The following is a 71,111-nucleotide window of genomic DNA, read 5'->3' on the forward strand; positions in this document are numbered from 1 at the left end:
CACGATAATTAGGGTTGCTCCTTTTAAAATCCTGTCTGGTTGTGTTAAAATCCATTATCACATCCTATATCTTACCAAGAGTGAGAACAAGCAGGTACAGCAGCAGGAAGAAGGGGTGGTGAATGTACGAGTTCAGTGCCGTTGGCTCAATGTACGGCAGCGCCTGGTACATGGTGACACCTGAAGAGGGTAAAACAAGTGGTTATTTTAAATGCAACGTACTGTTCGGTCATGTCCGGAGGCCCCATAAGGACTATTCCTATTGTGACTTGGCTGACAGTTCCAGTGATGGCTGATTATCTGTTTGTCCTGAGTGTCACGAGATTGTGTTTGTTTGCAGCGAACAGCAGTGCTCTCTCAAACGCACTCGACTGGAGTGAGCTTTCCTCACACACTTCCTGGCATTTTATCATCGACTCTGCGCTTGCCAACTCATTTCCTGTACGACGCACCACTGTCCTTGCACAACACCAGTCTGTGACGCATTCAAATGAACTGAAGCTTGTGTTGTCGAGAATTTGAGATGCCGAATGTGTCGGTGTTTCAGGGAACAATTGGCGAGACCAATCACGTCACCTTCTGTAGCGACTGACAGGATGTACAGGGGGATCCAGAGTGTGTAGCGGGTCCACAGCATGGCGACTGAGCGTTTATCCATGACTCGCAGCAGCTCGTGTGGGTATCTGTCATCAAACAGCACACATCAACATTTTTACTAAGGTCATGAAAGGCCATAGTATTATTCTGTACAGTAACTGCCAGTAAGGAAACATGCAAAACATTTTTAAACCGATTTTAACATTTTACTCTTGATGTGTGACAGGACTGTTTCAACTTTACACTTGGCGATGCTTTGTTATTTCAATGAAACTCTTCCTCCGGCTGCATATTTTACATGACCTGCGCAACCAGTTTATTTACAGACTTTTAACAAACTTGCAACAGGGGAAGTTTTACACTCAATGGCCTAGTTGATTAGAAAATGTCAGAGGAGTATCGCAGCAGCAGAGAGCAGCTGGTAAACACTGTAGAGCATTTAACCACTAAATATATATTTCCCAGGAGTTGGTGGAGAACAAAGATGGAGCTATAAGGAAATGCTGCTGGCCCTGCGAAATATAATGGCATGTCCCAAAAATGTTCTTTAGTCAATACAATTTTTAGTAAGATACTCAATTCACTGCTCAAATATTATCACTAACCGGAACTCAAATTTTACTCATAAATGGAAATCCCACATGACATCATCCATCATTTTTGAGCATCTTTGCTGTAAATTAAAAAGTATGCGTAATAAATGAAAAGTCCAGTGGGAGAGCAGCTGGTGTGCCTACATTCTTGACAGTGCCAGTTGTCCACCTGTCATAGAAATCACAGACAGAATGGGTGAAGTGAAATGCAGAGACCAGATGTGATGCGCCTACCGCAGGAGGTCCAAGCTGTTCCACAACACGAACTGGAAACACACGACCGGTTTACTCTGGACCTCCTCCAGCATGACGAGCAGGATCAGCAGAAGGTTCTTCTCCATTACCTGAAACGGGCAAATGGGGAGCACAGCTCTTTCAAATACATTTTTCAACACCATTAATAATGAGATTCCGTCATGGATGAGCTGTGATGACACACGTGGATGAAACGAGGAAGGAGTCTGGCTTTCTCAATCCCATCCGCGATGTGGAAGAGCTCGAGGTTGGAGAGCAGCTGGCACAGACTCATCACGAAGCCAACAGAGTAGAAGGTGTCAGCTAAAGCATCTGTAAAGTTAAAAAAACATGTTTTTTCATCCCTTTAATGAGAGCTATCCCTGCTATCCCTCTACTCACCACTATGTCGATGGAGGGGTTGGGTGTTTGAGTCCACAAAACACTTTTGGAGTTTCAGGGCTAAACATTGTTCCAGCCAAATCCAATACAATTGAAGTAAATAGCGACCAGTTCTTCAAACATGCCTCCATACTGATCCTGTGGTGTCATCCAAGTGTCCGTAAGTGTCCATAAGCCATAATTCAACACAAAAAGGTCATTTACACCGTGTCTTTAGCCTAAATGTCTGCCGATAACCTCCTAGTTACTACAGTAACTGCAGCTATCGCAACTTCTCATGAGTCGGTGGCTTATGGACACTTGGATGACACCACAGGAGCAGTATGAAGGCATTTAATGTTTTGTTTCTGTAGTTTCTTACGTCTAAAGAAGTGGTCACCATTTACTTCGGCTCCAGCGCTGTCTAGCCCTGAAACTCCAAAAGTGTTTTGTGCACTCAAACACTTCACCCACCCCTCCATCGCCATAGCTGTAAGTAGATAATCAGTGAATTTAAACTATCCCCTTAAGACCGATCCTAGTTTAGCGAGCGCGTCTTGTTCCGTTGAGACGAAGCTCACCTTTACCAAACATGAGGTACCTGACTATGGTATTAGCCAGTATCCATGTGTGTCCACAGAACTGGAACAGGTTATATGAGAAAATGTAGACGAGCCTTAAGCTCAGCCTGAAAGGTGAAAAAAAAAAAGGGCACAAATTAGTTCATCTGTTTTTTGTGAATTGGGTCTTTTGCAATGTGGACATTACACTGTATTATGACTGGATTCATTACATTATATGTTTATCGAGTTAGCCCTCTTCCTTTTAATGACATATGTTTACTGGACAACACTGATTCACTTGGAACAGAACATTGTCATCATACATCATTGACCTGAAACTATTCTGAGCCCATTTAAATTACATAGAAAATACAGTTGCCCAAGTACTGTAAGTATGTATTTAAGGTACTTATCATTTTCGATTTCTGCATTCACTGCTTACGTAAAGCAGGAATTATAAATTTTGTGTCAACTTGGGGCAGCAGAGCAAAATCTGATGAAAAGTGGTTGCCACATCACCAATCACAAGCCTCTTCATTCATTTTGAGTCAAGATTGTCTAATGGAACTGCAGCATTCACTCTCCTCTGAGCTCTGTTTGGGTCTCCACCACAGTTCCAGTATCTTCAGCTGCTAAATGCTCCACTGTGCTCTCTGGCTTCTCTCTCTCACTGTCTGCTGTTTAGCCCTTTAACAGACACTGAAGATTAGGTGATCAAAAGGGGGTGGGACTGACGGAGAGCAGTGACGTTGCAAGACATCAAATCAAAGCAATGAGATAAAAGAGGCTAAACAAACTGCAGAGCTGGTGATAATTCTCTGAGGGTTTATCATTGGTTCATATAACAGATTGCATCCAGTGTTGATAGTGCAGCTTTAATTACATTTGAATTTCTTGTATTTCAATAAAAATGTTGTCCACGAAAGGTACAGTTTATGTCTTATTCCTCAAGGAAAAAGGTATATACGTGTACATACTGTATAAAGAAATAAGGTGATAAAGTTCCAAAGTAGTTTACTTCATAATACTGGAATACAACTATAAGTCTGAAGGCTTATACTGTACATCTAAAAATAAGCATTTGAAGAGATTGCTTTCTTACAACACAATACATTTTATAGTACACACTCCGATACATCAGCAAAGACAGAAGTTCAAGATGCAACATTTTAGATTTTCACCACAGACTGCAGAAATCTGTTTTAGTTTTTGAAGGGAAAATACCCTGGGTATTTTCAAATCATGGTGCTTTTGTCTTGTGAGCTTATCTACAGGGATTTAGTGGTTACGGACTGGAAAGCTGACTAACCCGTCAGATCTCAACACGCCCTGGAACTACAGAACATTCCTTCTACCACTGTGAACTCCCATTTTTGAACACTCACGTATTTAAGTTACATACTCACGTACATTCTCCCTCTAAGATCCCTTCTTTAAAGGTAAGCAGGAGCAGCTCTGGATTTCTGCCTGAGTTTGAGGAGATTCATTTTTCCAGTTGAAGTGTGTGGCTCCGTGCAGCAGTTTCCCCTCAGCAAACCCAGACCTGCCCCTTTCTTCATTCTCCTTCACAACTGGAGGCAGAAGAAATGCTGCAATATCTCCGTTTGGCAGCGTTTCCTCAGGCTGAATGTAACAGCCCCCTTTGAGAAAACTATGAGCTGTGTGTTTGCCAAGAGCACACAGGTCAGAGGGAGGAGAGAGAGGCAGCAGCAGGAGGAAGACACACACGCACGCACACACGCACACACACACTCAAATTACATGTCTACCAGGTCCGTATTAACAGCAGAAACAAGGGATACCCTTTCGTGCCCACCAGTAGAATTCCAACAACACCACCAAAATCTGAAAACCCGCAAAATTCAAGTCCAATTTATGGTAAAAGTGAAACACAAAGAAGGGAATGTTATTGACAACATACCAGTGATGCAAATGTGCAGACACCAAATTAACTCCAGTTAATCACAGAAAAATGACTCAATAAACCGTTTAAATATATTGTAGCGATCGGTCGCTCTGATTGGACAGCATGGGTGCAAAGGTTCCTACTTGGTTTGAGCCATTTTCACGTCTGTGTGTTCAGGATAGTTTAAGTTCCGTTTATGTTTCCTGGTAAATGGAGCCACCATGACTGTGGGGTGTAGTGACTGGGATCGGTGCCAGTAGCTGTTCCTTGTTACAAGTAAAACATGCTCTGATAAAACGTTCAATTACATTATACTCTATGTTACCATTATGCAAAGTATTGCTTGAGGGTTGATAACTAAATTCAATTCTTACTTATTGTATGTGTTTACATAGAGACCATCACGATAGAATGTGGATTGTGGAAGGTGTTCCTCAGAGGATTACAGAATATTAATAATCTCTTTTCATCAATCCCATGAAAACACTGTTTTCACAAATAACATTTTTCTCTTTTTTTTATATATAAAACGTGTTGTCACGTGTTGACTTAATATATCAAATCATCAAGTGTACATATTTATTCATCGGCTCATTGGGTGTTTCTATGGATACAAATCTGTGTTCAGTCTTCACAGTTACAGGTGTAGTAATAGTATGCAGTGTCCTCTAGTGGTGGTAAGATGTAATTCATCCTGCAGAGATCTGTGATACAAACTCCACTGAAGCAGATTTAATAATGAGAATGAATAATTCAATCATAAAAAAATCTTTTATTGAATAGTTTTTTCAAATCGGATGCTTCAGTGCCCTTCATGTCTGCTCACGGCAGCTGAAAACATACTGTAACACTAGAACTCCAGTCTGAAACCCAACACATGTACTTACGTGTGCATTCAGTGTCACAGTATGCCTCGGTGTGACGGTCTGGAAAAGTGACCAGGGTCAAAGGGCAGGGACGGTGGAGGCCAGGCCAGAGAGGAGGGCTGTTACATAACTGCTGAGGTTACCAATGAGGATGACTCTTCAGCTAAAATAATAAAAAATATAAAATCTTAGAAGATAAGATGAAAGTGTCTATAAGTTACTACTCCTGCGGTGTCATCCAAGTGTCCGTAAGCCCTGACATTCAAATTTGACTCAAACCGGCGTCATGAATTTGAATCGAATTTGAATGTCGGGGCTTATGGCCACGTTGCCAGATTGGAAATGTTGAAGTATCGTTTTAGAATCTTCAAATTACAGTATTTTGATGTATGTCAATACCGATGTTTCGAAGCTGTGTCGAGATTCCGAAGGGATTTTGAGTACAGAAATTATCCTTCTCCGGACACAAGACTCTTATTTTGAAACACGATATAGATCGGACTTGTTTTGGATTCAGCTACAACACTGTTAACCCCTGTTGACTCAAACACTTCACCCACCCCTCCATCGGCAAAGTGGTGAGTAGACAATGAGTGAATTTTCATTTTTGGGTGAACTATCCCTTTAAAGCGACAATGAATTCAGGCCTTGTAGCTATGATGACTAAGCTGACAAATAGCCAATTCGAACAGGCCTGAGTCTCCAGTTTAAAAGAAGGAATCGAGAGGATGTAACCTGTTATCCTCTGCCCCCTCTCTTTTTGCTGATTAAATGCCAGTGACAGATGGGAAACAGATTAGTCTGCTTCTCAGTTCTCCAGGCCAAGGCTAGTTGTGAGCACTATCATATCCATCCTGAAATTACAGATGGTTTTCTGTATCATATGCTTGGCTGCACTCAAGAACCCTGCACTAGAGATCATGGTGAGTATGACCTTTCAGGCAAGACTGCAGAGTCAGAGTCTTAAAAAGCTGCGTGATGGAATTCTAGTCACGGCCTCTCTTTAGAAAAAAGCCATCATAAATTTGTAACACACACACACACACACACACACACACACACACACACACACATTAATATTCTGTTGCCAAGCTACCCAAGTCAACTCTCAACCACATCTCATGGTATTCATCCACTCTTGGAGTTGGCTCAGTTGTCATGGAGATGTTTCATTAGCCATCACGTGACTTGGGACTTGAACGTTGGTCTCGTCCTCCCACATACAACCATACATTGTGTTATTATTTCTCATACTTAAACATGTTGATGCTACACTAAGCAAGTAAGCAAATTCCATCCGCTGGTGAAGAACACGAGATGCAAACCCCAAATTGTGACTTCGAGGTTAAAGGTTCTATTGGCAGAAATTGAATATAAAATAATCCTATAGTGAAGTTTCCACTTGTGTGTTTCATCTAATTTGTATGAATTGTTGTTTTCTTTGCTCTAGAATGATCCCTTTATATTTAAATACTTTAAATTTACATCAGGAGCGGGTCCTCTCTACGAAGGGCGCCATGTTTTTTTTTACAGTAGTTCAAACTAAACACCTTTTGAGTTTTAATGGCAACTGAAGGGTACCACAGGTTCTCTGTCATGTTTGGGAGGGGAGGGTGAGGTGAGGGGTATTCAGCTGCAACATGCAACTGCACCACTAGATGTCGCTAAATTCTACACTCTAAACCAATGAATTAAGAAAAAAAACATTATTCCAAAGTCAAGCAAACTTTAAATTTCATGTTGTATTTTAATGAAAATGTCTAGAGCTGTCAGGAATTACTTTGCCACAGAAATTGCCTGAGCTAAATGCTAACATTAGTGTGCTAAAATGCTCACAATGGCAAAGCTAGCATGTCGGATATTAGCTAAATTCACTATCTTAGATTAGCAGGCTATTTTTACCTGTGTTATTATCAGTATTTTTACCTGATAATAGCGTGACCAAAACTTATGTTAGTTTAGTGTTTGGGAATTATTTATTAGAATTACATTAATTTGTATAATTTCACATTTCCATCCCTACATTAGTGTGTTGATGGTGACAGCTAACATGAGTTGAAATGAACCAGTGACACCAGTGATGAAGGAAAGCTTCACCTTAATCTTCACACCCTCACATTGGCACTGAACGCTGGTGTTAAATGTGTCCTCCGGTGATTTAATATCACACCTCCGTCAAGCTGGGGCACTTCCCATACTGCAAATCCCATGGTGCAACTTGATGCTGTGTCTGGTAATAGACCCAGGTTGTAGCACATATTTTCTGTTTTCAGTCTAATATGTGGATGCCTTCCACACGAGGACGTTATCACAGTTTTCTCAGGCTGAGTAAACTGATCAGCAGGTGCAAAACCAGCGCTTTAATCTGGACTCGTGAACGTGTCTGGATGAGTCTCTATTAGCTGCTGAAGAAGACGTCTCGCTGCGTGAGGAGACACACTTGGCTTTAACAGGCTATTTCATGACTTCTCAGAGCACAGTAATATTACACATGTGACCTTACTGTTTATTATATGCATTTATTTATTTTTGCTGCTGCTGCTATGGAGATAAAGTTTCGGACTGCGCTGGTTACAGAGGGTGATGCTATCGAGGGGAGCAGCGTATTTAGCAGTGTGCTCTTCTCGTCAACCACTTATGTCGCCTTCTTAATCCGTTTTGACGAATGGCCCGACATGATTGACCGCCTGCTGTTTTAATGTGGACTCCACAAGTAACTGTATCCTCCTCAAGACCTGCAGTCACCAGGCCATCGCACAAAAATAGTGTGCTAAATTTATCCTGTTTGTGCGGCTGGCCTTACAGTAACTGAGCCCAGGTCAAAGTTTGGACCTACAAGCGAGGTTCTCATTCTGCTGGGCCTCAGGAAACCCCCTGTTTATTCCCCCTTTTTGTGCAAAAGGCACATCATTTATTTCTGCACCTTGGTTCGCTGTGTGGTAATTTGATTTAGCACACATTGATTTTGACACAGGACCCTTGTTATAAGATGAGGTTGTCATTTATTAGTCCCACTATGGAGACATTTACTCTATTACTACAGCAAAAGGGACAGTACAAATAGAAGCATCAGTACAAGTAATTAATAAGTAAAGATACAATCAAAACACAAGGAAATATAAAAATATAAAATGATAAATACAATGTAAACAGAATATTTACAGTGTAACAGTATTTAAGACATATGAAATTGAAATTGCACAAATAGAACTGTAATAAGGCGCATGTAGACCAGTGAGGGCAGAGCTATAAGATACGACCCCCCCCCCCCCTCCACTGGGTCAAGGGGGTATCCCAGGGCCCTCTTAATGAGTCTGTCCTGCCTCTTCCTGTCAGCTGTACGGATGCTGCTGCCCCAGGAGACCTCTCCAAAGTTGAAGGCTGATGCCACCACAGAGTCATAGCTTGTCTTTAGGAGCGCCCCCTGCAGTCCAAAAGACCTCAGTCTCCTCAACAGATAGAGTCTGCTCTAGCCCTTCTTGTATTACAAGCCCAGTCCTGATTATTGTTGAGGTGAACACCCAGGTACTACAAAATATGTGATAGGATAAATTTACATACTGTATACTATTGTTCAAAAGAACTGTGTGGACACCTCCCCTCCTCCCCCTGGCCAATGACGGAAAGTGTGAAAAGGTTGGACATTTTTCTAAACTTTTCTAAGAGCTTTTGGTGATAAGAGCCAATGCCGGTGTGCTCAAACAAAAACATGTGATCTCTGCAGCAGGATGTCTGCCTGCACCACCTGCTGTCTGAATCCTCTGGAGGATTTGCTGCTGTTGTGAACTTGTCCAGTAGTAATTCTTTCTGTTGGGCTCTGAGTCTGAAAGGAGGCAACATGCTCCTTATTACAAGTTAGTGTATCATTACTGTCATTACATTAATTAGTTATTTAACAGAATTAAGCAAAAACTACTGGACAGATTAACAGGGAACTTGGTGGAAGGATGCGGTCCGGGTCGAAGAAGAACTCATTCAATTTTGATGTGAATCAGATCTTTCTTTATCGTTGTGAGATAGGACATTTTTCCACATTTCCATTGATTTCTCAAAGAATAATTCATGGATCTTGATAAAAAAAAAAGTCCCAAGTCTGCATGTAATATTTCAACATTATATTTCGTTCCTGTAATCTGTCCCCCCAATTGCCACAGAGGGGCTTCGAGATTGGGTTCATGTCTTGTGCTGGCCGACCTCTGTGATCAGATTTTCCAGCTTTAATAGAAATTCTGCTGTCTCGGAAGGTATGGACGTCATTTCCTGCTAAATTTGGAGCCTCTAGCCTATACTTAATATATTTAGGTCTCGAATTTGAACTAAATTGAATTGAATCTGCACAGTTCCTTGTGATCTTTGCTTTTTCCTGATGCCACTTCATTCCCGTTACCGGTCTGGTATACACCTCAGATACCAGATCCCTCACTTGTTCACTGTTCCAATGCAGGATGTAGCAAAATGGTATTAGGCTACTGCACAGAGGAAGCTGATGTTGGTGGGTGTACAAAGTGCTGGAGAATGAGTTTTGTGTTCCACCCTACTGTCCCATGTCCGTCTATTATCTATGCAAACTCCACACAGAATGAACTGGCCGAACTGGGATGGAAATCAAAAAAACATACAGCTAGGCAAAGAACAGATTGTGCTTTTTGTCCTGTTGACATATCAATTAATAATTAAACACACCTAACAAAGTGTTTTGTGTTGCCTCAACATAAAATCATCAGTCATTATTTCTTTTTGCATCCCTACCTGCGCATGTTGGAACAGGATATACGGGTTGCATACTTGTATCCAGTCTTTTGATACATGTAGAGCAGAGTTTCACCCAGTTAGGCTCAGGCTCCTCTCTGGTTTCCCATTCACTATCTACAATATTATACAGTGCTGGCAGGAAGGCATGGTAGGGGGGGGCACGGGGGGGATTTTTTGCCTACCAACAGCAACAGCAGACATCACAGTCCCTTGGTGAGTTCAGGGTTCGTTGCCAGCGAAGCCCTCAGCGTGCCCAGTTATTCATTCCAATCAGACTGGACTCCCTGCATGGCTGACTCCTTCATAAGTCGCAGCGGTGATACTCGTCACACAAATGTCTCATCATACTGGGACAGATATTTTAATATTTTGTATTCTTAGACACACATTCTATAGATTTTCTCAAATGCTATATGAAGCCGATAGCATTGGAGTTTTGTTATTTGAAAAATTAGACACTGGGGCAGCATGGATGTGGTGTGGTCAGGTTTGTCGGCTCAAGGCAATAAGTGGATTTCTTTCTCTGATGACCAGGTGGAACGGTTACTGGCAGAGTAAACAACACTACAGCACTACACTACACACACTGCTGCTAGTACAGTCATGACAGATAAGACCCAATCAGGATTCAATAGATTTCACTCATATTAGGGTATAGGTGCATATAATATATTAGTGACATTGAATCTGGGTTTTTAAATTAATAAGTTAAGTGTAAATACATTTTTCCCTTTATCGTTTTAGGGAAACAAGTGATTGAACTGCTTTTGAACTACACAGGTCGTCCTAATGCAAATGTTTACACGATATATCTAGGTACTTGCTGCAGTAAATCATTTCTTTGTCATTTTTTCCAGCTATTGTTTTGTTATTCCAAGTTTTATATTTTGATTATCTAGAATCTGTAAAAAAAAAAGAGGGTTGAGAAAGATGAAAGATTTAAAGAGGGGCCATTTAATGACGCTCAATAAAACATTAAAAACATATCCAATCAGGGAGCAAACATGGGTGTCTATGTCATCAGTTTCTTCCGTCCAGACTAAAACACAATCCCGCAGTTATCAAACTAAAACGGGCCGCCAGCGTCACCGAAGCTCTCTGTTCTTGTGGACGTAGCCGAAAAGTAGCCAATTGGCACAAGATTCACATCGGCCAGTATGTCATGATCCTAGTGATGGCGCCCTTGAGACTAGCATCTGCGGCTAAAAGATACTCATTCATTACAAAGTTATTCACACCCTACGTTAGATTCCGGACGAAACTGCAGCATCGCCACATCTGTCATCTATGTAACTCTAACTGACATATACACAGTTTTAGGAGGCTCTACGCGTCGTCAGTGCTTGGAGTCATGATGACACGACATGAGTCTTAGCTCAGTCCGTTCTCCTAATCCTTATCTTCATCTGCATGATGTACAGTAAATCTGGAATGCAACAGAATATTCAACCCTCCGCAGTTATAACCCTTGATGGGGAAGCATGTGAGCTTGACGTTAAATTTGAAACAGTATTTTAGTTTGACTGTTTTGCTGCTGAGGGACAAGATAAACAGATATAAAGCTAAAGGTAGGATTTTTATCAGTTATTTACCTGTTGAAAAAGTCTCCCAGTAAGTTCAGGCTGCATCTCACTTTAGCTGTTTTCAGACCTGCACTGAACTCTGTCTGGAGCTTCTGTCAGTGTCCGAAAAACCGAAGGAATTCAAAGATCTTAGGATGCTTAAGAGGTCCCATACATGTAAAAGACGTCAGACGAGATGATCTGACAACTTTTGGTTACCCCCTCTACCCCTCAACTGAATGTTCCCCACATTTCCGTGTTGTTTTGAACGCATCTGACCCGCACAACCACCTGCTGCAGTGAAAGACCCCGTTTTCTGGTGTTCATGTCTGAAAACGACTTTAGATTTTTTTCACCTGTCAGAGCCTGATAACTTATAGCTTTACCATTTTTATACGCCCATTCGCTGTTGGTGACATCATGAAGCCACCAATCATATTTTCCCCACAACGCCCATCTGCAGAGAGATCAGAACGACAGGGAAACCATGTGTCGGTGAGCAGGCCTCTTTAAAATGGCTTCGTCACAAAACAATAAAAGATGAGCTGTCTATGGTGCTGAAGAGTAACTTTGAAACCGTGTGTGCTTCTGCCTTTTAACTTCTTCAGCTACAAATGGGCTTTAACGAAGCTTGGTCATGCAAACAAACGTTTAAAACAAGATTCTACTGGACATCATATAGTTTAGGGAAGATACCCAAGAAAAGTTTTAAATGTGTCCACACTGCATCCATACATTAGCGGTACTGCCTGTCCTTTGAGTTTCACTGGGCAGCTGTAGTGGTCAGAAGTTTGGGGTGACAGTTGAATGCCAATCGGGTTCACCACATATATCCAGAATAAACGGGACGGGAGGCGGATGATTCCAGAAATAGACAATTTATTCAATTCTGACACATGATTTAAAAAGACTGATCCAGCAGCACAGGATCATGTGCAAAGTACGGAGTACTGGGCTGTACTTGATATAAATAACAGATTAAACAGAGAGAAGTTAAAGGCTCAAGACCCAATTTAATTCTAAACAAGGCCAAATAATCTAAATGAAATCTTAACGTGGGAAAAAATGTTTGGTATTGGTCCAAACAGGTCACCAGTCTATCACAGGGCTGACACACAGAAACCATTCATATTCATATGTCTTTGGACTATAGGTCTATAGAATACCTGTATGCACAGGGAGAGAATGCAAACACCACACAGAAAGACCCCAGGACATTGGTTACGTATTTAAACCCCAGATTCTATGAGTATAGACTTCGCCATTACCCATGCGCCACCATGCTGCCCGTCATGATTATGAGACATGACCCCCTCTACAATATGACTGTGAAAGCCTTTCATAATCGAGCTCCATCATATATCAAAGAGCTCAGAGCACCGTATTATCTCACTTCTCTCCCTGAATACAGGCTCTCTTGTGGTTCCTGGAGTCTGTAAGAGTAGAACAGGAGGAAGAACCTTCAGCTACCAGGCCCCTCTCCTGTGGAACCCGCTCCCAGTCTGGGTTTAAGGTTACACTTAAAACGTTCTTCTTTAATAAAACTTATAATTAGCGCTGGATCAGGTGAGCCCTGAACCATCCCTCAGTTATGCTGCTATAGGCCATGACTGCTGGGGGAATTCCCATCCTGCACTGATCTCTCTCTCTCTCTCTCTCTCTCTCTCTCTCTCTCTCTCTCTCTCTCTCTCTCTCTCTCTCTCTCTCTCCACATTTACTATACTACATGACACTAATTTTGTGTTTTTCTTTTCCCCCATATTTTGTATCTCTCTCTCACTCTCTCTTCCTCTCTCTCTCTCTCTCTCTCTCTCTCTCTTTCCCTCTCTCTCTCTCTCTCTCTCTCTCTCTCTCTCTCTCTCTCTCTCCTCTGACTCCACAGTTCTGGGATCAACAATAACAACAATAATATTATTTTTATGTTATTGTTATTCATGATCAGCATTGTTATTATAATTACTACTCCTATTTACTGGTGCTACTATAGCAGCGGAAGAAGGGAAGAAGTAGGATCCACACACTTCTTGCTCTTATGTAATCTTTCAGTTTTATTTCGGTCAATAAAGGTTTAGGCATTTATTTGAATGTATTAATTGCCTCTCTGAATACTTTAAAATAACAACTTAACATGGAAAAATTCATTATCAATCCTAGGTTACATTTATAAAACCACAATTTAATTATCCATGTAGTCACATAGTTTCTGGGTTTGCCAGATGTTTTAAATGTCTCTTTCCAAAGATCAACCTTTGACTTCACAGCTCCATAAACTCACCACCAAAACAATAAGAGGGTTTTAGTAACGATAAAACCATCTGGTAAAACCTGACCTTCATGAGTCCTTTCAGAAAAGAAAATTACAGATCAAAGCTGCACCTATTTATGCTTTGGAACCTCTGGCATCTTTCAAAGGCCCCCTTTCACCCCTGGCCTTAGACCGGCCCCCGGTGACACAGACTAACCCCTGGAGAGCTTCAACAGTCATACGTGCACGGCGGCTCTCTCCGCACTGGGTGAGTTGTTGCTGAGTTGTTGGCACTTGGGTGTTTATCTGCCACACTGCCTCCATCTGAGGTGTCACAAAACCCTGCGTACACTCCCTCCTGTCCGACATAGCTGCACTTTTCACATTTTGCCGCGGTGCCTACATTTGAGCCGCGCGTGTATTTTTAAAAACAGTCGCAAGTGAGTCGTCTGTCTGCTCAGACATGTTATCCGTCGGTCCGGCAGAAAGAGGCTGTCACTGATCTTCTTGTAATGTCCTAAATATACGTTCATTGGACCCGTTTGAGTCTACACTGGATAAGGTTTGTTGTCATGACAACTGATCTGACACACTGGCATTCGTATTAGTTCAATCATGGGACATAAGATAAATCTGATCAATTGTACAATTGTTGATAACTACAATTAGAAAAATTAAAAACAAGTAAACAAATTTAAACTCAATTAAATAATACATACATATATGTATATATATATACTGATCTTCCAAAGCCCGTTATTTAGCCATAATTCAAGAATACATGCACTCATTATACAAACCTTTAAGCCTACACAAATCCAGGACATTTTGAAAACACGCTGCCCATGAAAAGCCCGTTCCATCATGAAGGACCCCTCCCACCCCTTAAACAGACAAGCAGTCAGACTCCTAAACAACCTGCTGCCACCAACCCCCCCCCCCCTACCCCCCCACACACATGCAATCAACCCCCTGCCCACCCACAAACACACACAATCAACCCCCCCCCCCACCACTTCTACCACCTCTACACACACATATAATGAACAATGGGAATAGTCAATCAAGTGACATTTTTGCTGCACTGCTTTTTTTTTTGCACATTGGCATGAGAGAAACACCACTAAGTTCAGCTGTATACTGTAAGTGGATGCATGACAATACATTTCAGTTGACTTGACTTGATGTCTACTCGGAGAAAATGATGGAGTCATCTTATATCCAAAAGGTCAGCTTCACTGTGACATAATAAAGTTATGAAAAAAACCCGGAATATTCAACGCCATGACTCAGGAGCCAAAGGCGAGATTGTGATCGTCTTTCAGATTTGGTTGGACTCTGGATCCATGGCAGTAATCTGGGTGTCCACCTTGAAGGTTGAAGCTGTGGTGATTGTGCAGAGCTCAGACGTATGTGCTTCTTTGCGGGCAACATTTGTTTTTCGATCAGAATCAGCTTTATTGGCATAAGCATGCGAACATACACAAGGGACTGACTGTTTTTTTTCCCATTAAACATTAATAAAGTAGTAATAGAGCAGAGGAAGAACAACAAAGCACCAAAAGTTTGTCCTTTCGACTCAGGTCAGCTTCCCTCAATAGACGAAATAGTAGAAACCTGCTAAATAAAGAAAGACATGTAAACAACAACTTGACTGGTCGGCAGAGGCATTTATCCTTTTTTCAGAGATCCCCTCCGAACATGCTTTAACACATGTGAAAAACAATCTGCTTCGAATCATAGTTTCTCTAATGTGCGCCTTCTCCCTCAATGAAACACCCAGAGGCTATAAACATAAAGATAATGCAGATGCTGATGCCTGCAGCGGCTCCTCTGTTCATTCTGTAAACCATTCACCTCTCCGATCTGATCTGCAGACAGTCCATCTTTAAGTTGTGCTCTTCTTCTCGGACCTTTCACCAGTTCCCTGTCCTTTCTTTCCTAGCTGCGGTTTGCACGATCATATGAACACTGGTATATGTCTAGAGATAGTTCAGGTGGTGTTATAAATAAAATAATACAAAAAAAGAAAATATGAGTGGTTTACGTTATTTTCTATGCTTCTCCACGTTATAGTTGAATTTGGTTATTGTGAGAATTATACAGAAGTTGAAATATTCTTAAGGGAACCAAGAGAGAGGAATTCCGTATTGCATGGGTGGTCCTCTCAACGACCCCCCTTTGGTCCGCCACCCCCATCTTGAGACCCATGTGAGCCAGACGGTAGTTGGTAATGTCTCTGTTCCGTTTTAGATCCTGGGCTTTGGCCTTCATGTCACGGTGAGCTGGAATTTCTGGAGCGCTTCCGTGTCGTCATCAGAGTGACTGTCTAACCAGGCAAGGAGCTTTGCGCGCAGCACCACCACTGTCTGGAGGACGGGGGGGACCCTGGGTGGTGTGTGGGGGGGTCCATCTCTGTCGCCTCTTGTCTGTCGGACACCAAATGTAAGCTAAAACCTGCCACTCCAGCCATGGAGACGGAGCAAAGCTGCGTGGAGACTTCGGCGACTCTCCGGGCGATGAAAGATCTGCTCCAGAAACCGGCGCACGGAGGCGAGGATGCCCCGGTGAAGCAAGACGAAAGCAATTACGTCGATTTTGAGTTCGTGGACGTGAAGACAAGAGGGGCAAAAGCCGGGAAAGACTGTTGCTTTGATTTGAGAAACCAAATGTCTGTCCTAATTGACAAGAGGAGCGCGGGAGCTCCGTGCGCAACGGGACCAACCCATGAGCTGGCGAATAAAGCAGAGATTGATTCCGAGAGGAAAGGGAGTTCCGGGGTTGAGAAACATGCAGGAGCTGGCGAGGAGTGTCCCCCTGATTCATCATCGTCATCAGTTCCTCCTTGTCTCAACGCAAAGTCAGAGGGTCGTCTCGAATCAGGAGACCGAAGCGAGCGCGCCATTACGCAGCCGGATGTGTCCAAACACGAGGACTTGAAGACAGAAAGAGATGGTGAATTACACTGTGATGACAATTATCTGAGTGGGAGAAGTGAGTCGGATGATGATGATGATGATGAAGAGGAGGAGGAGGATGTTAGTTTGGTGCTTTCTGATGACTGCGTCCCGTGCGTAACCGAGGACGAGTCTCATTACATTACCACACACGAGATCCAGCTCTCTGAGCTGTCTGACCACGAGGGGGACTCCTCCACCAGCTGGGACATTGAGGATGACATCCAGGTGTACACCTTTGTCGATTATGCTTCTCTCGACGGATACAGGGCGACGGGGCAGAGGGGGGCCGGCGGCCAGCCTCGCTCTCAGGGCGCAGCAGCAACAGTCAGCACTCTGCTTGAAAGTGATCCGTGCGACGCGGCCAAGATCACCAGCTCAGATGAGAGTGTGTCAAAGCCCCAGCAGCAGCAGCAGCAGCAGCAGCAGCAGTGCAGTGGAAACAGTGGGGGGCAGATCCACCTGTCAATCAGGGCCACTTCTCGAGCTATAAATGACCCTGGCAACATCCAAGAACATGGCAATATTCTTTATCATACCAGGCGCTCCGGAGACCTGGGTCGCTATGTGTTAAGGGGAGTTGATGGGAAGACAGAGACGCTGTGTGACAGGGCGAAGTGCTTCATAGCTGTGCCAGGACGCGTGCACTTTGGCGGCAAATTAAAGGGGAAAGAGGTCACTGAGAATTCCAGCGGTGCGTCCAGCGCCGTCAGCGAGCTGGACGACGCTGACAAGGAGGTGCGCAACCTGACAGCCAGAACCTTCAAGAGCCTGGCTTACCCTTACTTTGATGCCATCAATTTCAGCACCTCCAGTGAGTCCTCTGCATCAGAGCATGGCATAGGGATAAACAGGTGGTCCACGTTTGTCGACCTGAAATATGGCAACATGAACATGTCACAGGGGCTGGACCAAAGTGTGGTTTCCCACCAAAACTCGACGGCCTCCTTCGAAATAGCGAAGAACATAGACAATAGAGGTTATAAGGACATTGCACTGGCAAGCATCAAACCGCCACCCGGCAAGATCTTCACTCTGAGTGGAACCCCCCATGGTGCGTCGTCTTCCACCAAGAAAATAGAGCTGATGGGGAAATTCAGCCAGGGTCACAGTGGGCTGATAAGACTCACGGAGACTCTGAATTTTCGATGCAATGTCAAATCGGGAATGTCTGGTGGAGAAAGGCGCACGAACTTTGCAGAAAACGCCGCAGGATCACGTTCCACGGATGAAGTTACCAACAGTTTGCAAGGCAGCCAGAGGAGAGTGGCCAGCAAGCCGCCCTCTAAAACCATGGAGGACACGCACAAGAAAGCCACATTTGCCTCGAGCCTGATCAAAAATGTGATTTCTAAGAAGATGCAGTTCGAGCAGGAGCGCAAGATGGAACGAGGGGAGATCAGCGAGCCGCACCAGGCGCCTTCTCCGTGCTGTGTGCAGCAGGAGGGCGACAGTCACAAGGGGAAGGGGAGCAGGGAGCTGCAGCGACAGAGCTCCAGGTTCTCAGAGAGCAGCTCCGACTACGCCATAATGTGCGTGGATGAATTAGGGGACCTTGTGGACAGCGGCTCGTGCGAGACCAGGAGCGACTCCCGGAGACACGACGCGGCCGCTCCGGCACCAGAAACTAATTTGGAGCCGGCGGACGAGGTTGGAATCGATACTAAAAAAGGCGCATTGGAAGCGTCCAGGAGCACGCTCCTCCGCAGCCAGAATAGCGCGTTCAGATGCTGGAGGGACGAGGAGCTAGAGTTTCACAAGGATCATAAAAACGATCAAACTCAGGAGGAGAAGCCGCCGTCGGCTCACGACAGAGAGGGCGACGGGGACCAGTGCGCGGCGGGCAGCGGCAAACCCACGAAAATGTCACATTTGTTTGTGCCAAGTATCCAACTGCTGTCCGGTGACGGAGAGGTCGGACAGCAGCTGCAGAGCAGGAGTTATTCTCCGTGTGACGAGGAGGGAGGCGTGAAACCGCGCTCCGACAACACTTTATACGTCGCGGACTCCAGGAGGGTCGCTACCTCCAAATCTCCGGAGATTAAAATCAACTTGAGGAGCGTCCGGGACAACAAAGCGGAGCCTTTCGGCGTCTCCAAGCTGCGCGCTCCTAATATAGGCTGTAACGCGGCCAGCCTCGCCAGAGCAGATGACTTCAAATGCCAGGCGCTGGCTGCAGCTCTGAAGGGTGAGTGTTCAGATAAAGTGCCGCATTTCATGGTCAGAGACATCAGAGACAATATAGGGAAGCTACAGACGCCAATTCACCAAGTGAGGGACGTGCGTAAACTGGTTAAAAGCTCCTATCACTTTGTTTCTTTGGACAACAATGACAATAAATCAAACACCGCATCGGCTGACAACCACCCAGAGCAAAAGAAGCCAACGCCCAATCGAAATCCCAATTCTGTGTCCCCCATAGTGATAAAATGTCAGTCCGTGAATACAAACAACAACGGAAAACAGTGTGGTGATATTGACTTGTCTAACCGGGAACCCTTGGACTTTGACAGAGCGTCTCCAGAGGGCGCCAAAAGTGCTCCACTGCAGTGGGCAGCAGGGAAAGCAGCCTCAAATAATTCCTCAGAGGGAGACATTGGTTTGAGAATGGAAAGCAGAATAGCTTCAAACAAACAGGAAAAAACTTCAGATATTACAGATAAGAAACCTGAATCCAAAATGGCAAACCAGGGGGCTCTGGCAAAACTCCAGGCTGCCGTGAAGACCATGGAGCAGCTCTATGTGTATGAGAAAAATAATTGGAAAAGGAAGAATGAGCTGCAGCCCCTCACAGACAGCCACGTGCTCTCGATGTTAGCTAGCGAGGGACATGGAGGACCTGAGGAGGACGGAGCGAGAGGGTCCAACATGTACCAGCCAGCGAGACGAGACTCCTATCCCAACTTAAACAAGACACCACCCGCACTAACAGCGTCCCCGAGCGGTGAGAGCCTGCTGCGGCGGGAGGACAAAGACCCTCTCAAGAGATTTCAGACACCCGGTGGCCGTGATGACAGGCTGTTTGCTAAGCCAGCGCAAACCACCGGCACCACAGGCAGCAAAAACAAGTTCAGCCTCAGCACTAGCCTGAAAGCTTCCACAGCCGCTAAGGTGACTCAGTCAAGCGCAGTCGCACAAACACCTTTCAGCACCAAAAACTTTGTCCCGAAGTCCCCCAAACTGCCCGCGTCATTAAAAATCCACCAGCAAAGGGGAAGCGGAAACGATGGAGCTCAATCAAAGGAGGTGGACAGATTTTCACAGGACAATGAGAACTATCTAACCATTCCGGTCAAGTCTCATGCCAGCAGCAGCAAAAAGCCCCCTTGTGCTGATAGAACATCCGTGTATTCATCCGCCGCTCAGTCACACCCAACCACTCCTCCAGGATACTTTGGATGTGGTGCCAGGTGCCATGAGGACCACAGCCAGACCCACAAACACTCCAGCATCGTGATGGAGACATGCTCGCCAGAGATACCCTCTGCTACCATCTACCACTCCTTACCACTGGGCATGTCCCCCAGTCAGCCACAAGTTTACTGCTTCTCCCCGGCAATCACCCCCGCTCCCACCATAGACCCCTTCCAGGCCACCCAGCGGAAGATGCTCCTGGATCCCACCACTGGAAACTACTACCTGGTGGACACTCCTGTGCAGCCGGCCACCAAGCGCCTCTTTGACCCAGAAACAGGCCAGTATGTGGATGTGCCCATGCCGCAGCCTCCCATGACTCCGCTGCCCATGCCAATGTCACCATTGGCACTCAGTCCCGGAGCATATGGACACACCTACATGATCTACCCAGGCTTCATGCCCACACCCTCAATGATCCCGACCCGGACGCTGGTGCAGTCCCAGATGTCGATGCAGCCAGGGATGGAGAGTGGCGAGAAAGCCATGTCCCAGCAGACTGAGGGGATGTACATGGAGAGCCCCTACTACATGGCAACTGGGAAGTCTCCCCAGGCGGCCACTGGATCTCAACAGCAGGCCTATACCAGCAGGCCGCTACAGGGCTACTCCGGCATCAAGCAGCCGGTCATCAGCATTACATCCCAACAGGGGCCCCGGATCATTGCCCCGCCCTCATTTGATGGGACCACCATGAGCTTCGTGGTGGAGCACAGATAAACAGCAGCTCACCTGGACAGGTGAGTGGATCTGAATGTTAACCCTGTCATCGAGACTAAGTCAGACTGGTGTTGGACTGGTGTTGGACTGATTTTATAATTTACTATTACTGTATAAATGCATTTCAATATTAAAATGTATCATCTATTAAAATCACAGATTACTTATAATGAAATCGTGAGAGGACACTCTTAGGACCTCATTGGAAGTTTTCTAACAAGGATTGTTTTATGACTAATACTACAATCGTAAATGGAGGTCATGCATGGGGTCCCAAACCTTTTGGCCCATTACCTCTTAAAACAAAAGCATCAACTTGGCTTGAATATTAGTTTGCAAACAAGTACTATTTGTAGTTATTTGTCTCAGAAAACTAAATTAAATAATGGAAGGAATAAAAAAAGATGTGGATTAATATGTCGGTGTTTGCTCTTTCTGTAATAAGCTCACGACAATTTAAATTTTGTGATATAAATCCTGCCTTAGGGTAATGTAACAGCTCTGAGCCTTCTCCTATGAAATGGAAATATGACAAAATCTAAGCTGAGGATCCAAATCATGTCCACAAGAGAACATGGACAATATACTAGCGCATATATTATTTACAGATGAATCTACCAGTACTATTGCTACCAACGCAAACCCTGCTGCCCATATTCCCATTTAGATAAGATAAGATAAGATACAACTTTATTGATCCCACACCAGAGAAAGTCCCTTGTTACATCAGCAGACAAGTCAGAATGAGGTATAAAAGACAATAACAATATAAAAAAAGTCAACAGAATAAAAATAATATTTAGAATAATTCGTCAAAAGACCATTTGAGTAAAGCTGTCTTTACTAAAAAGATCCCACAAAACACAATTATCTGTATATTGGCATATATTAGCATTATAATTATTAGTAGCATGATATATAGCCTTTCATTGTTGCTCCATTGATACGAGAGAGAGAGGGTCTTTCCTGCCTTTACCTTCCCGGTTAAAATTGTTCTACTTGTTCATAGTATGGAGGCCCCACAGTGCTAAATAAATAAATAATACATATCATATTAAGAGCCACAATATTTATAATTGGCAATTAAACTGTATAAAGATGTGATAGGCCTACATCTTTAAAACTTATTTAATATGTATTGTATTCATTATTTCAACTGTATATTTTCACAATAGAGTTTTACAAGGAGTTTATTGCAGGTATTTTCTTTTTTGATTCCAGCAATTTTAAATGTTCTATTTTACAAAATCACTATTGAAGTTTACCAATAGGGAAAAAATGAAGCCCAACTAGTATGGAGGCTGAAGTTTTCCAAATTTATATAAATCAATAAACCAATATCAAATAAATTATTTCTATAAAGATGGACAAAATCACAATTTATCCAAATAATTAAAAAAATTAATTAAATACATTTAAAGATACATTTTAAAAACCTATTCTGCTCAAAGTAACGACGAATCAAAGACCTATAGTTCTGCCCTGTGTCTGAAAAAATATAATTGAGAAAATGGCATTGTTAAGTCGAGAAACAAAAATGTAAAAAATAAATCCTACCAGATCCCTTTTATTTAGTTTAACTTTAAATGCCTTTGATCTCCTTTGATTTGGGCTTCATTTTCTTGCCATCGTCAACGTTTTTAATGTAATTAAAACATTTTTTAGCAACAAACTGTTGTTTAGAAAAAAGCTGGATGAATTAACATCATACAAAAAGTGATCTGAGTTTAAATTGTATTTATTTCCCTGTTGTTTTTTAAAGAAGGTTATGTATTCGCCCGGTCTGTTGATTTGTTTGTTTGTTTTGTTGTTTGTTAGCAGGATTACGAAATTAACTGCTTAAACGCTTTTCCATAAAACTGAGTGGAGTGATGTGGGATGAGACATGTAAACCCCCGATTCAGTTTTGGAGCAGATCTGGGAATGTTTTTATCAGAATAAACCATATCAGACAAATTTTGATGTCTGATCTCTATCTATCCCTGATTTGGTGCGGCTTGATTGAATTTATATATTTCATTTTGAACTATTTGTGTTTCCATAGAAACCTTCATATTATCCCCAAACCCCCCTAAGTACATAGTGGATGGGTGGTGCACTCTCTATATCACAATTTTACATCTTGCCTTAAGGCAAATTAGCCATATTCAAATTAACAGTTTTCTAGTATCATTTCATTTGGATGACGACATAAATATGAACCAGTCATACTAGGATTTATCATGCATGTAAAAAGGACAATATATGATTACAAAATTTTCAAATTGAGCAGCCTGAACTAGTTTATGAATTCTGATATCACAGCAGGGATACAGAGGATTACGTTGATATACGATTCTTCATGGGCTGGGTGTTGTGTGTGTACCATGGTGGACATGGTAAAAGGTCAGGCAGTGGCAGGTGTTTGTTATGCGTGTACACCAAGAGCCTCAGCTGCTGCTGGACATCGAGAGGCTGCCTGGCAGGTCAGAGTCTCAGCAGGGTCAGCCGGCTTTTTATAGGACCGGTCGTTTAAAGACAGAAAGATGGAGAGGCCAGCTTTACTGATCAGCAATTATATAAACATGGCATGCGACATGGGAGCAGATAGCCTCAGCTGCACCGTGGCCGAGCATGTGGAGTTCCCCCCTTCTCATCGGAGAATGAGACCCACATACTGGAGGGCTCAGCTGTGTTTATAGTAGTAAACAGATCTGGGATCTGATGGTTGGAGAGAGGAGAAGGTTGCTGGTTTAAATCCTCCTGACTGGGGGCACAAATGTGTATGGGTAAGTGTAAGTCAGAGGACAGTCATCTTGTCGTCTATAATAGACCTCTTTTATCAGTAGAAGACCCCCAAGTTCATAGAGCTGATTGAGATAGTATTGAATTCCAAGTTTGACCGATTTGAGGTTTTTGTTACCTCCGTCAGGGAGGTGATGTTTTTGTCTGCGTTTGTTTATTAGCAGGATTACACAAAAAAGTACTGAACTGATTTCCATGACATTTTGTGGAGGGATGAGGCATAACCCAAAGAGGAATCCATAACATTTAGGTTATAAGTATATGTGCAGTTTGGTGCAGATCTGGATCAAATGAATTTAAATCGGGCTTCATAAGGAGAATGTTGGAGACTGTTTTTTTCCAATGTCTGTTTTTAGTTTACAGTTCCATTTTATCCAAATGAAAGTTTTATTTTTTAACAGCCCTTTTCACCACAACATCTTCACGTGTCTGTGAAGAACAACTTGTCAGAGATTTGTTTGTGACTGAAATCTGTCAGACAGATGAGCTAATTATGACTGCCTAGCTAAATGTGGTTTAATTCAGGAAAGCCAACCACAAACTGTCACTCAGCACTCATGTGTGACTTTTCAGAACAATGGAGTTTCCACTCTAATGGCACTTCATTTCTGAAGATTAAAGGACACTGGAAATTGTATTATGGGATTTTAGATTTACACAAAGTAGCATTTTAGAATTAAGGTTTGATTAATCTAATATAGTCATAGCACATCGTCCATACCAGGCATGTATGTTTTTGAATATGAAATACGTGGTGCAGGTTATGAAACACAGACAGGGCAGGTGAGCAGCAGGTGGAATGCAACACACCCACGGTTGGAACAGTGACCGAGCAGCGTGCCTACACGTCGTCTGACTGCCTGGACTTTAACCTGGAATGTGTTGATTGTATTTGTCTGTCAGAGAAGACAGGAGTCTGAACGACAGCTAAGGCAATAAGGAATACCTGGAACACTGGAGATACTGGGCTGTTTCCAGTTTGAGTCAAACACTTCACTTTTTGTTAGTCCTCGTGTTTTGAGCTTCATGAGACAGGCGTCTCCATTTTTGTGCTGAGTCATCGTTAACTGGCCCATGATCTCTTACCAGAAATGCCCTGAAAGGACTCCTCCCCTTTTTAACTGTAAGGAAACACAGTTTGTGACCTTCTTACTCTGAGGTGAGAGGCACAGGAAAGGATAACAGGATTCAAACCCAGCACTTTCTCTAAGACGGAACAGATACAGTAAGAAGAGCTCGGGACACTGCATGGGAGACTGACATGTTGCTGTTTCGGTGCAGCGCTGACTGGTTTGACTGAGGTGGGACTCAAAGTGAAAGTAACTACGACTGGCTGAGGTTGTGATCACACTGCCTCTCTGCTGTGTTTTTTTACTCTCATTTATAACAGAACATGGCTCTGCGATCAGCCGTTGACTTTTCTTGTCCCGTCTGTTTTGAGATTTTCAAAAACCCTGTCGTGCTGTCATGCAGCCACAGCTTCTGTAAAGACTGTTTGCAGACCTGGTGGGCGGACAAAGTGATTCTCCAGTGTCCAGTTTGCAAAAGAAGATCTTCAAAGAGTGATCCGCCATTTAACTTGGCGTTGAGGAACCTGTGTGAAGCCTTGTTACAGGAACTTTCTCTGGAAGAGAGCGCCTCTGCCGGTACTGAGGCTCTCTGCAACCTGCACTCTGAGAAACTAAAGCTCTTCTGTTTGGACCATCAGCAGCCTGTGTGTGTCGTCTGTCGTGACTCGAGAACACACACCAATCACAGTTTCAGACCAATCGATGAAGCTGCACAGGACAACAGGGAACGGCTCAGGACATCTTTAAAGCCCTTACAGGACAAACTGGAGCACTTGAGTCAAGTTAAAGTTAACTGGGATTTAACAGCGGATGAAATTAAGGCCCAGGCCAGACAAACAGAGAAGACGATTAAAGGTGAGTTTACGAAGCTTCAGAATTTTTTACAAAAAGAAGAAGAAGCCAGGATGACCGCACTGAGGAAGGAAGAGGAGCAGAAGAGTGGAGTGATGAAGCGGAGGATTGAGGCTCTGAGCAGAGAGATAGCAGCTCTTTCAGAAACTATCAGAATCACAGAGGAGGAACTGAAAACCGCAGACATCTCGTTCCTGCAGAACTACAATGCTGCAGTGGAAAGAGTCAAGCAGCGCCACCTGCTGGAGGATCCAAAGCTGGCCTCTGGAGTTTTGATAGACGTGTCAAAACATGTGGGCAACCTCACCTTCAAAGTATGGATCAAGATGAAGGACATGGTCTCCTACACTCCCGTGATTCTGGACCCAAACACAGCTGAGCAAAACCTTTTCCTAAGTGAAGATCTGAGAAGTGTACGATGTGTAGAGAGGGAGAGCCAGCTTCCGAAAAACCCAGAAAGATTTGATGGTTACACCACAGTCCTGGGATCTGAGGGCTTTAACTCGGGGACTCACAGCTGGACTGTTGAAGTTCAAAATGATGCAAACTGGGCAGTGGGTGTGATAGAAGAGTCTGTCCGGAGGCAAGGAGATATTCCGACTGGTTACTGGGAAATATGGTTCCAAAATGGTAAACTCCAAGCATACTCTCCACCACACTTGGACCGTACTCTCTCAGTGAAGAACCCGATTCAGAGGATCAGGGTGCAGCTGGACTGGGACAGAGGAAAGCTGTCCTTCTTTGACCTGGATACCAACACAAACATTTATACCTTCTCACAGACATTCACCAAGAAGCTGTTTCCCTTCATGAACACCACTTCCACAGTGCAACTGAGGGTATTACCAATGACAGTCAATGTACAGCTCGGGATGTAGACAGTTATGAGGATGATGACAATCTCTTCAATAAGACCCATTTTATAACTTAATGTAAGTAATCACCATATTCACAATGTTTCTAATACCTGATATCTGTATGTGATCTTGCCGTCATGTTCCTTTGTCAGAACAACTCTTTTCCTCCAAATCAACCCTTGAGTGTGGAGGCATATTAGTGGCAAAACTATATGGACAGGGATCAGTCTGCAAGAGGAAAATCTGATATTTGATGGTTTTGATATGATTAAATCACCATCAAGTCATGTTCAAAATGTGTTCACTATAAGGTTTGGTCAGTTGGTTATAGAAATGCAATCCTCACGCTGTTCAATTAAAATTAAAAGTCAAATTAAAAGTAATTAAAAGACAAAATGGACACATGACACTGAGATTTTAATTCAACAGTTTGAAAATGCATCACTGCCGTTAATTTCAAATCAAATTGGAAAAGTGTCATAATTTACAAATTGCTCCACTTGTAATGCTGCCAGTTAAATAAATGGACCAACTACACTTTTAAATTGTAATATTTGCAGCTAATGTTCTAGAAAATGACATATACAGGTCAGTATCGGTCAGTTTACATAAAATCAGGATTTAGCTCATAAACCATGGTTAGGAATTCCCGATCGATCTCAGAACCCTTTTTGAATCTCAAATTCTTGTTTGGATAAAGCTTCAGCTTTTGCTCCATCATTTTGGCATTAATAAACTTCCATACAGAGTTGATGAGGCGTAGTTGTCTCAGAGAGTTAATGCGAACAAACAGTAAGAGACAGACACACAAATTAAAACAACTAAAGAAAAACTAATATCTCTGGGGAAAAAGTGCTGCCATACGTGTAGAAGACACTGGCTAAGATGTCAAAAGAGTTTGTGGTCACGTTATCGCCTCAGCTGAGTTAATATGTCACTTCCTGTCTCTGTCTGCTCCACTTCTCTCTTGAATAACACAAAGGATTTGATGCTGTTGTGAACGCGTCTGTGCAGAAAACCTCCCGCTGTGTTGTGCATGTGTGAAAGGCAAGCTCTGGGTAGACTCCATAGCAAATCCTCCGGGTTTTACCTGGAGGTCATGTCCGAAAACGGCTTCAGGTTGTTTGATCAGAGCTCTCTACAGTGTGTCTGTGGTATATCTATCATGAGATTCTTTTTTACCAGGAGTGGAGAACCTCCAGATTCCAAGTCGTGAAAGGCCTTGGAGACAATCCAAGTATAAAAAAAAGAGCTGTACAGTGTTTTTCATTCTCATGTGATAAATGAAAGTAACAAAGTAGTGGATGAAATGTCCTTCAGGCTTCTGGCTGTACGTGTCAGGTCACGGTCGGGGACAGAGACGGTATTAAACATTGCAGGTTCTGTGGTGAGCAAGCAGATAGCTAAGAGGCTCTTGCGGCTGTGGAGCTGCTGAAACCAAACAAAGTCAAATTGTTTCAGGGTCACAAGGAAACCGTCACAGAGCCAATTAATGATGCGATTAACATTAGCAAGTTGTTGCGGCTAAAACGAGCTGTGAGTGGCGGTTGTAGCCGTCCCTTTAGAGAAGTTACTGCGATTCTATCATACTGTGCACAAATTCAACATTTCCCCATGTGAATGATAATACCTGTGGCAGGCCGTTCATGCCGTGTTCACAAGAACTGAGTCTGTTTTGTTTTGTTGGTTTCCTGCAGAACTGAACTCTGGGCGGATGCTGGACTGCTCCGGGTTCCGGGCTCTTCACTGTGCTGCACCCTGTATGCTTGTTTTATCAGCTGGAGGGGATGGTGTCGCCGGTTTATCTCATTTGTACAAGATGTGTATAAGGTCTGTGTTCCTTGCTTTGTTTTATCTCCTCACGTTGTAAAAAAAATTGAAAAGACTTACTTTATACTCAGGCCTATACTGCACTGACTCTGCTTGTTTGTAATCACCCACTCCCAAAACTAATCAGGGTTTAATTCTGATTAAAAAAAAAATGATGTCAGGTTATGTGTGTGATGTTTGTCGTGTATTTTAGACAATAAGATTGGACACAGCTCCAACAGATGGAAACAATTATGATTACCATCTTGATTTCATTTTTATGCCACTTTATAGCAATTAACTATGAACTATCTGTTACTGCTGGAATTTAAGTCATGAAATTACTTAAAATGTCGGTTATATATACAGATATGTCATTTGTGATGCCTTCATGTGCATAATGTGGCTAATGTGATTTGTGTGTTGAACCTGTACAGTGGTAGACATACAACAGATGTCTCACCAAGCTCCTGCAGACACGCAGTTTGTGGAAGCCGTGCTGTATTGTATGGGAACTTTTATGTTTTCATTCAGTGACCACATGGAGGAAGTTTGTGTTTGTGTCAAGATCAAGTTTGCTCATTTTCATTTCCCCGCTGTTTTCACTGGAATGTAAAGAATGTGATTGTGCAGATGCAGAATTCTCTCCATCAGGCACGGCAAAGAGAGATAAACAGCAACTGTGTGATTTGCAAACTGGTTTTCAATTCGCCCCATTCAACATGTATTTCCATGTGTGTCACTGTTTCTACATGACGATATTGAAACAGAATTATTTGATACTGAGTTATTGGTTTGTATGCAATAGTTCTCAGACTGTGGACCTGCTGGACAGTCCATGTTTTTTTTTTTAAACTCTGAGACAACACATGTTTTAGAATGGTCGCTGTATTGGACAAAAGAGAATTGTGAAAAGATCATGTGTCTTATTAAGACGCGGTTCGTGTCAACAGATCCTGCTTTGATTGTATTTGATAAGGCACACACATTAATAAGGTTTTCCTGACGTTTAATTTTAGTTTCTGCTGCTGAAATGTTCTGGTTTTCAAATTGATTGTGGACCTCCCATCCCCCCATCTTAGTTCACTTCCCCTTTTTGGCTTCACTCGTCAAACACTGGGCTGGAGGCCGATATTTCACCACCCAGACAAATCAAACCAAAAGTAGCCCCAGATTTTATAAATTGTAGATGATGCACGTGTCCTAATACTATAAACTAAGCTGTATAATCTACTTTCCCAGTTATTTTGCAGTTAACTGATTAACTCACTGTTCTTGCTGACAGGTTGTTCAATCATTTAATCATAAAATGGTAAATCCTTCCATTAGCTTTTTTTCTGCCTGTTGCAGCACTTTTCTTGAGATATTTCAGCAGTTTTTGAACGAGCATGATTATTTACGCTTTTACTTCAGTAATAGCGACATGTGTGTATAAGTGTAAATACTTTTTTTTCACAGGTCTCATGGAGAACCTGATGCCATGAAGCATCCCTGAATGATTCTGGGACTTAAAGTGTTTCAGGGTCTTGTGCGGAGTCGGGGTCACTGGACCACTCCTCTGCTTTGAAACTATTATATGAACCTTGTGGACAGACAGTAAATGTAATCAGGGTAAAGCATGGAGAGGAGAGCTGAGGATGTTGGAGACTCTGGGAAAGAAGTGGTGAGCACACGTGAAGTGAAGGGGTTGAGAAAGAGAAATGTCAACTTTTACGATGTCTTGTCCAAAATGACAATAATGACTGCTGAACATGATTTGATAGGTTTTTTTTCCCCACTTAGATGTGTTTTGCAAATGTACAGTGTCGTTCAAAAGTGTGTCACAAATGCAGAATGCAATATTACATTAGATGCTGTTTGTAAATGTGTTTGTGCGTCTTTGAAATTGAATAAACATGAGACCCTTTTTGCAAACCTGTATGTTATCACTCGCTGACTGACTAGATGGAGTTCAGGTAAGAGGGACAAGGACATGGTTAGCCTAGCTTAGCATAAAGACTGCAAATAGTGGGACAGCTATAGCCTGACTCTGTCCAAAGATAAGAAAAAATACACTTATCAACAATACTTCTAAAACAAAGTGCGTTTCTTTGTTGTGGCTCAGGGGGTTTCGATCCCAGTCTCCACCAGTCTGCATGCCGAAGTGTCCTCGGGCAAGATAGTGAACCCCAAATTGCCCCCATTGTATGTAACTGATGTGTCCTAGAGAAAGTGCTGCACATAGATGCACTGTATGAATGTCTGTGTGAATGGGTGAAAGGCTAAACTGTATTGTAAAGTGCTTTGAGGGATCATCAAGAGTAGAACAATTCTATATACAGAGCAATTACCATTTTTTTACTCATACAAAAATAACTTATTTGGGGATTTAGGCTGAGTTACCTGCTGGAAATGTTGAACTTTTCTTTTAAAACCATAGAAGATAATGGAGATTTGAACTACTGCTGATAACCTCAACCCTTGATTGTCTGGATCAGGTGTCGCTTTAAGACACACATGACCTTACACAGCATCAGGAACTATTTCTTCCAGGTGTTGGTGCGATCTTTATGAACCTGAATTTATAACTGGACAAATTGTGTTGGATATGTCCAAAAGCTCCAAAATACACCTCCCGATATCTCTAAAGCTCTGTGAACAACACAAACAGACAATATGGGGCTGCATTCTTCGGAGGCTGCATTTGAAAACCGTGGGGTGCGACTAGACTGTCCCATTTTGAAGACTCTTTCAAATATGTCCCTCAATCCAAGAGAAACAAAGACTACAACAGGTGGTTCCTCGATTGAAACATAGCTGAAGTGTGCAGCTTTACGGTCTTGTTGTCACAGGTTGCCAGGTTGGGTACCATCTGGTGAGAAAACCACCTAAACTCAAACTGTCTTATTCCAACAAGGCAGCGTTGCTTGGTGGATGGACACAAGAAGTAGATCCAGCATGTTACTAGCCTAAAATCATTTGTCTTAGCTTTAGAGGCATAGGCATGTGCATTTTTAAACTGGAGTGAATGTGTATCAGTTTCCAGTCTCGCCATGCTAAGCTAGGCGCTCTGTACCTAACATACAGACATGAGATTTGATATTGACCTAAAAATCTCCCTCAGGAAGAAAGAAAATTCCTTGAATTGAATAAATGAGAAGAAGAAATGACTGATCTGGTCTGGAACTGCAGAACTCACTGGCCTGTTTGCATGGCTGAAAGCTGGCTTAGCACTGCTGATGGAGGAATGTGAGCGTTGTGAGCAGTCAGTGTCCAAGGCTGGTACAGTAAGTGGGTTAGCAGGGGATGGAGATGCAGCAGGATCGTGTTGCAGAGCTGTAACTGTACACACAGGCATTTAAACCCATGTTTGTCTGAAACGCATTCCATTACAACCCGATCAGTAACACACACACACACACACACACACACACACACACACACACACACACACACACACATTATTTGTATTAATCAAATGATTAAAGATTGAATAAACCGTGTGTCTAACATATATCTTTATTTATAAGTTTAACTTTAATTAATTAAATCCTTCTCAAGTTCTTTGATTTATTCACACAATGTAATAATAATAATAATAAAAAGAAAACTTGCTTAAATGTGACACTTTACGTTGAACTTATGTTATAAAGTTACATACAGTTTTAATATGTAGTGTTTTAAGCCTTATGTACAGTCTATGGTGTTTTATTAAAAGGTCCGCAGTATTTCTGGTTGCATTTGAATGCAGCTGACGCGGTTAAATGACGTCACACACGCGCCACCATCACAGTAGATGCATGTGGATCTGCTGCTGTGTAGCGTGTTTACGTTGTTTTCCTGGTGTGTGTCGGGGGGGACTCGTGTAGTTGGCTGTGCGGGGGATGGAGACGCTTTACACGGATCAGTCTCTGCAGTGAAGCGGTGGGAAACTGCGGCTCGTCGTTAAATGCAGCCGCTTGGCTCTGTGCAAAGGGCAGCTAACAGCAGCTAACAAGCTAACAGCAGGAGCAGCAGCTCGCTGACGGGAAGGCGTCACAGGGAGGCAGGCAGCTTTCAGCTCTGCTCGGTGCTCATGGCCGATGACGGCGAGAAGAGGGAGGCTTCAGCCCAGCAGCACGGCGAGAATGGAGACGACGACGCTGCGGCGGAGAACCAGGCGCTGTCCAAACGGCAGAGGAAGAAGCTTCTGAAGCAGCAGAAGTGGGAAGGGGACCGGGAGCTGCGGAAGTGAGTGAGGCCACACAGGTGTCAGCAGCTGCTCTGCTAATAAAACACATGTTCTCCTCACAGCCGCGCCGAGCTCCGTCCAACTGTGTGTCGGTTTAACCTCGTCTTTGCTCGCAGTGGCATGTAAACAAGATTGTTTCATGACAAAACATGACAATGGTTTTATTTCTATTGTTTACTTGCGCTTAAACACCCCCCTTTTATTTATATATATATATATATATATATATATATATATATATATATATATATATATATATATCAAATCGGACGTGTGCACAAGGCTGCCCAGTTGTGAAAAACCTAAATAAAACCGTTTTAAAGGTCCAGTGTGTAAGATTTGGGTAAAAGGGATTTATTGGCCAAAAGTGGATATAAAGTAATCCTAGTGATGTTTTACTAGTGGGTAATCATCTAAATTGTAGGAATTATTGTTTTCTTTACCCTAGAATGGGCACTTTAAGTTCAAATACTTTATATTTACATCAGGAGAGGGTCCTCTCCACAGAGACCGCCATTTTTATTTTTTTTACAGTAGCCCAGACTGGACAAACTAAACACCTTTTGAGTTTTTATGACAACTGAAGGCTACCAAGGGTTCTCTGTCATGTTTGGAAGGTGAGGAGGGGTATACAGCTGAAACATGCAACTTCACCACTAGATGTCACTAAGTTCTACACACTGAATCTTTAAGGAACCTCAACATCAATCAATAACAATTGCAGTCTTGTTTTTTTCCATCAATAACAATATAACAAAAGGTCAGTATATATCAATTTATTGCATAGTGAGGATATATAACTCATACTTTTGTTCTAATCTTCCTCACAATTGTAAAATGTTTTACTTTTTATTCAGTGTTTGTCATTCTCTGCTCAAAGATGAGGTTAAAACCACAACCTTCACTTAGGAGCTAAAATCAGTCTTCAAACTTAATTACAGATATTATATTGTTTATCAATATCGACTAATATGAAAATGATTATCTTGACGTAATTTTTTGTCATATCATCCAACCCCATCTCTATGTAAATAAGGTAAATATTTCAAATTAGTTAGTTACTTAAAATGATTCGAGGCCTTTTCCACTAATCGCTGTTAAACAACTTGGGTTTTTGAGCATTTTACTACAATGTGGGGGTCTGCAGAGTAATACCATGTCCTGGTCCACATCGCAGTAGCTGGCTTGTTTTCCGCTGCAGGCAGAGACGAAAGGAGAGGAAGCAGCAGCGTCGCGTACAGAGGCAGAATTGTGAGGAGGAGGAACACGGGGATGATGCCCAGAGTGCCAGAAAGCGTCCCCGCAGAGAGATGACGCCCAGCTCTCTGAGGCTGGTGGTGGACTGCAGCTTCGATAGCCTCATGCTGCTCAAGGTAAGCAGCGCCCGCCATAATGATAGCTGTTTGAATTCTCTAAATGATAAGGATAGGAGCTTCAGTGCTTCCTAACTCATCTCCTGCAGCATTAGAAACATTGGACCACCCTTAATGAAAGAAGGGGAGAAGGTGTCCTCCCACAATTCTTTACGGCAGCAACGGCTGTTTCATTCTCGTGACTCAATCTAGAACTGATGTAAATCCTCACACAATCATCTGAGCTGCCTGTTTTTTCCCCCAATAAAAATCAGTTTTGTTGTTTCTTCCTGTGAGTAACTGACAGTTAATTGTCCTGTGTATGAAAATCTTATCTTAGGATGTGTCATTCTGTGTAAACTATTCTGTAACTGTCAGCTTACAGTATACTGTATATTTGATCTTATAAATAAAGTTGTTTAAATAAAAAAACAGTGTAAGTGTAGTTGGATTTTCTCTGCATCGTTTGACTTTTTCCTAACTCCTTCACATCTTTACTTGTGACGTTTTCCATCTGGGTCAAGGAATAGTGTTTAGGAAAAGAGGTTATTTTCTGACTGCAACTCTAATAATATGTACCGAGGCACCAAGTCTCCCTGATCACTAATGTTCTTGTCTTCTCAGGATGTGCGGAAGCTTCACAAACAGATCCAGCGGTGCTATGCTGAGAACAGACGAGCCGTTCATCCAGTACAGGTTAGTGATGACTGGCCAACGAATGAGCGGGCACAAACAATCCTGTCCGACCTGTAACCACAGCTCTCGCTTCTCCAGTTTTATCTGACGAGCCTGGGGGGACAGCTGAAACAGGGCATGGATGAAAAGGACAAAGGATGGGTAAACTGGAAGGTAAGCAGATGTTGTTTTTTTTAAGCAGCTGTTGGCGGCAATAATTTTGAACGTAAGCGAAACACTGAAATAATGTCACTCTGTTCTCTAGGATACTGTGATGGCCATGTTATATGATGTTTTATTGACCAAAGGATTAATTAAGAAAATAATAATTGTAGGTGTCAATGTGGTATTGAAGATAATCATTAGTTTTAGCCTCCAAGGTAAAAATGACCTTGATTTTAGTCTTACCACTAAGCATATTTCTTCCCGTCTGTGCAGTCTGGCTTTTCTTTCAGGCTGTAAGGTCTTTAGATAGACATTTCTCTGCATCGTGTGTTTAAGTGTCTCCTTGTGCATCTGTGTACAGGACATTACCATTAAAACTGAGCACTACAGTAAAGTTGTGGCTAAGGAAGATCTGGTGTACCTGACGTCAGACTCTCCCAATGTGCTGGAGGAACTGGACCAAAAAAAAGCCTACGTGATCGGAGGCCTGGTGGACCACAACCATCACAAGGTTGGTCTGACTTCAGTGCCGCTCGTTTTAGAAACGCGTGAAGCGGAGTAGTTTTTGGAGGCATGTTCCCCTCTGGTTCATCATGTACCGCTTCATGATTTGACCCGGTTGGTTTTCTGTCTGGGCATCGTTTGCAGGGGATAACCTTTGAGAGGGCGAAAGAGCTGGGGATTGATCACGCTCAGCTTCCTCTAAGCAGCTTTGTCAAGATGAACAGTAGGAAGGTTCTGGCAGTCAACCATGGTGAGTACATACATCCGACCAAAACATGAGACTTATGAGTGTTTTTTAGCAACTGCACAAATTGTCACTGACCAGTTTTAGTCGTCATTGGGTAATGGTGTTCATTTTAACCTGAAATAAACTTTAATCTTATATGTATGTATAATCTTAGCATCATAGTTTTTGCATCATACATTGGCATTAGTCAGTCTGTGGCCATTGTATATTACTAAATCATGGAACTACCTAAAACTCATTAGATCCACGAGTAACAGTAATGACTTAGAAGGTGAGCCTGTTATTGTAGACGGCATACACGCAGTGCTGGAACAGATGAAGGACTGGTGAAGCAGCTGACCAGTCTTAGTGCTGGCTGTTTGAGGATGTTGGACGAGTCGTGCTTTGCGTCTCAGGTGTGTTTCGTGTGGTTTCATTCCTCTCGCAGTGTTTGAGATCATCTTGGCCTATCAGGAGAAGCACAGCTGGCAGGAGGCCTTTTTCACCGTCCTGCCTCAGAGGAAAGGAGCTGTGGCCGTGGACAAGGATGGAACCACTGTTCAGGAAAAAGAGGAGGAAGATTCAGGCTCAGAGCCGGACCCTGACACAACAGAGCAAACTGAGAAAAGAACCTAAAACTTTGCCTGAATGGACAATTGCAATCAGAGTTCTAACGTTGAATACTACGGAGAAGAAGAGGCAAATGAAAGTGGTTGGATTTCTATTTGTGTCTTGAAAATTTCAAAATACTTTTTTTTGGTTTTTACTAAATATTTATTTAAAATTGTATTTTGTTCCAACTGTCAATTACACTGTTCAAGTTAATGAACTTTTGACATTTTCAGTTTTGCTGTAACTTCTGGCAGAGTATTGCTATCACATTCAAGGGCATACGTTTTACTGAAGTTTTATTTTTTGAGCTGCCACACCTGTGCCAAATGGAACTTTTTCAAAGAAAAGATTTAATACAAGACAAAGTAAACACTTGACCTCTGGTTTCACTCTTAATGATTCCTGGAATTTTTGACCGTATAGTATTCTATATCCCGACAAAATATGATAAGATAAAACTTTATTGGTCCTACGCTGTGGAAATTCATTTACTGTGTTTGTGCTTTAGTATAGGGGATATTGAATTAGACTTATACATATATATATGTGCATATGTAGACTATATTAAAAATATATAGGCAGGTATGCATCCAAAATGAATGATTACGAAATGCTATGTGCGATATATTAATGGATATAAATTAATTGAATCCTTCCATCCATCCATCCATTTTTGCTATTCATCCATCTCAATCATTCATCCATCACAAATATATACAATATGAATATGACACAATGCGACTGCGAGAAGATATTTACAAATGGGCAGGACAGCCGTTGTTGCTCTAGCCACTAAACCCGGAAGTTGAAGTAACCAGGGTAACAAGGTAAGGAGACGCCGAACCGGGAGAGAAGCTGTGGCTCAGACCGGAAGCTCCAATGTCTCGAAAAGCTCTGAAAGTGGTGGTTGAATTAAAGTTCAGAGCGGTAAGAGTCGTCTTTTATTTCTCATGTATTCTTTAACTGCTCCTGCTCTAACTTTAGTGGCTCTATGGGGAGACACCCGCGCCACTAACACCAGTCTTCATTGTAATCTTCGTCACTTTTTAATTCGCCGTTTGATTATCAAACATACTCTGTTATGAGAGCCGCACTGGCAACTTTGCATAATACTTTAAGAGGCCCACTACAATTCGGCGTATATCTTATACAGAGAATAGTTGTACAACTTTTTAGATTTTATTTTATAATCTAAGATCACCGCCATTAGACACTGCCGAGCGGGTGCTCTATTCAACCAGCTGAGCGATACATAACCTATATACTGTTTATATGTTAAAATATCCATGATAAAGAGCGATACTCATCACATTAGCATTCAGGCTCCACAGCACAGCCTTGTCTTATGTAGTGCAGCTATATGACATTACACAGGCTGACCTCATTGTGAAGGGTCACACTCAGAATACCGGATCAATATTGTTGTAAGCACTGTTATATGTCTGATCATTTTCTAAATGCTCTAATCAGTAATGTTTGGGAACAATTACATTTACACCTGTAGTAAATAAATCCTTTCATTTGATCTTAATTTCTTTCTTTGTGATATCTTGTTACATTTGGCCCAACACCCCTGAACTCCAAGATTATATATTGTTTGTATGTTGTGGGAACAAAATAAATAAATTGTGAGCACAGTCTGTGTAGTAAAGTAATTATGTAATTTATAAATGTACATAAGCAACAAAGACTAAAGTGGGAACAGGATTGAGGATTGATGCCCAAGTGAAAAGTTTGAGCCTTCAGTTGATTTATGTTGACAAAACAGCACTGTTCTTGTAACAGAATCATGGAGCTAGTTTTTACAGTACAGAATGTCAGTGTCTGACATGGTCATCTCCAAGTGTGGAGTTAGGATTTGATTTTTTTTCCAACCGTAAACTGACTGAAGATTATATAAATATGTGGTGATATTTTGTGGTAATCCATCCGGCAGTTCTTGCATTATCCTTCTAACTATCTTCCACTTAAACCAATGGCCTCCTTGGAAGAGGTATTCAGGCGAATCTGCTGGTGTGACTCAATCAGCCTCTGTGTTGGAGCGAAAGCGGCACAATGTAATGTCAATCGAGCTTCTTCATTCTTATTGGCAGCCAGAAGAAAATTGCTGATAACCCTTTTGAATGAAACAGGTTTCCTGTCCTGGGGTTCATCTGCCAGCCAAAGATGACATCTACATCAGCATGTGTTTCATGGACCAGTGCCGTCAGTCTGAGTGTCTCCCTGCCGTCTTCCCTCTGCTGTTTCATGAGAAGATGACCTTCGAGAAGGCAAGTTGTGACACAGCTGAAACGCTATACATCAAATGGGTTGTTGCATTTTTTTATTGAATAAACCACTGATGACTCAGATGGAGTGTTTCTCTATATAGTCATTTTCTATATACACATCCTTTGTTGTATGCCTGTAACGAGTGACTACATATAGCTGTGTAAACATTATCCAGATCTTCAGACATGCAGTGGACCCCGGAGACATCGCTGTGATGCTTGAGTGTAAGTTATATATTACTGTCTAAAGTCATTATTGAAATACGTATTGAACTAATTTGGTTGGCCGATCATATTTTACTTCTCCATGCTACATTATGCAAACCATCTCTTTTTTTGGGGGGGGGGGGGGGCAATTTCTTCAGACAATTAGTTCATGGTTATTTTTACATTTCCCATTCGTATACAGTATTTATTGTAGCTGTGCAGAAGTTGCGCAGTCTGTTGAAACAAGATCAAAGGTTTGATAAGATGATGTTAACTCAAATTGCATGGTCTTCCTCAGTGGATGGAGTTTTTAACAATTTTCACGACAATAATCATAAATATAATTATTATATTTACCACTCAAAGCACTTCGCAGTTTTGTCCTCCACCCATTCACACATATGGTCATACAGTGCATATATGTGAAGCACAGTCTCTATCATACATCACCCATACACTGCTGACACAGCTGTCAGGGATTCAGTATCATGCCAAAGGACACTTCAGCATGTGGAATGGGGGAGACTGGGAATCGGGGAGACTGGGATCGAACCCGCTCCTCCTCCTATGCAGCTGTGCATTTGAGATTTGCCTTTCTGTGATGATACAGTCGATTTCTTTCAACTTGATGTATCCTCTTCTCAGATGAGACGGTCAGAGTTGAACTGGTGCAGCTGGCCCCTCCCGGTGAGACTATTTCTTCTTTTTTTTAACCATGGGTATTCCTTGTTCACTGCAGGGCTTGGGGATCTCTCAAGCAGATTCCAGCCAGAATGTCTTAAAGTGGTTGTGTTACCATTGTGCGTTTGTGTTTGCAGCGGGGGACATTCTCGCCTGCTTTGAGGAAGATGCTCGACGGTTTTTATTCCCAGAGCCCAGACTGGTTCCCTCCTTCTCCGGAGTGGACCGAGAGGTTCTCATGACCCGAGCACCTTACTTCCCTGTAGGCCCCAGCTCTTTTTCAAATTGTACAGTATTGTTCTCCACGTTCAGCACGTGTAGCCTTTTCACATGAAAAAATCCTCAGTGCATTGATTTTGACATTTCTTTATTGTCTACCGCCATATAAATGCTACCATCTCTGACATCATCAAAACTGTAATGCTATCAGAAACAAAATATTTACTTTTTGCTTGTTTATTTTTAAGAATTTCCTTTAACTGAATTTTCACAGTCACATATGAGAGCAAATTATATATATATACTAATTATGTGTGATTTGGTCACATTTGTGTGTTTACAGGTCATATTCACAAATCACAGTTTGCCTCATGGGGCTTAACAATCTGTACCAGATGTGTTATCCCCTCTCCTGGCGTGAGGATAAATTACCCAAAAAACATAAATGGAGAGATGTGTCAAGTATTTATACAAAGGAAATGTCGGACAGATATGAAGCGAGCAGCAATGGCGATTGAAATGATAGAGGTATTACCGATGTTGGTACTAGACGTGAGTCGGCATATTGTACAGCAAATCAATCTAGTTGTAATCATAATCCAAGTTTAGATTAATACGATTATGGAACAAATGTTTGGTCCCTTCTGTTTTTCCCTCAGGGTATTGCTCCGAGGTTGGAGTTCTCCACCAAAACCACCATCATTGAGTGCTCCGCTGATTCTGAGATCAACATTCACCTCAATGTACTCATGGTAAAGATGATATATACATAAGCATCATTCCTGAGGTGGCTACATTAACTAGCAACAGTTCTCTGGGATTGAAGAGTTCCTTGAATTCAACTTGTGGCCTTTATACATACAGAGACAATGAGGATATTCAGAACCGTAAACATTTGTGTTACATTCTGGCTTTTTAAGACAACCACTGTCTTGTTCCCAGAGACCAGCGATAAAGAGGAACTTGATGCGCTCCAGCAGACCCAGGACCTCCTCTCCTCAGAGGAACCAATCTCAAACCTCTGCAAGGAGACGAGGTGGCAGGACAGGCCGAGAGAGACACGGCACAGCCAGGTCGCTGTCACGCATTTCCAGATCCCAGTCCCCGCAGAGAAACACCCAGCATCTGGCCCGGCTCAGCCTGGACCCTGCGGCTCCCAACCCAACCGACGTGGAAGCAGCCAGCACCTCCCGACCTGTGAGTACACCTGATTCATCCTTTTCTTTATAAAATGGCCAGCAGATGGCAGAGGAGAGCTCTCATCTAATATCTCCCCTGTGGTGGTGAGAGGTTTAAGAGTCAGTGTCACAATATCACTCTGAATGACTTTGTAGTCAATAACTAACAGAGGTGGTAAAACTCCACATATTCTTTACTCAAGTAGAAGTACAGATACTTGTGTCAAAAACTACTCCGGTAAAAGTGTAAGTACTGATTCAAACTCTTTACTCAAGTAAACGTATCAAAGTACAGGCTCTGAAATGGACTAAAAGTATAAAAGGAGCCAACCTCTACCAGATGTATCTGTGCAAAGCAAACTGAGACTCATATCACATTAATTCCTTCGAAGACATATACAACTGAAACCCCTCTTACGTCAGATCAAATAAAAGGCTACACACTACTAACAAAGGTTACAGCGAAAAATGATTTGCATGTATGAAAAACTGTCCAGGAGGAAATGTGTTCTTCATTTGAATAAAGCCAGGGATGGAGAATGTTTTGCTCCACTTCATCATCATTGATGTCGGCTGATTCTTCCCCTTCTTCCGTGTTGTAACTCCTTGGCACGAACACATCTGAGTCTCCCTCTTTTGTCTGTTTGTCTTGATACTTCTTTGACTCTGTGTAACGTGTGTCGTGCATGATGAGCACTGATAGATATCAGAGGCTAATGGCTAAAGGCTCCAAGTTCGCTGTTTGGCCATTAGTTTCTTTTATTTCATATTCTAGTATGAAGAGAAATAATGACGGCCTTAACATGACACCTGTAGTCGTACAATTCTGGGGCCCCTCGCTAAAATGTAACTTCAAGGCCTTTGTTATTTAGTTTACATCTTTCATATTGCTTGTTAAAAGTTAATTACTACCGAACACATAAACAATAAACAGGGGTCATTATGTCATTACGAGTTAATATTTCACCCATGGTCCCCTGAGGTTAATCCATATAAGATAAGAAAGATACAAACAGATAAGAGATTGGATGTCGGGAGTCAGAGGACGAGACCAGATAACTATCAAGACAAGAGACAGTTCCATGGCCCATCTCCTTGCCAACTAGACAAATGACAATCCCGGACAAGGACAGTAAGATGACAGAGACACAAATAGCTGGCAGGTAGAGGTTGAATCAAAGGCCCTGAAAACCCAGAGTTCCACACTTGATGTGATGGCTCCTGGCTGAAAACTCTACTTCCTGCCAAAGTTTCAACAGTTTTGTTTGTGTGAGAGGAGGAGTAGCACCTTTTTCCTTACCACAATAAAAGGGCCTAATCTCTTGTAATCAGTGTGCAGTGGCCTCAGGAAGTATTCTGACCCCTTCGCTGTTTCACACTTTATTGTGTTGTATAATTTTAAATGCCATGCGATCTACTCTCAGATATCCATAATGACGAAAGGTGAAAACATGTTTTTAAATATTTGTTTTTGCTCGTTTAAAAAAAAATCCATCCTTGACAAATTAAATTGATTAGATGTAGTTTAGAAAGGCACAAACCTGTGTATAGAAGATACCACAAGTCACACTGCACATCAGGAGAAAAACAAGTTCATAGGATCTTTGTGTTTTGCAGAGATGAGAGAACACGATGGCAGCCGTCGCAGTAGCCTCCAACATTCAGGTCTTTATTGCTTTATAGCGTTTATGACACTATTGAACATCTGTAAAGCTACCTAAAGCTGTCAGGTCTATGTTTTCACTTTATCCCTATCGAGTGTAGATTTATAACGCACAGAAAACAGTGTGAAGATTGAAAAGGTCTGGATATTTTCTGAATCCAGTCTTGTAGCAGTTTGACCTGCTGGTGCGCTCACTGTGTTGCTCATCTGCGTGTAGATGCTGGCTTCGTGGCCGGGAGCCAGTCGATGGGACTCACCCCATGTTTCTGCAGTGTTGACCAACTCCTCTTCACCTTTGGTCAGGTCTTCATCAGCAGGTAGACATCCTCATATAAACCTGGGTCACTGAAGTAGGTCTCAAAACAACTTACCATAACTGCCTAAGAAATATAAAGGCATAGTTACATTGCTTTATTTCAGCAGTTTACTGTAAACATGTGATAGTTTTATTTCAACATACTTATAGTCAGCTGTTGTGCTGTAAACCACTTACAGTCTGTGATTCAATGTTTTCCCCTCTTTTTGTTGTTTTAGTGACATTCTCTCCAACTGGCAGAAGGAAATCCAGTGGTTTGGTAGGAACATCATTTTCACCCTTTTAAAAAGAGAGCTATTACTATGTGGGGATGAGCTTTACTTTATTTATTGTTCTCAATAAACATATATAGAAGAAATAGCATATATAGCCTACACTTTGCAAGTGATGCATAATGTGAAAGAATTGTGGGTATATATACACAATATTCTTATTTTACTCCTGAAAAGACAGCATATAATCAACTTTCACAAAAAGCTAGACTCTAGGTCACCCTGGGACAAACTTTTACAATCCAGGCCTCAAACTTGTTAGTCCAAGATGTATTGATTTTTATAAGAGAACCTAACACAAAATTTACTAAAAATGTTACCCTAAAATAAGGTTATCACAAAATTGATGGATGGATGGATTAAGCCTCTATTAACTGCAAATGAGGCCAGTATTCATAGTTGAAATAGATAAATGAATTGTGGAGTTTCTAGATGTGTCCGTGAGGTATAGTTATCTCAACAATACAAAGGAAGGTTGCGACTACTTCCTGCTTCTGTTTGTAGGTTGAAGAGACATCTGAAGACGACTCCGGCTCAGAAACACACGACCTTCATGACGGCCGTCGTGCTCCTGACCCTTCAGCGTCGTGGCAGTCTGACAAAGGAGCCAGGCACAACAGGTCAGTTTCTTGAAAAGGTAGAACCATTAATATTCATCGTAAACCATGCGCTTCACCTTCTTTTTATATTAAAATCCAAACGTCTAGTGAGCCCTAATCGCCAAGTTGAGAAGTATTCATTCCATTTAACCAATTTGAATAAGGTGACAGTTGCCCCCTTTTACACAGCCTGTTCAAGGAGGAAGTGTAATGTTACAGCAGCTTAATATGATGTCTCTGGTGTTTGATATTTAGAGGAAAATGATGCTGCACATTTTCAATCTGTCATTAAAGAAGTTAGTGTGCATTAGCCTGCAGGAATAACTTGTCTTATCTACCTATTTTATGAATGTTTCTGACTGTGGCTGTTCAGGTCTCCATCCAGTTCTCACAGAGAATGGGAAGAAGTCCATGAGCGCGTTCGAGGACTCCTTACGACGCCAAAAGCTGTACGCCGACTTCTCTGCGTAAGTAATGACAAGCATCGGTATAGCTGAACTCCGAAGAAAGTCGGGACCCAATTCTCTTAAGGTTCATGTCTGAAAATGCTTATGTGTCTCAGTCTATAAGACTTTTTCAGCAGGCCATTCTACTTTTCCACTTGCTCGCCACTCCTCATTGTAGTGGGGTCTTATTGCATGTGAGTTTACCTGAATAGGAATCACTTTGGACATTTATTCTCTAGAAAGAATCTGTATTTGAATCCTTTTTTAGGAACCATAAATTGTCTAATGTGCTCCCATTTTAATTTGCAAACTCAGCACTTTCCACAACATTAACTGCACCAGTGCAAAAACCGAGCTGCCTTCAGTTTCTCTTCTCAGCAAAAATATTTTTCATTATTCCAATGAGTTTGCCAAATTTGCTGCTTTAAATGAAACCTAACCTGTCTTCCACAGCAAGAATATTCAAAAATCAAAAAGAATATTGAAAATAACTTGTAATTTTGTAATTATTTATTTATAACAAAGTCATAAATATATTTTACAACTCAGAGTAACAACCTGTGTAAAAATATATTATTTAAATGGGCATATTTTATTTTGTAGTTTATTTCTGAATGCCAATGTGTTTCAGTAATAGCACAACTTTGCCCCGTATATGTCTCCAGAAACGCACAGAGCATTACATATGTAACAATAGAACAAAACGACAGGTGGTGGTTGTTGTGTTTCAGGGGGCCACAGTCTCTGAGGTAGACCGGGTTTTGGCCAGAAGGTCCGTCTCTCCAGGTCCGCCCCGATGACCTGGCCAGGCTCCGAAACGGTGAGCTGGACCTGCCGAGTTTCAAGAACTTTGAATTTGAAATATGCTGCTCCCTTGGGGTGTCCTGGTGGCCTAATCATTTGAAAGCATTCTCGTTTATCAGACCAATGTCTTTCTCTCCCCATGTTTTTAAGAGCACACTGTTAACTATCAAATAAAGAAAAACAAATGCCCACAGCACACGCCTCCATGTTGGGAATTTGTTTAAATGTGAAGCTGTTACATTGTCCTAACAATGTTTGATATTGTATGTTGTTATGCAGTTTTCAGGACCATGAAATACTAAGTAATACATGATGATGCATTTTCATAGACGGAGACATGTTTTCCGAAGTTATTTCGATGTAATTTATATTGATGACTTGTTTTAAATCAATACACTAAATCAATCAATCAATCAATCAAATTTTATTTGTATAGCCCATATTCACAAATCACAATTTGTCTCATAGGGCTTTAACAAGGTGTGACATCCTCTGCCCTTAACCCTCAACAAGAGTAAGGAAAAACTACTAAAAACCCTTTTAACAGGGTAAAAAGAAGGTAGAAACCTCAGAGAGAGCCACATGTGAGGGATCCCTCTCCCAGGACGGACAGAAGTGCAATAGATGTCAAGTGTAAAGGAGAACATCATCAAGATAAAGGTTTTAGCAGCATTGATAAGGGTAAACATTTTGAAGCATAACTGAAGGTCATGGTAAATGTGTATTTTAACTTGCGTTAATCATTAAGAGGGCTCCAACAAACTCACAGCTAAGTCACTCATCACCCCCTTATTTCTTCTGTACTTGCACCCACTGCACTACGGATGCCAGGTTAGGACAATCCTTGCAAAGCACTGTAGCAGCAAAAGTAACAGCAAATTCCGTTGTTTTTTTTTTATGTGTGTGATGTGAGACATCTGCATTTCTCTTCTCGTGCAGAGAAAGAGACGACCACCTTGCCAATAAAGTCTTCAGATGTCCTGACTCTCCTGGTGTGTGCATGTGTGCAGAACAGAGATATAAGCCTTGGTGAAATTAAAATCTTGCATCTCAGTTTGAACGTGGCCTGGAGGCAGCAGAATAGGATTTGACGTCACACGCCTCTATATCGTTAACCTATCAAGCTGATATTGTCTCGTCCTCAGATAAATCACCCAAAGGCTATTAAAAGCAAATTGTGTCTATGGCGATGCAGCTCTGTGTGAACTACTGTCATATATCAGAGAAATAGCTGCTCACTATGACTGTGAGGCATTAAGCACCGGCTCTATCAGGAACATTGTGATCTACTGCAGAATGGCTGCGTGTCATGTGGCAGTGCAGAGTCTTTTTAGTGGTGTGGTTGGTCGGTTTTAACAGAAGTCTATGAATAATGCTATAAATAACAGACGAGTTAAGAACTAGCAGGGGCAGCTTAACTGCAAAGACAGCGAAGGTGGTGGGTGATCGAAGGCTTTAGCCGGGGTCTATTTCAAGGAACACCTTTTTTTAAAGAATGCAGCAGAGAAGGTGACGCCTTTTGATAAATGAAGGCCCACAGTACAGTGTTCCTTCAGGTGTTGGAGTCAGATGTCAGAAGAATAGGCATCAGGTCTCGGGGGAAAACTTTGATAACTCTGTGGATTTACACCAACAGCCTCAGACAAAATGACCTCGAACAAATTACACGTTTATTCTTGTAATATTATGACTTTATTCTCATGAAATTATAACATTATTCTTGTAATATTTTGACTTTATTCTTGTAATATTACAACTTTTATCCTTGTTATACTACCACATTATTCTTGGAATTTCACCCATAGATAATCTTCAATATGGCCCTAATACAGGGTGAGATAGTTCTACATGAAGCAATTTTCTTAATAACACACAGACATGTTCAATAATTATTTTAATCGTGGTGAAGATGTGCAGACAACGAAATCAGACCAAAAATCACCAGCTTTCTTTTATTAGCTTGCAGTGAGTCACCGTGTAGTGCATGTTGTGTCACATACTGTAGGTAATCAAGTAGTTTGTAAAGACACGGGTGATGCTGTTGCCATCATAGTGTGCTTTTGAAAAATATGACCCAACCTGATTTGCAAAGCTTGTCTACACATCGTCTCTGATCAGTGTTAAGACAAGGAAGCATCTTCATTGACCCATGTTTCATTTCAAATGTGGCCCCTTTGGCAGAGTAGGGACAAACTGGGATTAGGATGCTGACAATGGCAATGGATTTTGGAAACATGAATGCCCAAGTAGGACACTAAGGTAAGGTTGTAGTCATGTGGAATCACAGTAAACCTTAAACACCATCATTTTATCTTTTATCTTCTGAAAATAGACAAGGTTTGAGTTTTCCGACACTATGGTAGTTGGTTCAAGATAAAGCTGAAGGTGACGCAGCATTTTGCAGTTGCTTATTTTTATGTACTAGGCCAACGTACCTTTAGCTGTGATTTGAATATAGCGAGGGCATTTTTAAGAGCAGTGTTTCCTAGCTACTAAAAGCTGTTGTTTCGGGAGTGGTACTTTACACCAACCAATGACAATTTCACAGGTGTTGTTATATGATTTTTCCCAGCATGGACCACTAAAAGTTCATTTCAACTTTGAATGGATCATCATACAGTGTGGTATCATGCTGTGAATTAAACTACCAAGAAGCTTGTAGGTGGCTGAATGACAGGTTCAGACAATGTTGTTTCAAGGAGTCGTAGATCGGGTGAGTCTGTTGTTTGAGAGAATCTCAGTTTGCACGGCGTGAATACAGTAACTGCAAGTAGAAGGGACATGAGCAAGTTGTGCTGCAATGATTATTGAGTTTTCGGCCAGAGGTTGAGGAAAAGGCTCAGACTTGGAATGTAGGGATGTTGGAAAGATAATGGACCATTGTATTTCAAACTAGAAACAATGATAAATATTACCATGCTGGGAATAGTGGTCATAGAACCAACCCTGGCAAAACATATATGAATCGCATAAATGTACAACAATATACAATAGCACACAGTAGTTACTCATACACCCTTTGCACCAGGTTCCATCTAATTTTAAGACAATTTTAATCCAAAATAACTTTCTATGAAACTCGATAAAATCTGTAGAAACCAGAAAGTAGCTAGGTTTTTCAGAGTAAATAATTTTGGCATCAGTCTACTGGTTTGAAAGAGAGGATGAAGAAAGTAACAATAAAACAGGTTTGTGAGAACCTGTGGGGAAAAAAGAGTCTGAATGGGATCCACCATGATGTTAAGCTCTATAAAGCCAAGTGCAGGTGAGGGGAGATTTTGGGGGCAGGGAAGCCTTCTGTTTTATGTTTGTAGTTTGACCAATCACGTTTGACCAGGCTTTGGTTGGACTGGACCTGAAAGACCTTCAAAAAGTATTACTGTGTTTTGTGTGGAGAAACGTTTGACTGGTGTGATAAAAGAAGATAGTCAGACTGTAAACATTGTACGGAGAATGGAGGATGGAGGCTTGGCCTGGATATCTGTCTTCACCGGAAGCCCCATACTATTGGCTGTCGCCCCAGAGGCTAATTCGTCATCGGCCGATAGCCAATGAGCTCCGGGATTGCCATCAAGTAACTTCTATTTGTATTCGTTGTGCATTTTATGTATGACCCTCCATTAACGAGGCATCCTGGATTACAATGGTTCTTCTCAAAATTGCAGGAAACGTGGGTTCATTGCACCAAGGTTCTAAAAATCCTGAACAGAACTGGTTCAAGAAAAATAACTAATTTGGTGCAAGAGGGGTTACCAGTTATACCAGTGCTGGCCTCATGACATCTCAACAACTCCCAAACAGTGCAGCCGTTTGTGACATTTACTTGTGTGGAGGTGAGAGAGTTTGTTCAAGCATGTCTAGTTCTGAAAAACCATTAACTGGCTCTTTGTCCTGTCATTGGTCACATGCTAAGAATGGCAAAATCAACCCTATGTGGTTTGTTTTGCTCGTCCCTGTAGTATTATATGATGTTTGCACGTCGCAGTCTACGGACCACTATCTCATTTTAGTTTTATAGCCCTATTTGTTAGCCTTTGTCCTTGTGTGGTGGCAGTGCAATCTGGGGTCAAGGTAGACAAAATGTATAGTGGCATCAAAAGCATTAGAAAAAAGTGCAGAAGAAATAAAAGAACAGCAAAGCACTTTGACATTGTTTTTAGCTTTGCTGACTAGATATTCGGATTTCTCTTATACTTTGTCACTTCCCCATAGCTGGAGTTATCAGCAGAGTTGAATATTCATATACAGCATATGAGCAGCAATATTAGTGTTTTTATCTCCTCTCCTGATGCTAACTAGCAACTGACAAAAATACAGCACATGCAGATTTATTTACTTGGTAGGTGACTACCAATGAATTTATTAGCTTAGGCACTGATTACATACATTAATTTAAAATCAAGATGTACCTCAGACAGAGCCTGCTGATTATTGCAAAAAATCGAATAAATATTCAGTGTTTCAGTGAACCATGGCTCAGTTCGTTTGCAGTGTGAAAACATGGTTCGGGCTTTCACACCAATTATAATGACTTCAGACGGCATTAAACATATAGACATTAGAATAAGCAGAAGCAGGTCACAGGATTGCTTTTAGTCTTTGCCTCCAAGAGTTTAATGTTGGAACGATGATGATGTTCATTTTGCTGGTAGTTATACCAAAATGAAATTACAGTGGCAATGAAGTTAACAAAATGCACGGGTTGATTTATTTTCTCCATTCAAACGAAAAGCCAATTTTTTTATTCAAAAATGTTTGCGACTACAACGGCCGAATTGACAACACGCCGTCTACATACCAATTTCAAGTAGGCCTATGCATCCCAAATAAGTAATGAAAACGTATACGGACGTATAAATTACAATGTAACTAACCAAAGACGTGAAGCTTGGTTGAGACCATCGTCCAGACTTTCAGGTGTGAAAATGCCCAATGGCTACAGACCAGATGTTTTTGAGGACTGGGTCTTCCTGCACCGCTGATCTGAATTTTACAGCATGAAACTATGAGAGTGTCGTAGCTATCTGTTAGGGTGCTGTACTAATGTGCTGCAGTACATCCGCGTTTGCCATTTTTTGCCAGTTTGTATTTTGGGAAATATCCTCCATACCAAACCCGGCAGCCATTTTTGCAACAACCCTATGCAGTTTCAGGACAACAAGACCAGGACCTGGGAGTACTTTCCATGGTCACTATGACATAAAAACTCCTTTGTCCACATGTTGTACTTCTAGTACACACGCACGGTTTCTCAACTAATGCCAATCTTATTTTACTTATGGATACAGTAAATCAATATTTAAGGAATACTTCCCTCTTTGTATATTTGAAGTAACCATGTCAGTTGAAACTGTTGGGAGCGTTAACCGTGTGCTTGTGTAAATGTGACAGCACAACTGGCTTGATATGTTCAAGTGTGTATGTATGAATGCTACTGGCTTTTTAGAGATGTGTGTCAGCCAGCCAGCATGGTATTAGAGACTTTAAACCAATGGCTCTCTAACTATGTCAAACATGTCCCAGTTCAAAAATGACGAAAGTTAAATGTTGAGAGAATTCCAGTTAAAATATAGTGTAATAATGGTCGGCACAATATCTAAATCAGACGTGAGAGTGCTGCTGATCGTCCCAGCTCCCTCTGGGAAGAATAATGTATGATGTGTATTTCCCAAAATGTCAACCTATTCCTTAGCCGACCAAATGCACTCAAAGGTTTTGTCTTGTTTCACCAAAAATGTTTATAACCAACTTCATTTTGTTCAACAGATGAAAGCCTGTCATGCATCTATGTGATAGCAGAGCTGCCGTAGCATCTGAACATATTTCAATCCCACAACATAGTCAAAATGAGAAAGCGACATTTTCAAAAGGAACTTAGAATGACAAACTTAGCAAATCAGATTATTGACATATAAATCCATGAGCTGACAAAGAAAATGGTCTGGTTACAATCAGCCGTATCCAATAGGTTTCCCCCACAATGCCTGAATACAGATAATATTTATGATTATTTTTTGTAATGCATCAACAGATTTGAGCGATTTGGTTCTGAAATAAAAAGTTTCACAGTGTTCGTTGACTTCATAAGCCTTTGTGGACCATCCCCAGTCTCTGTGAAGTCTCCATAAAAAAACCAGTCTGCAGCCAGCCACCCCCATTTCTTAACATATTGCCTCATGCAACTCGATGTAAAAACTCTTTATATGTTTGGCACAGTTTAAATATACAGATAGCTATACAAGCAGTGCATCATGGGTAATAGACATTTCACAACAGCCACGCGAAGATCATTCAGACATTTTAGAGAATTCATGTCTAATCAAGGAGCAAAAAAAGTACATGAATGAATTTATATATTTGTTTTAATATACACACCTCAGATACATCCTCATGCGCACAAACGCGCGCACATAACACACACATACACACACACACACTCACACACAACCTTTAAGTGCATCTTTGCATGGAGGAGACACTTATTCAAAAGAAGACTGACTTTTCTTAATCTTGGCACACTTTGAGTAAGAGGGAAGCACTTTAATCTAGTCATGGTTGCCCAACATGATGGGTGATCCTCTCAGATAATCTTAATGGAGGCTGCTATTGCTGATGTCTGAGCTTGGATGGGTCTGGCTGGATCGTTTTCCTCTCGTGTCATGGTGCTGATACATGATGGAAAGCTCTCTGCTTTGCATCCCCAGCAGCGTGCCACTTTCTCTGGCCCCCCTGAGCCAGCCAAAGGCTAAAACTGGGAGGTTTCAGTGAAGGAGATTGCATCCGTCTTGTCGACGGTGAAGCCTCCGTTCACGTAGGATTTCTTCTCGCACTCTTCGTCATCCAGAGTGGCTTCCAGCGCAAAGGGGTTGGCGACGTCCACGTCTGACGTCAGATCCATCCTCTCCAGTTCCCTCTTGGACAGTTTCTGGACGATACCGGCTCCGTAAGCGTCACCCAGCACGTTGATCATCGTACGGAACCGATCCCTGAAAAACACCACTCAGGATAAATCTACAGCATTGCTCTCGTTTGAATTTAAACTTTCAAAAGGTAGAATAAGATTGTGGGACTGCAGACAAACTTACAGGAGCCAATCCACAGCCACAATCAGTGTGACATCACTTGCGGGTAAACCTACAGCTGTTAAGACTATCACCATGGTGACAAGGCCAGCGTTAGGGACTCCTGCTGCTCCAATACTGGCAACCGTTGCTGTGATACTGGAACAAAATCACACTATGTCACAAATAGTTTTCCCAATGACTTGTAGAAATGAAATATCAGAGAATATTTTTAATTGGTGGCCTAAAATGTCAACGAGAAGAGGAAGGAAGAAAGTCAGATAGAAAATTACAAGTAAAAAAATTGGTACATACACAGAAACAAAAGATAATAATATAAATAACAAGTGATCTTGTCTTGTTTCCTGTCAAAGTCATGGTCTGAGACAGATTGCAGCTGTATGAAACCCCAAAGTAGTAACCAAACTGTACCTGATGGTAACAATCTGGCCCACATCTAGCGCATAGTCATTCAGCTGGGCGATGAAGATGGCAGCCACCGCCTCATAGAGCGCCGTGCCGTCCATGTTAATGGTGGCCCCCACTGGGAGGACGAAGCGTGTGATTCGCTTGTCGATGCGATTGTTCTCCTCGGCACATCGGAAGGTGACGGGTAGAGTGGCAGAGCTGGAAGACATTCATTAAACCCAGTTGGTTTCGTCACCTTATGGCTTGTGGTTGCCTATGGTCACACTGTGGTTTCCCATGCTGCCCTGAATCCAAGTACATAACTATTCATATGTTGTTAAAGGCAATGCATGCATGAGTAACGTTGGTGTTGAACTATATGGGATATGATTTGGCTTCAGAGGCACAATGAGGAGCTTGGAGGAGTCTGACCTTGAGGAGATCATGAGCGCTGTCACCAGGGCCTGAGCCATTCCCAGTGTGAATGTGTACGGGTTCTTCCTCACGATGACAAAGTAGATGAGTGGAAGACAGACCATAGCGTGGATTGCTAGACTGTGGGGCAGAAGCACATTAACATTAGACCGTCACTGTCCACACTCCATATGATTTTAATAACTAACCATAGATAGATAGATAGATTGAAGATGGAGGGAGGGAGGGGGGGATGGGCGGGCAGGTAGATAAGTAAGATGTATGGATGGAATGGAGGGAGGGAGGGAGTGATGGGTGGATAGATAGATAGATAGATAGATAGATAGAAAGAAAGATAGATAGATAGATAGATAGATAGATAGATAGATAGAAAGAAAGATAGATAGATAGATAGATAGATAGATAGATAGATAGATAGAAAGAAAGATAGATAGATAGATAGATAGATAGATAGATAGATAGATAGATAGATAGATAGAAAGAAAGAAAGAAAGATAGATAGATAGATAGATAGATAGATAGATAGATAGATTGAAGATGGAGGGAGGGAGGGAGGGGGGGATGGGCAGGCAGGTAGATAAGTAAGATGTATGGATGGAATGGAGGGAGGGAGGGAGTGATGGGTGGATAGATAGATAGATAGATAGATAGATAGATAGATAGATAGATAGATAGATAGATCGATCATTTTATAAGGTTATCAGAGGTTTATGTCATATGATGATGTACCTTTAATTAATACGACCGCACTAGTGCACATGCTTTTTAATTTTATTTTTTACAAAGATATCTTGTAAAAAATAACTTGTTGACATGTCACATGCTTTTTGGTATAAATTGTAATCATTGTTACAGGATATAAAGTTATAGTTGTGCTTTTTTATCCCCAAAAAATTGTTCAGTACAGTGCTTCAAAAGTTTTAGTATTCAGAGATATGGTCACTTTCTGTAGCTGATGAGTGACTCTAACACACTTTTCTCACAACTCTTAATGTTTACGATCACACGTAATGGCCAAAGAATACATACTGGAAACTCTGAGGGCCTTGACTTAATGGGGTAAAGATTCAAATGTCAGTCGACTGAACTAACTGAATTAATGGATTATATAAAAAACGCAGATCCGAAGAGATTTTTCTGCATTCAACATTTTTTTAGGATAAATCATTGTTTGAAAATATGCACCTGATGTCATCATTCAAAGCCATGGACTAACCCTGTGACCTAACTGAAGGGGATTTTTAGTGCAGTCTTTACTGGTGTCACCTAGATTTAGAGGTGTGAGCATAGCTTTCATTACTGCATCTGCAGGCTGAGCAGTTTTAAATGTCCTTGTCCCTTATCAGCGCCCACACAGAGCTCATCTTTTACTGTATCACTGGGGGGGAGAATCGGCCCAAATGTCAACCATAAATCCCAGTGTGTGGAACAGGCGGATACAGAGAAATGGGGCAACTTACCCACTCAGCACCGTCACCATGTAAAGACCCATCTTCCTGAAGATCTCCCAATCTTCCACCTCAATGATCTTAGCAGCAATTAGGAACAGGATCCCTACTGGCATGTAGCTGGGGAAAAAAAATTATCAAAAAGTACCGTAGTTTGAATTCTGTAGGGTATAGAAGTTAATACTACAACAAATATTTTGTCTTTGGATTGCAGCTGAAGATAAATGAATAATCAAAGAAATTATCAGCAACTATTTTGATCGTTTAAAGGCACGGTGCTTACGATTCCCTGCGATCTGGCAATTAGGTTACATGTTTCTGACAAATTAAACCTCCTCCTGTGGTTGCCTTGATCTAATGCACTAAACAAAAGTTAAAGGCCCTCTCTAGAGTGAGGGTTTAGTTTGTCCATTCCTGGCTACTGTAGAAATGCAACATGGCGGACTGCACGGAGGATGAGCCGCTCCTCTTGAAATAAAGGGCTCATTTTAAGGAGAAAAAAAACAATGATTCTCAGTTTCATGTGATTATACACTAATGAAAACATCAGTGCAATTATAACATTTAATTTCTGCTTATGGATCTTTCTGAATCTGACTTTTAATATCTAAAAAAATGTAAGTCCCAAACATTCAAAATGTGAAACCTTGCTATTTCTTGTTAGTCTATGTCTTCCATGATATAATCAATGAATTTATTTGGGTTCTCAATTTGAAAATGTCCTTTTGATTAAAAACTGACATTCTACCAGTTTATACAACTGTTGCTTGTCTGGAATGGAATGTTTGTTTGGCCTGTGGTGATGCTGGTTTCAGCTTTCTTTCTGAAACTGTAAAAGTCACCTGCAGTAATCGAGATGCAGCAAATAAAGACCTGCAGCTGGACTCAGTCAAACAAAAGCCTGAAACTGCATCACTGCGGCTGCATCGACGGATTTGTGGACTGTATGAGTTTTAATTGATGCTTACTTTCACTCTTGTATGTAATTTGCCCTTGAGCCCCACATTATATACCTCATTCTTTTACACATACCACATAATTATATGGACCAATTTCATAGTTGCTTCATTCAGTGCATCGAAAAATTCCAGGAGGATCCGTCCCTTTTCACCCATCTTCCCAATGACGAGGCCAAAGGCGACACAGAACACGATAAGCCCCAACACGTTGATTCCGTCCGAATATGCCCCAATGATTTTATAGTTCTTGGTGATATTCTGCAGAGAGAGGAAAACAAGGAGGGGATTCATTCAGTTGGCCAAGACCAGGCCAGGAAGCTGCTCTCACAGCCACATTAGTTCACTCCAAAGACCCATTGATACGCTGTGCAAATGTTTCCTCAGCCCACTGACCCGTGGGTACTTATGGCTCATTATTGGGTCTTGTGATGCATTCAGAGCAGACGCTGGTTGCCAGGTGCAGAAACATGAAACGTAATGTGGAACTGATGCCTCAACAAGGACATACTGTTGTCAGGTAAAGATCAAAACTCTAACAGTCATGTTAATGGGTGTTCCCAACCTAATACACTAGACGAGAGCTCTGGTATAAATGTACCTTTGCTTGCTTGACAAGCAAGACGATGCATCAGTAGCATTAAGGTAGTGGCTGCTGTTGTTGAACAGAGTAGAGCAACGTGAGCACTCACCTCTACTGCCTCCATGACGGTAGTTGTGAGAGCTGGAATACTGGTTGGGCCGGGTGAAACTTTTGGAGGTTCCAGCTCTTTGCGTTTTGTCTTGTACTGGTGTAATTGGTCACATTTTGCAATATTAGATTCACATTCACATGGTGTCATATTGTATAGTCTGACATAGTTTTTAAAAGACACTTGAAACATACATAGGAAGGAATGGGAACAAGTGGCGGATGCACCTGCCTCTTACCTGCTGAAAACAAGCCTGCACTAGATTTTCTGGAAACATGTTTCTGTTAATGAAAAAAAGGAGGATTTTCAGGTGAAGGAAGAACACAAAAGGTACCAATGTGTACTTCAAATATTCCTCGTTACATTAATCACTCAAACGACTCTTCATGCAAGTCAGAATCCAGGAAGAACCTAAATTCTTCTGAGGCAGTGGAGCTAAGACATCTGTTATTTGCGGAGGGATGGCAAGATTTTGTTAACAGGAAGTATTAGCTTACATTAAATTACCTTTTAATTCAAGAAACTAAAGGTTGAATATCTCCGCCTTATAACTCTGGAGTTAAAGGCCTCAGGATACTACAAAACATAGTGTGTGTCAGATCAGCTAACACAACATGAAATACTTCTTTCTAATGTCTAACTCTACTTTCCGTGTTAACGTAACATTTCAAATGAACGCATCGTTTCAAGATGACATGACATTCCATTGAGTTGGTTGTCACACTATTCTGGTATTAATGATAACTGTGATATTCGGAAAATAAAATATTGATATCATGTTAATTATACACATATTATAATATCTCCCAAATATTCTAGCATATCCCAAATCATTTCAATTAATTTAAAATATATTAGTATTTTGAGTGCAATTCATTAACCAAAAAAGAGGTGTGTGTGTGTGTGTGTGTGTGTGTGTGTGTGTGTGTGTGTGTGTGTGTGTGTGTGTGTGTGTGTGTGTGTGTGTGTGTCTTTTAATTTTCTATAGATTGTGATAATATAAATATTGTTTGGAGTTGACTCTTTACATTGACACAAACTCTTTTACAAAGTGAGTGTCCAGGTGTGCGGAGGTGAAAAAGTTAGAGAGTTCAAACTTATCACTTCTTTAAGAGCCTTCACACAACCAGACAGTATTCCATCACATGTTATGTGTTGAGCTAAATGGAACTCAAAAAGACTGTTCAAATCCGTGCATTTGTATGATCGGTTGTGTTGTAGGATGGGGGTGCATTGGGATTCAGTCTCGTGACAGTGAGGTCACCTGATGAGGTCCAGGAGTGTGTCAACTGTGGTGACGTTGGGTGTGGTCCCGGCTCTGTCAATGTGATCCGCTGTCTGAGATACTCCTGGTTTGATCGTCATCACCAAAATAATTCCTGCAATGGATGCCACCACAATGGGTTTTCGGATCAGAGCAGGAACTGACACAAATGTTCCAACAGTATCACCGTCATCCACCACTTTGACATAACAGCATTTGATTGACCTCTTAACCGAGCTCACCGAGAATAACTGCAATGATGGTTGTTGAGAAGTAATAGATAACGGCTCGCAGTCCGATCTTTCCTGACACCTCAGAGTCCAGGGCTGCTACACCTGTGCGCACAAAAAGCACAATGGTTACTTCACATCCAGACCAAAGGTTCACCCTACCACAGAGTTTCCAAATATTAGTTTTCCACTTCAACCAGACTTCATTTCATTGGGTGATGAGAACATTGACAAAAATCGTATGCGTAAAGATAACACTGTAATAATACACCCTGAGGCCTAATCAAGAACTGGAAACAAAGATACGAGATGGTTAAATATATGAGTGAAAACAAAATTAATATTTAGTATGGTTTTAAGAGAGAAGGTAATTCCAATGCTCTACTACCCTCTGTCTCAAACTTTGCCCTGGAAAATATCTAAGAAAACGAGCAGGGGTGAGGAGGAGGATGAAGATGGGGCAAGGCTGCTCAGTGACATCAAAACCTGTTGTAAAATTGTAAAATAACTTCTGAACACCACGTTTAACAAGTGAAATGAGGCGAACAAAGGTAAAATGTGCCCATATTTGAAAGTCCTGACTCCTATGAGAACCCTAGCTGCAGTACAAGTTAGAGGCAGTTGATAGATTTCTAAGGCAGTCTTGCAAATAGCAAGTTACAGTGTTGTAGATGGCTGACAAAAGCAGGACTGAGCATTACTGCATCACTGCATGAAATAAATAGTCTAATCTTGGCCATATTCTTAATTTGAGCTTCGATGGCGTTGATTTAATTGAAATATTTAGAAAAGATGAATCCAAGAGTTCTTGCCTCATGGCTGTACTAGAAACCCAGGAAAACTGAGATCTGGCTCAAAATATCCCTGTGACCTTCGGGTCACAGCGCCATTGTTTAGCATTTACATGTTAGCGGACCTCCAAGATCTAATTTATGAGTGAGTGAGGTCAGTTGGAGTTATGGATAAGTAGACTTGTGTATCATCTGCATAGAAATGGAACAAAATATTGGAGTTGCAGATAACTTGAGCCAGTGGTAGCATGTAGATGGTGATCAGTGAAGAACCAAGAATAGACCCAAGAGGAACTCCACAGGTGATATTCGTAAATCTGCAGGAGACATTTCTTGTTGAAACAGAGTTTCTGTCACTCAGGTAAGACTTAAAACAAATACAACAGACACTTTGATAGCACCCGAACTGTACAGCCGTCAGAATCCAAATTCATTCTAATCTCATCAAAACTTTATCAAGTGCAGTGTCTGTACTATGATGAATTTGAAAATTTATTTTTGGTGTTGTCATTCATAAAGGAAATAAATCGAGATGTAACCATTTTCTACAGCTAATAAAGATCCTTTCTTTGCATTAAAGGATAATATAAATATGTGTCTGAAATTGTTGTTTGTTGAATTCTGCTAAACTGGTTTTGGCTCAAACTAAAGAAAACTCAATGTGCAGCTTTTTCTTCATGAGTCATAAACACCAGCCGCCTGATTCCAAACCAGCAGGGCGCCTCGATAAGCTGCTGTGGATGTGGAGAAGGGATAAGTGAGAGCAGATGTAATGCGGCTCCTCAATGACGTTCTTCAACAGCCACCTGGAGGATCTTATCCCACTGTCTGCTTGTGTGTTTTGTGAATTTTCCTCTCTCGATTTCTTTCTCAAACCTGAGAGACATAACCAAAGAGGTGATCTCACCTTCATTGTCTAGGAATACAAATAATTGGGACTTACAACAAGTTAATCCTTAATCTCTTTGACAATTCATTGACAAATTGTTTAGTCATTAACATGTGAATCACAAGTTCCCAGAGCCCAGAGGGACATTCTTCAAATAGTTGTATTTCCCTTCTCACCTTATGATCATATCAAACAAAGGAAAGCAGCAAATTCTTTAGCATTTTAGCATTTTTACTTGAAAAAACAACCTAGACCACTGATACTGATCAAATATCAAAACCGTCTCAGCGTTGGGTTTGTTTCCATAGTTGCTTTAATCCTATGGCCAAACAGGGGATTGACAAATCTTCCAAAACGTGGATTACAATCAATGACAATATTTTTGATGCACAAATGCAAAGTTTGTAGTTCATCATGAATAAACTATTGTCACATGCATTGTTAGGGTCATATGCAAGTCAACGTTTGGATGACGCAAGTAAAAGATTGTGATCTCCTCTGCATGAAGCTCCTCTCCTGTGGAATCATGTTCGAACGGAACAGACCCTCTCTACACCTAAGAATAGGCCTAAAATCTTTCTTTTTAGTAAAGCTTATAGTGACAGTTGCTTCAGGTCCGTCTTGGACCAGCTCTTAGTTATGCTGCTGTAGGCCAAGATTGTCAGGGGACACATGACACATGGGTAAAGGGCAGAGGATGTCACACCCTGTGAAGCCGTTGTTAAGGGGCAAATTGTGGTTCGTGAATATGGGCTGTACAAATAAAAATATATTGTTTGATTTAAAGTCAAATGCACACATTCCCACCATCCACCACCCTGATGTCAACACTCCACTCTACTAAATAAAGGGCACACTAGGAACCTCAAAAGCTGTATTTATTTTTAAATAGACACTTTCATTTATTATTATTATTATTATTATTATTATTATTTCAAGACTCTCTTTTGCTCATGCAGTAATCATATTTTAAGTTACCTGTTATCATGCTCGAAATGATGAGAGGGAGGATGACCAGCTTCAGCATTCGCATTAGGATCTCCCCTGGGAAGCCGAAGTACTGCTTGTGGAGCTGGGAGAGGGACGCATACTCTCTGACCACGACCCCCAAACTGATCCCTGAAAGATCAGGAGAAAAGTTAAGGTTAAAGAGGGGGAAAAAAACGACAGAACAGACATCAGTTTCACTGTAAATGCAGATGTGGAATTAAAGGATGGACGAGTGCAAAGCTTGGTCATTGTAAAGAACATTTCAAATCGGTATCATGTCAGCAAAATATAAACACATGATTAACGCTGCATGGGTCAGTGGTGTTTTATCATATGGAGTTTACGAGGCACAAAGCACATTAATGGAAATCAAGCATGATATATTTTCCAGTTATAAATGCCACATATATACCTCGTAGTGATGCACTGCAAGCCAGAATCTGTGTTATCACGCATAACAGACCCCTTACTGTTAGGCTGCTTGTAAAAGACTGGGATGACACAGCAAATTGGAGCTGGATGACACAAACACATTTATTCAGGAAAACATGACCCAGTATGACTGACTCGTAACTCACACAATCTTGTATCTGACTGCGGATTCTTCACAGACGGAGGTGCTCAGTCCTTCTGCGCCACTGACCTTCGGACAGTCCTTTAATAGTCTAATAACAATACTCATGCTTCTGGCTGTAATACCAAATGTTCGTTTTTTTTAAATGAATTTGTGCTTACACGTCTTCACCATTGATGAGCCCCAAGGAACAGATGACAAAAATGGCCTCAAACCCTTCCTGCAGGTTGACAGTGATTCTGTTTTCTTTGTGGCCGTTGTCTCTTTCTAGCAATTACGTATTCGTTAATAGAGGTTTTGCATCTCTGTATATATCTAGAGTAATTGTTGTGGTTTTAAATGTCTTCGTATTGGTTCTTTTGAATTTGTTTAGGTGTGGTTTTGCGTCACTTTGTTGTTACTTTGAGGCTTTTGTGGGTTTTTGTAGCAATCCCACTTGCCCTTTTTGCTTTTTCTTAGAACAAATAAAATCACTAAAACGCTCACCCTCACTAAACTAACCAATCGTGGAGGACACACAGTTTCCCTTTTCTATCCATGCTGTGCTGGTGCCTAATCGAGAACCGATTCCACACCTTGGCTTTTCAAACCTGTGGGTTAGAAAGTCAGAACCACTGACGTCAGTGGCTATTGGCCGCAAGAAATTATTCGTCATTTTGAGAAAACGCAACCTTTAATGACTTAAGTCATTGTATAAAAAAAAGCAGGCAAGGCAGTTGTGTTCTTTCAGCTCTGACTTCTAATTAATGGAATAAACATCCATTTCATAACTTTTTTCTTTTGAGGTTAACATGTATTCGTGGGGATTGGCAAGGAATTTGTGAATTACCCCCACCAACTGGTATGGAGTGTGTACTACATACAGAAATGGCACTTTCCTGGTGGAAGAGAGTTAAGTGGCACTCAACTCAAAAGTTGTTTGCAGGTAGCACATATACATCCAAAATATAGAAGTTTTTACTTTTCTTGTTTGGTTTCACAGCTGCAGGTGGAGGGGATTGAGCTCAAAACAAGGACATTTGGGATTTTTGGAGAAACTGCTTAGCCAAAGGACAAAATCATGACCTTTGACTGTAGTACTTTTTCATTTATTATTACCAGGAAGAAGCAGAAACAATCTTAGTAATGCAATCAAATATGCCCTTCAATAAACTGATTTATAGCCCGATAAAGCAAACAACCAGGAAGAAGTTAATTTTAAGCGACTTCATCAAGATAAATGAACAACAAGGGATGAGAGACTTGCTGCTGTGTGACATATATAGTTTGATTTTGTTTTTCTCTCAAAAAGTTGTGACGTACAGAGCAGATATATGTGTAGCAGAAAATAAAGTGTTTCATTTATACGTAACTACATTAATCTCACACATAAATAAAACAGTCAATGAAGACTGCTAAAAATCACAAAGACCAAAACAATATAAATATAAATAAATCAGCTAGCCGAGTCCCGTCCAAAGTTCAAAAACTTCAGACACCTACTGACGTCTACACAGCTCAGTGATTAACAAATGATCTCATGTGCTTAAAACGAAACACAAACAAAACATGGAAAAAACACGATTTGTGAGTTCAATTTTTTTAGGTGGAGAAGCAAATCCCTGCTAATTCCAGTGACTTTCTGGAGCCTTGTTGTCACGGTGACGCTGACCGGTTTGATACCACAGAGATTGTACAGAGAATACATTTGCGCTCATAGAGCCAATCCATGGCTTCTGTGCAGTCTGTTTCACTGTACATATTCTGTTTACAGTGTATATAGTATTTCTAGGCTATTTTTATATTCCCTTGCATTTATATATTACTTTCCTAAAGTTGCTCTTTGCTGCTATTTCACAGTTGTGGGACTAATAAATATATTACCTTATGTTATCTTATCTGGAAAACGGCACCAAAAAATAGCTTGCAACTAATTTGTTGTTTCACATTTTTTGTTTGTGTGCAAATGACATAAATGATCTGCATCACAGTCTCCGGTGAGAACGGCCCCTTGGTGCAGTGGCTAGCACCGTCACCCTGTGGCAAGGAGGCTTTGAGTTTATTTGCTGTGCACCTTTGGGTGCTGTTGGGTCGTCCCAACACTCGCAGGTAAACTGGTAAATGAATCAAGTCTGTGAAAGACACCGGACACCTTGTCTGCTAGGATTAGCTCCACCCCCCCTCAAAGGATGAACGGTATAACGGATGGATCGGTGAGTTGAGGTGATATTGGTTGGTGTTTATTCGACCTTTGGACAGAGCCAGGTTAGCTTTTTACTGCATGTCACTAACTTAGAATTTCTGACCTTATTTCTATCTATACGACTGAATTTCCCCTCCTGCCCTCATGATCCTGCTGAACACCCACTGCTACAATTACCACTTGTTTTACTAGTCTTACTATTATTATAAGAACCTGTGTTGTGCTCTCTCTCTCTCATTCTCTTTCTGCCTTGTCCTTCCTCTCTCAACCCAACCGGTCGAGTCAGACACCCCCCCACCCCACAGAGCAAAAAAATCTTTTCCTCACCACCAGCATGTGCGAGGATGTTAACGACTGGAATGACTGCTCTTTATGAATCTTATAATGAAGTACAGCCTACACCCGAGATAACTTTGGTCGCGACTTGAGACTATAAGTAAAATTTAACTTCACTTGCTGAAAATATGTTAACCATTTCCCCCTGTGTCTAATCTGTATGCTAAACCAGGCAAACTATGTGATTACAGCTCTGTACTGAGCCGACTGTCATTGACTTGGATATCCATCCTCAGGTCTCACTCTCAGAATATTTTTTTAATTATGAAATCTGACCTTGTTCAGTAACGTAGGGAGGTACGAACATTTAACAGAGAACGCAGAGCAGAGTCAAAAACATAATCTAACAACTGGTTTATAGACATTTGAACCCTTTTCAAGCCTAGATGTTTGAAGCACCTGCAGATTGTATGCCGTCCATGCACTGTGCTGCCTCAGTGCTGTGACTCCTCACACAGACCCAGCATCAGCTGTCACCTCAGTCTGGTCACGTTTGACTGAGACACGTCCAGACACAGAGGAGAACACAGCTCTGTGCCTCCGGAGGACAGAGGCTGTGTCTCCATTAACATTCACTCCGCACTCATCCTCCTTTCTCTCGTGAATCGTGAAGATGAAACATCAGACATGGGGCTGGATTCCTGAACACACATGTCACATTTCTGTTGCTGTTCAGTCAAGCAGCGCAAATCTGATGCAAAAAACAAAGCAGGTTTATTTCAACAGTGACAGCAGCAGAAGGCAAGGCTGAATGGTAAATCAAAGAGGGTGGGACAGATATGTAAACAGCAATGAAGATAAGTAGAAAAATGGCACCAGTGAGGGTGAAAGTGTCTCATTCTCTCAGCACACATGAGCAGACATTAAGGGGCTTCCACGTACCGAGCAGCACTGATAAAACCGTGGCAATCAGAAGCCAATTCCTCTTCAGCAAGCCTTTGAAATTCACGCCTCGCCGCTCTTTGTTGCCCATCATGTCCATGGTGTTGCGTTTGCTCCAAAGAGGGGAGAGACAACAATGGCCCCCGCAGAGACACAAAAGGCTCCTGCAGCCGGGTTGTCAGATGCAGGCGAGGCAGGGAGGGATGGAGGAGCAGCTGCGTTGCTACAGCAAAGGATGCAGCCGTCAGACGCTGCTGATGGCCAGCACTGGTGTGAGGGAGGGAGGGAGAGTGTGGAGAGAGAGGAAGGAAAGGAGGGAGGGAGGGAGACAGTCGCCTTCTCCCTCCACCACCCTTCCCCCACACAAGGTGTCTTTGACATTTCCCTCTCAGTGGTGAGAAGGGGTTAGGAATAAAAAATGAAAAAAAGAATCATAGCAAAAACACAATTTGCCCCTCAACAATCCAGGAATCCTTTACATGGACTTTGCATGATGACATCCCCCACCCACCCTGGTTGCCCCCCACCAGAGTGAGAAGGGGATATGCTCATTAATATCATGGACGGATTTCTGAATGAGCCCGCTGCAGGTACAGGCCGAAGGCCCCTTCAACAAGCCACTTTTCTTCATGTTTTTGGATGGTTATTGCAAAATAACTACAAAACAGGGCAGCACTGGCCCCAGCCGAACTCTAACTGGCCCCTGAAGAGCCCCTGTCCTATATGAACTAGTCACTTACCCACCACACTCACAATAAATATGACAATTTGTCAAGAATGTTTATTTTCTAAGCTTTTTAAAGTAAGCAATGTGTTATATCAAGGGACAACTTTCAAAATATATGTCATGATGTGTGGCTTTGCTCAAAGCTATAGAGATAACAGTAAACAAGAGATGAGATAAATGTGCACCTTTCTGAATCAAGAATTGAGAATGGATTTTGTACATATAATTGGCCACTCCGTGTAAATTGTGGCAAGTGACATTCTATCTATAAAAACACAGGATTTGAACCAGCAACCACTGTCACACTGACTGGCTAATCTTAACACAGGGTGTGATGTCATATAATGACTAAATCCATGTTATGAAGCTTTTCCTGCTCAAAGTCTGTTTTGGTCAGTGATGTTTGTTTACATTTTGGTTAAGGGCCAACCCCATGTCAGGGCCCTCTGTTCTCCTCATTGCTGTGTAAACCTGTTATGTGGCTCTGCTGCCACACACACACACACACACACACACACACACACACACACACACACACACACACACACACACACACACACACACACACACACACACACACACACACACACACACACACACACACACACACACACACGTTTGTACAGCTGTCTTAGTGAGGACACTCATTGGCATAATGCATTCCCTAGACCCTAACCATAGGGTTAGGGTTAAGTCTTAACCCCCAAACAGGGTTAGGGTTAAACAGTCCATTAAAGGGGGGTCACAAAGTGAGGACTGGCCAACAGACCCTCACTTTCCCAAAATGTTCTCACTCTGTAGGTTGTAGACTCAAACTGGTCCTCACAAAGATAGCTGGACAAGATACCATGATTGTCAGGTATAGTGAAGACTAATATATGGGAATTTAACCATCGATAATATTATTGCATCACACAACTCACCCAGTTCAGCTGCATGTTTCCTGAGGTAATGTCCTGTCAGTTGTCTAATACTACTAATAACTTTTAATTTCCAGGTTTTTTGAAAAAAATGCAATGTGCTTGAACGAGAAGAAAATTCCAAAATATATTTAATGGTGTGTGTTTAAAGCTATAGAGCTAAAGTAAGATTTAGGTGAAAGGATCGATTGGCAGAAATTGAATATGAAATAATCGTAGTGATGTTTTAACTACTGTGTTTCATCTAAATTGTACAAATTGTGGTCTTTACTCTAGAAGTAGCCCCTTATATTTAAATACTTTATATGTACATAGGGAGCGGGTCTGGAATGGAAGAGATATGTGAGGGGTACTCAGCTGCAATATGCAACTTCACCACTAGATGTCACCAAATTCTAATTCTGAATCTTTAAATGTGCATCTTATTGAATCAGGAATTGGACATGGATGTTTGATATATCATTGGCCCCTCTGTGTAAATTGTGGCCCCTGATTTATGAAAATACTACACCAGCCTCTGGAGAACAACCCCCCAAGCTAGCTTGTCCTTAATATTGAACTCATTACTTTTCTCTTCTGGACAGTCTGACAGGTCTTGACCATGACCTGACAGACATATTCAGCCAGAAGTGACCACACTGAAAGACATGTTGGTCTAATGTTTAATGTGTATTTTTCCTTTGATGCAGAAAAACCTAGGTGGAGGATATAGAGCACTATATAGTGAGCTCATCGGAAAAGAACAAAAAAGCTTTCACAAACAACAACAATGTGGAAAATCCCAAAGTAAATTTGAAATGTTTATTTTACAGCTTTATTGTAAAAACAAACAAACAAAAAAAAAAAACACGTTGGATGATCGTCTTTAAATGTGGAAATAAACTTGTTTCCCACACTTTGTGCCGCTCTTCTTCTATTTACATTAACACGACAGGTCCGGCTGTTCCTGCGGCCCAAGCTTATCCTGTCTATTCACCATGAGTGCAATGCATGATGGTATATAATGTTTGGTTAGTGACCATAGGTTGTACATTACTTTTCATGATGCACTGTGGGAAACAATGAGTCCATTACATAGGGTATAAAACAAACCTGTAAACATTTGGACACCACTAAAAAATGGCGAACTCAGCATATAGTGCACTATACAGGGATTAGTGAGGGATTTGGAACACAGCCATAGACTCACAGATGAACTGATTAGATTTCAGTGGTCAAAGGTCAGGGTGACCTCATATGAGTCCAGAAAAAAAAATGTTTGCAGAAATAAACTGCACAGGTTGAAGGTGGCAAACAACGACAGGGTGAAAGTTTATTTCTGAGTTGTTTGTTTTTGTGAATTGTCAGACAGGCCTGATCAAAGTGTCTTGTGGGCAACATGCAGCCTGGAGACCAGAGGTTCCTCACTGTGTTGTGAATAAAAGATCCAAGTATTTCTTCACAAAGCTAGTACCACTGTAAACTTGTGTTTTCTTTCTCTCCTCGTTCTTGAAGTGAAGCTGCAGGACTCCTCTGGACCTGAATGACCCTGCTGTGAAAGCAGACATTCTGAAATCAGCAAGTTTCCAAAATCCACCCTGAAACACATTCATAGACCCTGGACAGATATAATACAGAGTTTGATGACATCAAATAACCCTGAGGGAGATGAGTGAATACAAAGAACTCCTGCCAGAGAGGATTTACAATGCAAAGCAGCCAGACCACTGGAAAGAAGAGTTATCATGTTGACTCCTCTGAATTATTTTCTGATGTGGAATAATTCTTCCAGGCATTGCTGCTGTAGAGCTGCTGTTTTTGGTTGAGATCAGGAAACACACAACATGCTGGGGCTGAGTTGGTGCTCGGGCCTAGAAGGACTGGATCTGAGACATGTGGTGCAAATTGTGTCTCCATGAACACATCCATGTTGTAAAGATGAACACTGGATACCTGAAGGCAGGCTTCAATATCCAGTGGGGTTACATTGTCAGAATGGTTGTTATAATGAAAATAATTGATAGATAATAGCAGTATAATAATAATAATAATAATAATAATAATAATAATACTCATCATCATTTATTTTTCTTCTCTTTTCATCTGATCTACATATTGGATGGAATTAGAGGGGATCACAAAATTAATAGATAAGCATTTCAAACTTCCCTGTCACAGAGGTATCATTGGATCCACGGTGTGAGCAAGACAAACAGACATTCATTCACTCACCACCTGCACAGGGGTGGAGGCAGAGACCAGTCATGGTCAGATACGATCAGAACTATCTGCATAGTGAGAGGCCTCCAGAGATAAATGAGAAAAATGTTGTTGTTTACATCTTTGCCTTTTTGCATAAAGAGTTCAACAGAACACTGACAGTTTCAGTAGAAGAGGAGGAGCTGGTGTTACATTTCCCTAAAGCTGCACTAGAACTAGTTCAGTTTGGTGTTAGTGGTGAACACTGGCACAGACAGTCCACAGAGCAGCATCAGGATGGAAGGGATCTTCATTGGTGTCTTGTGTCTCTCAGGTCAGTGAATTTCACTGTTTGTATGATGTCTAACAGGAAATCTGAATATAGAGATTAATTTGAGTCCTCATACATAAAATAAATAACTGGTTTCATCCTCAGGGTGCCTCACCTTCTCCACATGCCTCCTCCATCAGTACCACTTTGTGTCTGATGAAATGACTTGGACTGAAGCTCAGAGCTACTGCAGAGAGACGTACACAGACCTGGCCACTATTGAAAACACTGAAGAAATGAAGAAACTTAATGACACAGTTTCCGCCGCTGGTCACAGCTCTGAGGTTTGGATTGGCCTGTACAGTCATATTGACTGGAAGTGGTCAGATGGGTTCAACCAGAGTGGAGCTGAATATAGGAGGTGGCATCATAATAGACCAAACTATTTTAAAGCCAATCAGCTCTGTGTGTTCCAGTCAATGCATGGAACATGGTATGATTATTACTGCCATAGTAAGAATCCATTTGTCTGCTACAATGGTAATGATGTGCTTTATATTGATCTTTACGATACAACATAATGTATAAAATGTGATTTTGAAAAACATTGTGTGATCTCAACAATCCCTCTTTTGTTCTCAAACTTAACTGCAGGAACATTAGAGGATTCTGACTTTGTGCTGGTGGATATAGAAAAGAATTGGACTGAGGCTCAGAGGCACTGCAGAGAACACTACACAGATCTGGCCACTGTGAGGAACGACACTGACAACAAGATACAGAACTTGACAATACCTCACGGATGGGCATGGATCGGTTTGTACAGAGATCCTCAGATTTACTGGTCCGACGGGAGTAACTACTCATTCAGCTCCTGGTATAGGGGTTACAACAGACTTGGCTCGATGAAAGTCGTATGTGGTGTTGCAGATTTGGAGAAGGGAGGAAAATGGAGGTTATTTCCATGTGAAGAAAGAAAACAATTTGTCTGCTACAGCGTCCCAAGTGAGAATCCTTTTTGTATTTCTGAGTTGCTTATTATTTATTTGTGAGTTTTGTGACTGGCCTGATCAAACTGTCTTGTCGGCAACATGCAGCACAGAGACCAGAGGTTCCTCACTCTGTGTTTTAAACCAAAGATCTGAGTAGTTCTATCTCCACAGGAATAACTGTAGGTTTCACTAAACTATACAACACATTAAACGTGTGTTTTGTTTCTCTCCTCGTTCTTTGTCTAAGCAGCAGTTAAGACGTTGGTGAAGGTGAGGGTGGAGCTACAGGACTCCTCTGTGGACCTGAATGACCCTGCTGTGAAAGAACAGATTCTGAAAGAGGCAAGTCTCCAAAATCCACCCTGAAACATGAACTCACTCATAGACCCTGGACAGATGTATTACAGAGTTTGACATCATCAAATAACCATGAAGTAGACGAGTGAATGTAAAAAAACTCCAGTCACAGATGTTCTACAATGCAAAGCAGCCACACCAATGGAAAGAAGAGTTATAATCATGTAGACTCCTTTAATTATTTTTGACAGATTGTACTTCCAGGTATTGCTAATGTAAAACTGCAGTTCTTTATTTGAGACCAGGAAACATCAATCCTAATAACATCTTTCCATAAATAATTATCACTCTTGTTTGTCTCTCTCTATTCTCTCACCCTCTCCTCCTATCTCTCTCTTCATCCCCTCTTTTCCACCCTCCTCTCCTCCCACTCTCTCTCTCTTCTCTTCCCTCTTTTACATCCCCCTCTCCTCCCACTCTCTCTCTCTCTTCATCCCCTCTTTTCCACCCTCCTCTCCTCCTCCTCCTATCTCTCTCTCTTTTCTTCCCTCTTTTACACCCCCCTCACCTTCTTGCCCACATTGAGTCTGGTTCTAGAGGTTTCTTCCAGTTAATGAGGGAGTTTTTTTCTCCACAGTCTCCAAACTGCTGCTCATTGTGGGAACTGTTGGGTTTCTCTATACATTTTAAAGTCTTGACTTTCTCTGTAAAGTTCCTTGAGATGATGTATATTATGATATATATGCAATATAAATAGAATTGAATTGACTAAAAACACATAACTCTTTGTCTTAGAGAGCGAAGGAATCTGTTAAAAGTATTTCAAATAGCTGCCATTTCTGTTTTTCAGTTCCAGGAAAGATTGAAGGAGAAAGGACTGAGTGGTGTCACCTTGAAGTGGAGAGAAAAGGCTGATGGGAAAGTTTTCCACAAGGAGGAAAAAGGTTCTGACAAGAAAAAAAAGACTGAGCTTTAATAGTTGAATTCAACTTTTATTGCATGTGCTAATCTTTCATGACTGCACGTATACACACCTCTATCACTGTACGCAGTTAAACCATACCAATGAATGCTGTTGTAGAAAAACTAGCCTTTGTGCGCTTATATGCTTAAACTGTGCGTCTGTGTTTAAAGAGCATCAGGGACTTTATGCAGCCCGGGAAGAATGTCTAATGAACACCAGACACAGGGAGAGTCTCCATCGGAAGGAAAATGTAATTAGTTGCTAGGCAGGTTAATAATGTTACAGCTGATTACGTCTTATACTAAGGGAATGACAAAGACCCACAGCACAGGTCAAGCCCATGCAAAACAGATTTCTGGTTGCAACTGTACGCTTTCACCAGACAGCACCATATATCCAGCATAACGAAATGTAACAATGTATGCGCCCTTACTGGAATGATTTTTTTTTACCTATATTAAGTGTGTGGAAATGTAATAATTAATGAAAAATGCAGATAGATATCGCCGAATCTAATGGAGTCTGGAGACAGGACCTTCTAAATCGAGTAAGGCCTGAAACAGAGGCCTCCAAAACTCCAAGATTTATAATGGTGTCAAAGTTGGACCAACAACCACAACTTTAATACACCATTAGAATCGACCCCTGACGTAACTGTAGGGGGAGACAAAGTCAACTTGGGAAAGTATGACACCATTAGGTTTCGGGACGAATCAGAAGGTGGAGAGATCCACCTCCTGATTGGTTGAACGGGCAACAGCAGAGACGAGGATGAGCATATAAGCAGAGGGTTTGAAGCTCAGTCTTCAGTTGGGTTCCGGAGCCAGCTCGGGTTTACATCTTGTAAAAAAAATAAACTCTACTGCATTGAACTCTGACCATCTCCAGTGAATTCTTTTGACCAACTATTGAGACTCCAGTAATAGCAAAGTATACGTGTTGGAAAAGAAGTCTAGACTTAGCATCTGGTCCAGTATCAGAAGAGTGTGACCCTCATCATTAAAACTGTTATTTACACTTTATAAACAAATCCTTTGTTTTCTTACTCACAGGTTTGCAAAGG

General features: G+C 41.7%; 6 protein-coding genes and 1 long non-coding RNA gene across 9 annotated transcripts in view; 5 read left to right on the forward strand and 2 right to left on the reverse strand.

Moving 5' to 3' along the window:
* The window catches only part of hacd4 (3-hydroxyacyl-CoA dehydratase 4), a 5,816-nt gene extending 1,797 nt beyond the window's left edge, over positions 1-4,019 (reverse strand). The window contains exons 1-6 of one of the 2 annotated variants that reach the window (XM_034615193.1): positions 3,779-4,019; positions 2,387-2,493; positions 1,630-1,757; positions 1,425-1,534; positions 577-683; positions 76-180 (exon numbers count right to left, since the gene is read on the reverse strand). In XM_034615193.1, the coding sequence (XP_034471084.1) occupies positions 76-180; positions 577-683; positions 1,425-1,534; positions 1,630-1,757; positions 2,387-2,493; positions 3,779-3,780 (559 nt within the window). In that variant the 5' untranslated portion in view covers positions 3,781-4,019. Of the gene's footprint in view, positions 1-75; positions 181-576; positions 684-1,424; positions 1,535-1,629; positions 1,758-2,386; positions 2,494-3,774 lie in introns of both variants that reach the window. The other variant, XM_034615194.1, reaches the window with a different exon arrangement.
* Positions 4,020-8,509: 4,490 nt separating this feature from the next.
* Positions 8,510-28,324, forward strand: LOC117779176 (zinc-binding protein A33-like). Of its 2 annotated transcripts, XM_034615161.1 has the most exons (4): positions 8,510-8,621; positions 18,403-18,407; positions 25,283-26,428; positions 28,051-28,324. In XM_034615161.1, the coding sequence occupies exons 1-3, from the start codon at positions 8,525-8,527 to the stop codon at positions 26,372-26,374; spliced, it is 1,194 nt and encodes a 397-aa protein (XP_034471052.1). In that variant the 5' UTR covers positions 8,510-8,524; the 3' UTR covers positions 26,375-26,428; positions 28,051-28,324. The 2 variants fall into 2 exon arrangements, with proteins under 2 accessions (XP_034471052.1, XP_034471051.1); XM_034615160.1 differs by lacking the exons at positions 8,510-8,621; positions 18,403-18,407 and having other exon boundaries at positions 24,718-26,428.
* Positions 16,074-21,127, forward strand: c18h4orf54 (chromosome 18 C4orf54 homolog). The gene is made up of 2 exons (XM_034615082.1): positions 16,074-20,830; positions 20,865-21,127. Exon 1 carries the CDS (start codon positions 16,171-16,173, stop codon positions 20,788-20,790), a length of 4,620 nt encoding a protein of 1,539 aa, XP_034470973.1. The 5' UTR covers positions 16,074-16,170; the 3' UTR covers positions 20,791-20,830; positions 20,865-21,127.
* Positions 28,325-29,415: 1,091 nt separating the features above from the next.
* LOC117779207 lies at positions 29,416-30,076 on the forward strand. Its single transcript, XR_004616949.1, has 2 exons — positions 29,416-29,884; positions 29,926-30,076. It is a non-coding gene; the product is annotated as an uncharacterized LOC117779207 (long non-coding RNA).
* A 1,813-nt stretch (positions 30,077-31,889) lies between these two features.
* On the forward strand, positions 31,890-36,083 carry trmt10a (tRNA methyltransferase 10A). The gene is made up of 7 exons (XM_034615183.1): positions 31,890-32,371; positions 33,574-33,745; positions 34,349-34,420; positions 34,499-34,573; positions 34,926-35,075; positions 35,213-35,318; positions 35,743-36,083. The coding sequence occupies exons 1-7, from the start codon at positions 32,217-32,219 to the stop codon at positions 35,928-35,930; spliced, it is 918 nt and encodes a 305-aa protein (XP_034471074.1). The 5' UTR covers positions 31,890-32,216; the 3' UTR covers positions 35,931-36,083.
* Positions 36,084-36,645: 562 nt separating this feature from the next.
* On the forward strand, positions 36,646-44,957 carry spata6l (spermatogenesis associated 6-like). Its single transcript, XM_034569346.1, has 12 exons — positions 36,646-36,833; positions 38,039-38,176; positions 38,353-38,401; positions 39,029-39,070; positions 39,202-39,326; positions 39,943-40,035; positions 40,226-40,480; positions 42,342-42,441; positions 42,659-42,699; positions 43,217-43,332; positions 43,685-43,778; positions 44,489-44,957. The coding sequence occupies exons 1-12, from the start codon at positions 36,786-36,788 to the stop codon at positions 44,555-44,557; spliced, it is 1,170 nt and encodes a 389-aa protein (XP_034425237.1). The 5' UTR covers positions 36,646-36,785; the 3' UTR covers positions 44,558-44,957.
* Positions 44,958-50,006: 5,049 nt separating this feature from the next.
* On the reverse strand, positions 50,007-63,991 carry slc1a1 (solute carrier family 1 member 1). Its single transcript, XM_034615132.1, has 12 exons — positions 63,700-63,991; positions 59,714-59,854; positions 57,068-57,160; positions 56,826-56,940; positions 55,800-55,842; positions 55,562-55,657; positions 54,946-55,130; positions 53,926-54,033; positions 52,463-52,585; positions 52,055-52,249; positions 51,647-51,781; positions 50,007-51,547 (listed from the first exon to the last, which is right to left on the reverse strand). The coding sequence occupies exons 1-12, from the start codon at positions 63,797-63,799 to the stop codon at positions 51,307-51,309; spliced, it is 1,575 nt and encodes a 524-aa protein (XP_034471023.1). The 5' UTR covers positions 63,800-63,991; the 3' UTR covers positions 50,007-51,306.
* Positions 63,992-71,111: the final 7,120 nt, after the last annotated feature.

Source organism: Hippoglossus hippoglossus, chromosome 18, assembly GCF_009819705.1.
Source record: "Hippoglossus hippoglossus isolate fHipHip1 chromosome 18, fHipHip1.pri, whole genome shotgun sequence".
In the NCBI taxonomy this organism is placed as follows: domain Eukaryota; kingdom Metazoa; phylum Chordata; class Actinopteri; order Pleuronectiformes; family Pleuronectidae; genus Hippoglossus; species Hippoglossus hippoglossus.

Coding starts and splice junctions, on each gene's coding strand:
- c18h4orf54 (XM_034615082.1), top strand. CDS start 16,171: ATGGAGACGGAGCAAAGCTGCGTGGAGACTTCGGCGACTCTCCGGGCG.
- LOC117779176 (XM_034615160.1), top strand. CDS start 24,968: ATGGCTCTGCGATCAGCCGTTGACTTTTCTTGTCCCGTCTGTTTTGAG.
- trmt10a (XM_034615183.1), top strand. CDS start 32,217: ATGGCCGATGACGGCGAGAAGAGGGAGGCTTCAGCCCAGCAGCACGGC. Junction 35,076..35,212: donor TGGACCACAACCATCACAAG/GTTGGTCTGACT, acceptor CATCGTTTGCAG/GGGATAACCTTTGAGAGGGC. Junction 35,319..35,742: donor GGTTCTGGCAGTCAACCATG/GTGAGTACATAC, acceptor TTCCTCTCGCAG/TGTTTGAGATCATCTTGGCC.
- spata6l (XM_034569346.1), top strand. CDS start 36,786: ATGTCTCGAAAAGCTCTGAAAGTGGTGGTTGAATTAAAGTTCAGAGCG. Junction 38,402..39,028: donor CATCGCTGTGATGCTTGAGT/GTAAGTTATATA, acceptor TCCTCTTCTCAG/ATGAGACGGTCAGAGTTGAA. Junction 40,036..40,225: donor TTCACCTCAATGTACTCATG/GTAAAGATGATA, acceptor TCTTGTTCCCAG/AGACCAGCGATAAAGAGGAA.
- slc1a1 (XM_034615132.1), bottom strand. CDS start 63,799: ATGGACATGATGGGCAACAAAGAGCGGCGAGGCGTGAATTTCAAAGGC. Junction 55,131..55,561: donor CCGTCATGGAGGCAGTAGAG/GTGAGTGCTCAC, acceptor CTCTCTCTGCAG/AATATCACCAAGAACTATAA. Junction 54,034..54,945: donor TTGGTCCATATAATTATGTG/GTATGTGTAAAA, acceptor TTTTTTCCCCAG/CTACATGCCAGTAGGGATCC.